At 38.0% G+C, this 60,948-nt stretch overlaps 11 protein-coding genes across 36 annotated transcripts in view; 5 read left to right on the top strand and 6 right to left on the bottom strand.

Moving 5' to 3' along the window:
* Positions 1–1,338: 1,338 nt before the first annotated feature.
* Positions 1,339–6,257, bottom strand: LOC120008135 (putative axial regulator YABBY 2). Of its 16 annotated transcripts, none has more exons than XM_038858673.1 (6): positions 5,917–6,257; positions 4,430–4,552; positions 4,189–4,327; positions 3,186–3,228; positions 3,000–3,075; positions 1,339–1,739 (listed from the first exon to the last, which is right to left on the bottom strand). In XM_038858673.1, the coding sequence occupies exons 1-6, from the start codon at positions 5,983–5,985 to the stop codon at positions 1,617–1,619; spliced, it is 573 nt and encodes a 190-aa protein (XP_038714601.1). In that variant the 5' UTR covers positions 5,986–6,257; the 3' UTR covers positions 1,339–1,616. The 16 variants fall into 16 exon arrangements, with proteins under 16 accessions (XP_038714601.1, XP_038714605.1, XP_038714599.1 ...); XM_038858677.1 differs by having other exon boundaries at positions 4,189–4,318; XM_038858671.1 differs by having other exon boundaries at positions 3,186–3,234; positions 5,917–6,256.
* Positions 6,258–6,290: 33 nt separating this feature from the next.
* LOC120011012 lies at positions 6,291–11,445 on the bottom strand. Its single transcript, XM_038862012.1, has 5 exons — positions 8,576–11,445; positions 8,140–8,233; positions 7,298–7,407; positions 6,657–6,739; positions 6,291–6,415 (listed from the first exon to the last, which is right to left on the bottom strand). Exons 1-5 carry the CDS (start codon positions 11,443–11,445, stop codon positions 6,291–6,293), a joined length of 3,282 nt encoding a protein of 1,093 aa, XP_038717940.1.
* A 1,190-nt stretch (positions 11,446–12,635) lies between these two features.
* On the bottom strand, positions 12,636–13,967 carry LOC120008131. Its single transcript, XM_038858660.1, has one exon. It carries the CDS (start codon positions 13,926–13,928, stop codon positions 12,657–12,659), a length of 1,272 nt encoding a protein of 423 aa, XP_038714588.1. The 5' UTR covers positions 13,929–13,967; the 3' UTR covers positions 12,636–12,656.
* A 622-nt stretch (positions 13,968–14,589) lies between these two features.
* LOC120007840 (replication factor C subunit 1-like) lies at positions 14,590–25,797 on the top strand. Of its 7 annotated transcripts, XR_005470258.1 has the most exons (24): positions 14,634–14,814; positions 14,896–14,968; positions 15,276–15,401; positions 16,047–16,514; positions 16,602–16,669; positions 16,925–17,000; positions 17,082–17,143; positions 17,242–17,393; positions 17,820–17,974; positions 18,091–18,279; positions 18,398–18,519; positions 18,601–18,811; positions 20,137–20,190; positions 21,072–21,241; positions 21,929–22,019; positions 22,635–22,816; positions 22,946–22,985; positions 23,322–23,446; positions 23,618–23,690; positions 23,920–24,012; positions 24,100–24,346; positions 25,058–25,111; positions 25,272–25,573; positions 25,610–25,797. XR_005470258.1 is itself a non-coding variant. In XM_038858347.1 (23 exons), the coding sequence occupies exons 2-23, from the start codon at positions 14,966–14,968 to the stop codon at positions 25,454–25,456; spliced, it is 2,943 nt and encodes a 980-aa protein (XP_038714275.1). In that variant the 5' UTR covers positions 14,590–14,727; positions 14,896–14,965; the 3' UTR covers positions 25,457–25,797. The 7 variants fall into 7 exon arrangements, 6 of the variants coding, with proteins under 6 accessions (XP_038714275.1, XP_038714248.1, XP_038714267.1 ...); XM_038858347.1 differs by having other exon boundaries at positions 14,590–14,727; positions 15,279–15,401; positions 25,272–25,797; XM_038858320.1 differs by having other exon boundaries at positions 14,590–14,727; positions 25,272–25,797.
* A 2,305-nt stretch (positions 25,798–28,102) lies between these two features.
* On the top strand, positions 28,103–32,370 carry LOC120007881 (succinate dehydrogenase subunit 6, mitochondrial). Its single transcript, XM_038858358.1, has 3 exons — positions 28,103–28,384; positions 30,764–30,866; positions 31,845–32,370. Exons 1-3 carry the CDS (start codon positions 28,232–28,234, stop codon positions 31,997–31,999), a joined length of 411 nt encoding a protein of 136 aa, XP_038714286.1. The 5' UTR covers positions 28,103–28,231; the 3' UTR covers positions 32,000–32,370.
* Positions 32,371–35,961: 3,591 nt separating this feature from the next.
* LOC120013220 lies at positions 35,962–37,596 on the bottom strand. The gene has a single exon (XM_038864963.1). It carries the CDS (start codon positions 36,838–36,840, stop codon positions 36,325–36,327), a length of 516 nt encoding a protein of 171 aa, XP_038720891.1. The 5' UTR covers positions 36,841–37,596; the 3' UTR covers positions 35,962–36,324.
* A 477-nt stretch (positions 37,597–38,073) lies between these two features.
* On the bottom strand, positions 38,074–43,837 carry LOC120013212 (outer envelope protein 61-like). Its single transcript, XM_038864952.1, has 11 exons — positions 43,584–43,837; positions 42,814–43,044; positions 42,569–42,625; positions 42,329–42,457; positions 42,018–42,095; positions 41,832–41,902; positions 41,062–41,111; positions 40,748–40,934; positions 39,411–39,975; positions 38,751–38,894; positions 38,074–38,547 (listed from the first exon to the last, which is right to left on the bottom strand). Exons 1-11 carry the CDS (start codon positions 43,677–43,679, stop codon positions 38,401–38,403), a joined length of 1,755 nt encoding a protein of 584 aa, XP_038720880.1. The 5' UTR covers positions 43,680–43,837; the 3' UTR covers positions 38,074–38,400.
* Positions 43,838–45,494: 1,657 nt separating this feature from the next.
* LOC120011697 (protein AIR1-like) lies at positions 45,495–50,138 on the top strand. 2 transcript variants are annotated; one of them, XM_038862799.1, is made up of 7 exons: positions 45,495–46,029; positions 46,592–46,735; positions 46,824–46,982; positions 47,613–47,774; positions 47,913–48,029; positions 48,972–49,079; positions 49,237–50,138. In XM_038862799.1, exons 1-7 carry the CDS (start codon positions 45,661–45,663, stop codon positions 49,693–49,695), a joined length of 1,518 nt encoding a protein of 505 aa, XP_038718727.1. In that variant the 5' UTR covers positions 45,495–45,660; the 3' UTR covers positions 49,696–50,138. The 2 variants fall into 2 exon arrangements, with proteins under 2 accessions (XP_038718727.1, XP_038718735.1); XM_038862807.1 differs by having other exon boundaries at positions 45,497–46,029; positions 49,243–50,138.
* Positions 50,139–50,331: 193 nt separating this feature from the next.
* Positions 50,332–60,948, top strand: part of LOC120011721 — a 19,816-nt gene continuing 9,199 nt past the window's right edge. For 2 of the 4 annotated variants that reach the window (XR_005471103.1, XR_005471104.1), the window contains exons 1-4: positions 50,332–50,688; positions 50,821–50,888; positions 52,057–52,248; positions 59,072–59,263. Coding sequence is in view for 2 of the 4 variants with exons in the window: in XM_038862826.1 (XP_038718754.1) it covers positions 50,402–50,688; positions 50,821–50,888; positions 52,057–52,247 (546 nt within the window). In the remaining 2 variants the exon portion in view is untranslated. Of the gene's footprint in view, positions 50,689–50,820; positions 50,889–52,056; positions 52,249–59,071; positions 59,740–60,948 lie in introns of those variants that run through there. The other 2 variants (XM_038862826.1, XM_038862843.1) reach the window with 2 other exon arrangements.
* Positions 53,540–56,326, bottom strand: LOC120011690 (wall-associated receptor kinase 2-like). The gene is made up of 3 exons (XM_038862787.1): positions 55,256–56,326; positions 55,025–55,174; positions 53,540–54,913 (listed from the first exon to the last, which is right to left on the bottom strand). The coding sequence occupies exons 1-3, from the start codon at positions 56,118–56,120 to the stop codon at positions 53,757–53,759; spliced, it is 2,172 nt and encodes a 723-aa protein (XP_038718715.1). The 5' UTR covers positions 56,121–56,326; the 3' UTR covers positions 53,540–53,756.
* LOC120011003 lies at positions 56,978–58,035 on the top strand. Its single transcript, XM_038862001.1, has 3 exons — positions 56,978–57,041; positions 57,524–57,686; positions 57,821–58,035. The coding sequence occupies exons 1-3, from the start codon at positions 56,978–56,980 to the stop codon at positions 57,924–57,926; spliced, it is 333 nt and encodes a 110-aa protein (XP_038717929.1). The 3' UTR covers positions 57,927–58,035.

The following is a 60,948-nucleotide window of genomic DNA, read 5'->3' as shown; positions in this document are numbered from 1 at the left end:
TAATTAATTTCACATTTATTTTATTATATATCCATTAACTCTCTCTCAATCGTTTAATTTCAACTCTTTCTAGCATCATCATTTTGAGCCTTTCATTTTAAAATTTTATTTAGGGTTGATTATATGAATCTATGAGAAAATCAATAAGAATTCATTACGCGTATTCGATTTTGTCATTCACTTTTATTTAGGATCATACTTTCAATAGTAAAAGTGGGTATTTCAATTCTTTTTTACAATCATATCAACTATGGAAAAACGCTCATAGCCAAACATTGGAACCATCTAGGGGTTTATCAATTACGTTAGCATGACAGAATCAATTGCACTTGATGAGTATTGCCCAAAGTAAAAAAACAGACTTGTGCAAAGAACAAAACAAGTGGAGGGAGTAGTACAAAAGTACAACTGTTTTGAGAGAGAGAGCGAGAGAGGAAAAAAGGAAAAGAAAAGAGAACCCTATGCAATGCTAATTAACACAATTGAGATAGGTAGATAATTAAGCATGATAGTATTTAATCTCTAGTTGATTTGAGAGTGACTTAACATCTAAAGTTGACCAACCCTAGGGAGTGTAAATGCCAAGCTAGCGTAGTTGGGACTTGGGATCGTATGTATATATGTGTATATACATACATATATGTGTGTATATATATATATGTGTGTGTGTGCGTGCGCGCGCTCTCCAGGCATCTTTGGCTCCCTCTCAAATCTACGGAAAAACAGAAAAACAAGGACATATCTGAACAGATTTTGAGGAAGAGATCTGCATAATCTGTAATAGAATGTTTGCATCATTTTTTATATATTATTGTTGGGAATCCCAAGGAGGTATCTAAGCTACTTATTATCTCTAGCTGCTCACGTCTTTCATGGGTGTGAACTTCGGTGCCTTTTTTTTTTTCTTCCAGTTTAGTGTCTCTTTTGGCAACAATCACATACATGAATTTGACAGGCGATGGACACATTTATGCATTAGCTCTGTGTGTGTGTATATATATATATACAGAACTCTCTCTCACTCTCTCCCTCTCCCTCTCCTTCTCACTGTCACTGTTGTTGTACTCGATTGGCCTAGTCAATCTGGTAAATAATAAGCTAAACCCAGAGAACCCAAAGGAGGAAAAGGGGGGCTCATCATTGTCCTTGGAGTGGAATTCAAAGTAAATCATGGAATGTCGTATTGGTTAAGTGGTCCTCGAGTCGATCTACTACAGTATAACAAGGGGTGTCTGTGTGTCAATTCTGTCTTCTATAAAACAAGATTGCAGACATTCACGCACACAATTTATAGAATAGTAATGAGAACAACTGCAAATTGTTCCACAGATAAACATATATTGTAACATAAAAGCAACTGATCATATCTGTCTTAGGTAAAAGAGTTGATCCGGCGTATATTCGACTTGGTGGTACCCAAGTTCGAATCTTCATCCCGGTTACTTATCAAAAAAGAAAGGAAAAAAAAAAAGCCGATCTGGCAACACACAGAGTTAATGGATCACATTGTGAGGTATTCGGTTAACTAAAAAGACCTCATCAACCTTCAGTAGTTATACATATATAAATAGAAAATGCATGCGGCAGCTTAATTAATGATAATATAGTGATCACATTCACAGGGTACCGTTGATTTCGAAGAATCCATTGGATTTCTGAGTGGCTTCTGCAGTGAATCCACTAGACTTGTTACTGCCATCCAGCTTTAGTCCGAAGTGAATGTGAGGAAAATGTGCCCACTACACATTACCAAACACAAAACATAAAAAAGGTCAACGCATGCTAACCAAGAAGAAGAGGCTGAAGAAACAACAAAAAAAATGTCATTTCTAGGGTTTTGGTATCAAAATTGTGCCCTAATTAACCACTCTTATGAACTGATGAATATGATCATGAGTTCTGATACATAAACTAATAAAGTAGTTATCCTTCACATCTCTTTTTTTGGTAACCGAAAATAATTCAAAAGGCATGCCCTTTGGATAATTCACTAAGCCCAAATTCGGGTCGGAACTCAACGCGAACTACGTGGAAATAATTGTGTCAGTTTAGAATCGAACTCCTGACCTCGGATGAGATTTTTTTACATCCAAAATCCGTAGAGATAACCAATTAGACTATCCCAAATGGTTTAAACCAAATAGGCATACAAACTGATGGCAGATATAAGCATGCTTTGTGCAATGAGATTAATCATTAAATTTTTCGTTTTGAAGAAAACACCAATCCTAATTAAACAAAGGTAAATAAAGAACCCGGGAACAGAATAAATTAGTAATTTCTTCATGGATGGATCATCATAGAGTGATTTTACAATGTGTACCAGTTCACAATAATTCTTGAAGAAGTTAATTATGATTTCACAACCTAATTATGTATGCTAGTGTCTTGATAACAAACTATAGTTAACTAGTAAGTTAAATAACTATATATGTACGCTCTCTTTTTTGGATAAATTCCAACTGAATATTATTAACTAATTAATAAATAACATTAAATATTTATCTGAATTTCACTTCAAAACTTAATATCTGGTAATGAAAATTATTACTTAATTTTTTGCATAGGAACTCACTCGGATACCATAACTTAATCTCACCAATGAATTAGAAATTTTTTAATTTATCACTAATGATCAATTATGCATTACAATCCTTATATTCATTTTCGGAATTCTTAGTTAGAGTACTCCCATAATTGATATTATAATTGTTAGATCTTATCATTGTTCTTATTTGTCCTATCAATGCATAAAAACGATCACCATATTTACTGAATATGGTTTACCAATGCACTTTTGTATATATTGTTATCCATTAATTAAAGGGCATTGGATAACACACTTAATTAATTGACAAGGATATATTTATGGAAATCGATCACAACATTTTTGATGATAAGAAAAGAAAAAAAAAACTTAGTATAAGCATATATGCATGTCCCTCATACCAAAATCGATCTACTTACAGTATAAATTCATTCAGACTGGAATAACTTACATTTTTGGCAGCAGTGCTGAAAGCCTCTCTGTGACTGATGTCAGGATTACTAGCCTTAATCCTTTGGATTTCCTCCCTGGAAAAAAATATTAAGTTCTTGCAGATTTATGGGGAGGCCTGAATTGAGACCCATCAAAGATATATATATATATTGAAAATGAAAGCATATGTGTGTGTTCAACTTACTTAATAAACCTGTTATAGGCGGATGGGACACGTTGTCTTTTCTCTGGGGCTGCATGATAATCACAATATTAGGTCAATTAATCTTGCCATGCATGATAAAAGCTAGAACATATATAGTGACGCAGTTGGAATTTGACAAAAATAGAGTGGATCAGTAGCAATTTTTTCTCGGTCAAGTTTCACGTAATTCTAATAACATGATTTTTTTAATCTTACTAGTCGGTTTGTTTGTAGTTAACTTGAATTACTAGTTCTACATCATATAGTAACCATCAATAGGATTGGAACTAATTTGTGAAGCTGTTCATCATGACTCATGAGGAACTTGCACAAAAGAAGAAGAAATGAACAACTGGATGGAGTGGGGAAGAGGGGCACTGTTTCCAATAATAAAATTGATGTAATAGGGCACTGCTTGGTACAATTAATTATCATGCACATTTGTTGTGAATAGTCAACATCCATCCTAGATGGGCCATGCAATACAAGGAACTAAATTAAGATAAATATTCAGGTGTGTGTATATATATATATTATTAAGCTTGTAACGACAAATTAATGGTCTTGAGATAAGATGGTGATTCACGTATCATATTTACTTTTTGCCAGATGTATCACGTATGGGAGGCACTTGTTCAAACTTCACTTACTCCACCCTGGGTTGTTGGTTATGTGCATTAAACCCTACCTCTCTCAAATTTAACATTCAATGTAAGATCTCACCAGTTGGTATATTAATTATCCCAATTGACGAGTTGAACGCACATGATCGAGTGAATTTATGAGCTCCACATGTCATACACGATGCACATAAAATCATGCACGTACAACTCAACACTTAGGATAATTGGGATACCGACGAATTGGTGGGATATTTATCATATGTATGTAAATGTATATGAAGATGCAAAATTACAAACATAACAAGTATGTAAAACAACTGTTTTTGTTTGTCTCATTCTATGTTTTTGCCTGTGTTAGAGAGAGACAGAGAGAGACTCACGGCGAATGGGAGGGATTCTATGACCATTAGGTTGATGAAGCTCCCTGGGAGGCTCAATAGTACCATACTTAGTGTTGCATCTTGAAGATGACCCGCTACATTCCTTTGTTAAACCTTCAAGGTTCTGCATCTTCTGCAACTTAATTTAATTTCTCAAACAAAATTCCTATGAATCAAATCAATAAAGTAAAACCATCATGAAACCCTAATATATATATATATATACATTATATGTGTGTACCTGGGCTTCTTGAAGAGGAAGTGTTTGAAGAGAGGCTCCCATCATGTTTACAGACAACAAATTGGCACAATGCCCACATCTCACAGTCACAATCGTCGACATACTGCTTGATGGAACACTCACCTGCACCCAACACACACACATTTCAACTTCTTTCAATTCTACACTCGCAATACACACACACACATATATGTGCAAGGTCACTCTTACACACGCACACAGTAAGGGACTCAAATCACATATATTCCAATCTTAGACCCAAGATAAAATTTTCTCAAGATCCAGCTTCAAGGCGAGCTATATATATACACACACACACACACACAAAGTTTTTGCAAAGAAATTAAATGGGGGAGAGAACAAGAGAAAGAAGAGTGACAACAGATGCATGCCGAAGAGAGAATTGTCTAATTACTAATATAGGATCTGGAAATTATACGCGCGTGTGTGCTTCCTGCTTGATGGAACGCTTACCACTACCAATGACTCCTTCACAGTTCACAGACCTGAATCATGGCGGCCGGACATGGTGGTTAATAATAAGTAAGACTGTTTGTCTGTTTCTCTTTCGGTGCTACTCACTTTTTCTCTGACACACCAAGCTGCTAAAGATGATAAAAGATAGGAGAAATTCTCACAGCCAGACGATAGAGACCTGACTGCAATACCCTCTATGAATAAAGACACTGTACCCAAATTTAAAAAAATAAATAAATAAAATCATCATGATCTTTGTTTCTGCAGTGTTTCAGATCCTCCATTTCTTCGATATTGTTCAATAAAGATGCAGAAAATCACTTTCTTTTGTACTAAAAAGCCAAAACACTAACCTCAAAGTCTGCAACAACAGAACCATCCACTCAATATAGACACAAACAGGTCACAGACCTTCAAACTGTACCACCATTTGTGACCAGAATTATATGTATATATATACACACATAAAATATAGCAAAGTTTTAATAAGCTTTCAGTAAGTATATATAGACTAGTATGATTCATGATCCGTGTAAAGTACTTTCTCTGCAAACCTACAAATAAAAATAAATAAATAAATAAAGACGAATTAATCATCTTCAGTACTTGGGAAGAACCCTAGCTAGTAATCCTTCATAGCCTTACACCACATTCGCGTAAACACCTTGGGATTGCTTCCAATAATACCTAGCTTAGATTCATAGATCGTTCAACCAGATCATATACACCCTACCTGAATTATTTCATAGCCGTACGTACATGAATTGCGTCATATAAACTTGGTATATATCTTCAATTTCTTGACAATTCTTGAATCATATAAACAAAATCGCTCGATCCATTTATCATTTCAAAGAAAAATTTCCATACCCACTTCAAATTTCAAAAAAGAATTTCTTAAGAGGGATTGGTTACAAACGAAAGAAGACATAATATATGTGGCTATACGTAGAGAGAGAGAGATGTATATATATAGAGAGAGAGAGAGAGGGAGAGTGTAGTAGTAGTACCGCTAAAATGGTGTTGCAGAAGTTGCAGTGAACATAACAAACACGTTCAGATGCCATGTCCAGAGACATTTTTTTATAATAATTTGATTTAAAATTTTCAGATCAATCAAGGAAAAGGAGAAGTCACTGAAACTTTTGGGTTGCTTGGGATGGAATTGAATTTATAAAGAAACGGGTGTAAAGACAAAGCAAAAGAGGAGATAGAGAGAGAAGAGATGTGAAAGATGAGGATGGGACTAGACTGGTCGGGCAGAACCTTGGGAGTAAGTGAGTGTGTGGGGGAAGCTATTAGGCTAGTTTTCTAGTATGGTGTGGTTCTTGGGGAAAGTTAGCTTCTGGATTTATTTATTTTATGCCAAATTATAGAGAAAGACTTAGAGAGAGAGAGACTCAGATGATTGAGAGAATGAGTGGGTGTGAGTGCATCCATCTCTAACCGTCCATTCTTTCTGTGCAGAGATATTAACTTTTGAGAATGTTATAGAGAGATGTGCCAAATCTAAGACATTTAGAAGAAGGTTTAATTCAGTGATATCACATAGATCGGATCAACAGTTGATATCTCTGTTATTCCTCGTAAGCATAAGATTTTGTGTGCATCATGTGACACTTGTGGAGCCGATGCTAGGATGTTAATAATTTTTTGTATTTAATTTACTATATATTTTACTTTTTGACCTTTTTTCACCATTGATTATGACATCTCAACACCCTTAAACCTTACTGTCTGTCGATGGTACGGTTTTCAACTTTCAAGTTAGTCTCCACTTCATTTCCTCCCATTGGTCCTTTCTGTTCGTTTGTTGCAATCAAACTAGAATAGCTATAGTTGAAAATTGAATAGTAAATAATTACTATATTATGAGGTTTGATTCAACGGCTTGAATAATTCCCATTTATTTCTTTTCTCTTCATGCATGTATTGCCTAAGTATATGTGTATAGGGTAGCCAAGCTGAGGCAGGTATATTAGCTGGCTAGGTTTAAGGTTTAAACATTTATCTACATATATACATATCCTGTTCACAAATACTTGCAATTGGGCATGTGCACAGATTAAGTAAATAGTTTAACCCAATTTCATAAATCTCTTAATGTTAACATTCGGAAAATTATTTATTTGATATTAGTGGGATTACTGGGATATATATATACACCCGAGTTCTCAATGAACAATTTATTTGATTTTACGAGAATAGGAGGTAGCCTGGTTGATCAGGTTGTCTGCCCAAAACCTTGAGGTCCAAGGTTCTATTCTCACCAATGGGTTGGGATTTGAGTAGTTTTCATCCGCTGTGATGGCCTTCATGCCCCTCGGGCATGGCTTAGTATGTGTGTAGCCTATGAGACTTTCAAAAAAAAATTTATTTGATTTTACAGACATTCGCCTTTTGTATATACTAAAATATGAAACAGATTGACGTTCCATTGGCTCTCGGAAACAACTTACTTCTATAGCATATAAAATTACGGCGTTCTCATGTGAGCAGTACTATATATATTCTCAAGTAAATAAACTAGTTATCAGTTTTTTATTTCATAGTTTGTACAGATTTCAAATGGAACCCAAAATAAATTTTTATGAGTTTGAATAAAATTCGTTAATTAAAAGTCCTTTTTATTATTATAACTCAAAACAAGAAGTTACGATGTATCACTGCAAGGACAGCGGCACCATGTAGCTGAATGTTTAGAGGGTTTTACATCTGTCTTCATAATCAATCGATATCCCGCGTACCATGTAGGTAGATTGGTTGTTAAAATGAGCAACAATTATTTGGGCCTGTACTAGCATTACTCTTAACAAAGAAGTTACGATGTATCACTGCAGATACATTAAATCTAGTCATTTTATGTTAGTCTCCAAAAATATAGTATTTGTTATTAGGCCCTGCCTAGATCAATCAACCAAAAACACCTTTACCAGCATAGAAAAATTTACTAAAAATGGAGAATTGAAAATGAAAAGTCAGTGATCAGCCTATGACTTTCTTCTTCCAATTAAAGTTTGTGAATGCTTGCACGAGTCTCTAATCTATACTTTAATTAGTGATTACTGATTAATTACTACTATAACTTGGAAAATTTTGGGGATCTTATGTCAAATCCTTCTGGGCTTCTTCTGCTTTGATCTTTGATGGGCTAGGCCTACCCCAAAGTCCAGGATGAGATAAGGTGTGGATCATTATTGGGCCTGAGAATAGATCCATGAGACTGTAAGGACCAGAACAAGGCCCATATTTGGGTCAGCCTGATTTGAGACAATAAGACAAACACATGCGATGAGGCCCATGACAGAAAACCCAGCCCACTTGAAGCTGACGTTATAAATGCAAATGCGTAGGAGATAAAGTTCATGGGCCACATAAGCCGAAAATATGGCCCATTATGTGATGGGACCTAAAGTCTAAAGAGGTCGAGAAGCATTAAGGACTCGTTGAGGTCGGGCCATTTAATATGTACGGAATATTATATTTTTTTTGGAAAGCGGCAGGGAGGGGATTCGAACTATGATCATCAGGGTTATACACATTATTATCCTTACTACTCCAACTAATGGCTCGAGCGTAAGGAAATTTATTTATTACCCAAACACTTGTATTTTTTTTTTTGAAGAGAAATTCTATTAAAAAGCGCCAGGGAAGCACTCAAGCAAATACAAAGAGGTGGTGGATACAGGGACTTCCTCTTGGAAAATACATGAATTATAAGAAAAAGACAGTCTTCCCATCAGAGCAAGAGCATTCGCTACTCTGTTTTGACTTCGAGAGGTGTGGATAATGTGGTGATCCACCAAGGCTATTAAAGCTTTAGTATCCTCAATCACAAAACCAATGGACGAGAGAGGCAAATTGTTCCCACGAAGGTCATTAACCACCTGAAGGGCATCGCCTTCCAGACAAAAAGGAAACAGGAGGTGTTCCGTAGCCATTTGAGCCCCAAAAAGGAAAGCAAGCGCCTCAATCATCACCGGACCCCCAGCCGGCGAGACTCTTTTGTAACCCGATAGATGGACGCATCCACAAGCATCCCTAATAATGAATCCAATCCCAGCCGAACTCTCTCCTTGTTTCCAAGAACCATCCACATTGACTTTGTACCACCCATTGGTTGGAGGGGTCCATCGGGAGGGGGTGGAAGCAGAGATAGTAGACTCAATTGGGCTTACATGACTACAACATTCAATAAAATCCCCAATCAGCTTGGATGCTTGACACACAACTTCAAGAGGCTTCCAAGACTCATCCCTGAATGCAATCCCATTCCTTGCTAGCCAAATGTGATAAAGAATACTAAACAGCTTTGTCATATCAGTAGGGGTTAGGATTTCCAGCATATTTGAGATCCAAGAGCTAATAGAGAAGACAGGAAGAGATAAAGCAATGCTCACAAAATCACAGCGATTCCACATATCCACAAGGGCAGCACAGTCACGAAAAAGATGAAGAGAGCTTTCGTCACAACTACCACACAAATAGCAAGAGGTGTCCAGAGAAATACCCTTATGAGTCAAATTGACTTTTGTGGCAAGACTATCATAGCTTAATCTCCATGCAAAGAACTTTATCTTGTTTGGCATTTCTAACTTCCAGAGGCGAGCCCATTGAATGTGATTATGTTGCTCTTGTCGTAGAACTGGGGCTCCCTTAGCAAGCCAATAAGCTGATTTTATTGTGAAACGACCCTGGGTATTTTGAGACCATACTAGGGAATCTTCTCTATTGAGGCCATATAAGGGGATCTGCGTGATGGCGGCCACATCATTTGGGGAAAAGATTTGGCCAAGCAAGGGGTCATTCCACGATCTAGATTCAGAATCAATAAGCTTACTAACTTTCAAATTGATGTCATTTCCCCCAATTGGTGATTCAGGAAGCCCGTTAGGAGAAGAAGGAATCCATTTATCATTCCACACTGAAATTGTCGCCCCATTACCAACTCTCCAATGAAGACCTTTCATAAGAATTTCACGCCCAGCTAACATAGAAGACCACACAAAGGAAGGCGAATGACCCCTAGAAGCAGCAAGAAAAGAAGTGTGGGGGAAATATCTGGCTTTTAAAAGTCTGCTGCATAAGGATCCTGGGTCTTGGATAATTCTCCATCCTTGCTTTGCAAGCAGAGCAAGATTAAAAGCTTTCATGTCCCTGAGACCCAACCCTCCATCTGATTGATGATTACATATGGTTTTCCAGCCCACCCATGCTAACTTTCGTTCTCCGTCTCGTTTACCCCACCAGAAATTCCTCGCCAATCTGTCTAACTCTTTGCATAAAGAATCAGGAAATTTATAAAGGCTCATGGCATAACAAGGGATAGCCTGAACTACAGCCTTGAGGAGGACACCACGGCCTGCCTGAGATAAAAACTTTTCCTTCCAGCCTGATACTTTCCTCCACACTCGCTCCTTTATGTAACTAAACATTGCTTTTCGGGATCTAGTTACCAAGGCTGGAAGACCCAAGTATTTGGCATCTTCATGAAGGCCCAACATACGAAGCCGATAACGCAAAGCCAACTGATCATGAATGGAAATATTTTCGCTGAAGTGAACAGATGACTTCTCTAAATTGATACTTTGGCCGGAGATTCTTTCATATAAAGCGAACAAATTCAGAACTTCATCCGCTTCAGAGAGATTGGCTTTACAGAAAAGTAAACTGTCATCCGCAAATAACAAATGAGAGATTGGAGGAGCACCACGACAAATACTTATACCATGAAGGGCTCGAGAAGCCATAGCCCGGCGGACCAGATGAGAAAAACCCTCGGCACAGAGGAGAAAAAGGAAGGGAGAAAGAGGATCTCCCTGTCGAAGGCCTCTGGTCGGCTTAATAAGCCCATGAACCGAACCATTCAGCACCACTGAAAAGGAGACAGAAGTTATACATTTCATAATAGTCTCAATCCACTTAGGAGCAAATCCAGAAATTCTCATCATCGCCTCAAGAAACCTCCAATCTACTCTATCGTAGGCTTTGCTGAGATCCAACTTTAACGCCATAAAACCTTCCTTTCTTGATCTGAGCCCCTTCATGTAGTGAATACACTCATTTGCCACAATGATATTATCTGAGATTAAGCGGCCAGATATGAAGGCACTTTGAGATTCAGAGATAATTTTTGGGAGGATTCCTTTCATGCGATTGCACAAACATTTAGAAATGATTTTGTATAGGACATTACACAGGCTAATTGGTCTGAAGTGGGATACTGCTTCAGGTTTGTTAATTTTAGGAATCAAAACAAGGAGGGTGTGGTTTATCTGATCACAAAATCTCCCTTCATTCAAAAAATTAAGCACAGCTGTCGTAACTACCTCTCCCACAATATGCCAGTATTTCTGATAAAACAGAGCAGGCATGCCATCTGGTCCTGGGGCTTTCGTAGGAGCCATCTGAAAAAGAGCTATCCGAACCTCTTCAGGAGTGAAAGGGGCTACCAAAGAAGAATTCATATCCTCAGAGACTAGACACGGATAGTTATCAAAACAAGCTGGGAGAGACTCAGTGGTAGTTGACTGAAACATATCAGAAAAATAGGAAACCACTAAGTCTTCAATTTGAGTCAGATCAGAAGTGGTACCACCGTTAGGGAGTCGAAGGAAGTTTATGGAATTTTTTCTTTTGCGTTGACTGGCTTTTTGATGAAAAAATTTAGTATTGCGATCACCCGCTTGGAGTCAATCTTGTCTGGACCTCTGTTTCCATCCCAATTCCTGGCAATATAATAATTCGTTAATCTCCACTTCCAACCTGCGTTGCTCACTGTTCCCTCCTCCAAACCCGGATTGGTTTCTAAGCCAGTGCAACCGTTTCTCTAGCTGTTGGATTCGTTTGGGTAGACTACCAAAGGTTTCAGACTTCCACATCTTTAACATGTCTGCACAATGATTAACACGATTTGAAATAGCCTGAATGCTACAATCACCCCGAGCATTCATCCAAGAATTGGAGACCACATACTCGCAATCAGGGTGCCTAGTCCAATACTCCTCAAAACAAAAGCGCCTCTGCCTACGCCTATTGTGATTAATAAATGGCCCCATGTTGGCATAGAGAAGAAGAGGAGAGTGATCAGAAGCTGTAGTAGAGAGATGATCAACACTAAAAACAGGAAAGATATTCTGCCACGAAATAGAGGCTGCCACTCTGTCTAGGCGTTCCTCTATCAGGCCATCCCTCCATCGCCTATTACACCAGGTATAAGGAGTCCCAGTGTGCCCAAGATCCCGCAGGTTACAATCATCAAGAGTGTCACGAAAATTCTGCATGAGAGTTTCAGATCTTTGGATAGACCCCCTAATCTCCCGAGCATACAGAACTTCATTAAAATCTCCTCCGCAGAGCCATGGAAGCGAGGAAACAGAATGAAGATTTCGCATAAGACCCCAGAACTCTTTACGACGGCTGGCCACAGGATGGCCATAGAAGCCAGTGAACCTCCAGGGCCTATCCGAATTAGGGTTTATAATGGTATCAATGTGGTTAGATGAGAAAGACAAAAGCTGAACATCGACTGAAGACTGCCAAAGTAAGAGAAGGCCCCCACCGAGACCAACGCGGTCAACGGGAAGACCATTAGTGAAATGAAGCTTACCACGGATTCGCAAAGCATCAGAATAAGAGAGCTTGGTTTCCGACAGGAAAACCATATCGGGATCTTGATGTCGGAGGAGCCGACTCAGAGCTTGAACTGGCCGCGGGTTCCCAAGCCCACGACAGTTCCAAAATAATATTTTCATGGTTCCCGGCGTGACTGAGCCTCCTCAGCCACCGCCGATATGATATTTGAGCAATGAATGACCCCACTGTCCAGGGTTCGCATGCGTTTGTTACCATCAGAGGCCTCCCCAATCCCCATAGTTTCCACCTGCAAATCTTCAAAGCTATGCACATCAGCTTTTCGTTTACCTCCTGCTACCCCCCATTGCAGAGAATTGGTCTGGGTATTTTTGGGAATCCTCGCTTTTGCTTTGAGTCTGATCCGCTTAGTAGAAGCACGAGAGGATGAGGTGTTCGCATCCGGATTTTGGTCAAGTAGCATTTGTTCTTCAGGACCATGATGGTCTAGATCTTGACTGGGAGCCTGAGATTGATCCGGAGTAGATTTCTGGGGAGTGAATGTCCCCTTTTGAGGGGGCTGTGAGTTTTCCACAACTTTAGAGTTAGTTTTGCTTGGAGTGGCCTGTGTAGTTGAGTTCACTGAATCATCTTTATCCCCCGTGCCTTTTCCCCCTTGTGAATCTGATGTTGAACGGGCCTTTCGATTCCACGTCCGGTCAGCTACTAACCACGGACCGTATTGTCCAGAGGACGTGGTACCTGCTTTCACATCATCAAATTTTCTTTCGCACCTCCTTTCATCGTGTCCCACATACCCACAATAGTAGCAGAAATCAGAGAGTCTCTCGTATTTCAGATTGACCCAAACACATTCGCCATTAGGAGTTTTCACTCGACAGCCCCTTCGAATGGGCTTGCTCAAAGGAAAACTGGCTCGGAATCGCAAATGAGAGTTCAGTAAATTTGCTTCCTGTCGGTTATCAGGAGAGATGAATGAGCCTATGGTGTTGCCAATCAGAGAGGCCACTGAGTGGGTATGGCAAACTAGAGGGAGCCCCCAAGCTTGTGTCCATAAGGAAATTGAATCAAAAGATAGATTTGTTGCCGCCATTCCGATCTCCCAGCGCTTTAAAACCAGCATATGGTTGTCAAAGGACCACGGTCCTTCTTCCAGGACTCGTTCCATAGTAAAGTCATTTGGGAAGAGAAACTGATATACATTTGGCCCTATGATGTTTATTCGCACATCTTCACCGACCCCCCACGCCCTTCTAATAGTTGATTGGAAAGCTTTGCTGTTGATTATTTTTGGGGCCAAAATCTTCCCTACCGCGGAGTGGGGAAAATTTTTTAAATTTTCTTTGATCTGATCTGTTGCTACCTCTACAATTGCATCTTCCTCAACTGTTAGGGAGAAACTTTCCATTGATTTGAGCACCGACTCCATCACGCTGCCGCCGCCACCCACTCCCTGGAAACCCTAGGAGAGAAACTCACCAAAGTGAGAGAAAACCACCACACGTGGAGTCTTTTTAAACTATACAACGTACCATATCCCAAACACTTGTATTACTATCTTCTTTAACCGATGCATCCAAAATGGGTATTGGGTAATTTGTACTATAACTTTTTAGGTTATGAAACTAGTAAATAAAAAGGGTAAGTTATACTATAGTCTCATAAAAAAGGTAAGTTATGATTACAATTTCTATAGGACCTTTTTTTAAAAAAAAAAAACCCATTAAAAATAGAAGTTTGGAGAAAAAAATTTGATGATCTAGTGATGTTTGTTTTTGTATGCAGGAATTACAGACACGCCTTTTATTTATTTTATTTTTTTAAAACATGAAAAGTGAATTCGAATCCTGATTATCAAGGTAATACACTCCATCATAAACGCCTTTTATTAGTTTATAGGAAGTGCAATGAAATGACGAATTCATTCCTGATTTCCAATTGATTTGTTGAGTAAATTTTGTTAAATTAATTTAAGTTTGAATTAATTTCAATTAGCTAATAATGAACAAAATAAATTTTAATCCATTGAAAAATAAAAACGAAATATCGAATATTGACGTGGACCGCTTTTTATGGTTTGTATTGTCGCACCCAAAAATAAAAGAGTCGGAGCGCGCCGTTTCGAGGCAAACCCTCATCAGTTTATCGTGTTTAGTTCGGGTCCGAGCTCTCTCCTGCTTGCACTCACAGTCGCAGACGTTCAGCGTTGCCGGTTACGTCTTCTCAGGGTCTTCTCTTGCTTAATTTTTCTTTAGGGTTTTTTCGCTCGTTGTTTCTTTTATATGTGGGGTTGCCATTGTAATTGAATTAATCGAGTAAGTTACAGTCGGCATATTGATCATACATTGCGTCGTAATCGCAATCAACCACTTACCCGTTGCTGATTTCTTATGCAGATCGTGTTCAGAAGTCGAAGTTTTTGAGCAATAGGGGCTTGGGTTACTTCTAGTTTTGTAGAATTCAAATATGGTGAGTTGGGTTTTGTGTTTTTCTTTAATTTTATTCACGCTTTCTTTTTTTTTTTTTTCTCACAGGAAAGCAAGAGAAGAAAACTGGAAAAGCATAGTATTAGCTTAGAGTTATTCATATGTGCAATACTCGATGATTTTTCTATTTGGTACTTGGAAGGGATGGTAAAGAATAAGTAATAGAGTAGGAGACTGAGACATTTTCTTCAATATTTAAAGAGAATTAATTACAATGGGTTAATGTTAGAAAGGATTAATGTTGCCGAAGCTTTTTGTTTGAATATGTGGGGATTCTTTGTGGCTGACAGCAGGGTGATATTAGAAAGTGGTTTATGAAATCTCATGACAAAGGCAATGGAAATGCACCGAAGCCTGTGCAGCCTGCGCAGAGCGATTTGAAGAATCCTCCTCCAGCTGAGTCACTGTCTGAGCCGGTGAGTAATTTATCTAACCATGCACACATTTATGCGGACTTTGTGGTTTATTTGTTTATTTTTTTGACTGCATTTGGAAACTTTAGCATTTTCAATTAGGATTTTATAATCTGAAGGTCAAATAAACCCCGAAATGGATGTCAGAGATTTATATTCTTTGGTGTGGTTTTTTTGGTTATTGTATTATAAATAAAACCTTTAGCTGGCTGGTGGTTAAGAAAGTTCGGGAAGAAATAGCAACCGTTGTCAAATTACTAAAACACTGGCCTAGTGGTGATGGTACACTCTGTCCCCTTCTAATGAGGATAGGGGGAGCTCCGCAAATTCCAATGAGAGTGGAATTTGTAAATTTTGAAAATTACTATGTGATTGTGACTGTGACTTTTAAAATATAGCGTGCGGTTTTGAGAACATTTTAGATTAAATTGGCCATTCTATTCATTATATTTATCATCATCAGAGCCTTATTTCCAAACATCTTGTGGTCAGGCACATAAATGACTATTAAGAAAACATGCTTGACAACATTTAGCTTTCTTTGCATTTTAAAACAGAACTTATAGTACTTTTTTTTCCTTCATATCTTTGACGTCAGTTCTAAAGAACGATGCTTCTTGATTTTGCTATTATTTGCACTAACTTTAGGTGAATGGAGGCCAAGTAAGTTCAGGCAGAAGGAAAACCAGCAAGTATTTTGCGGCAGACAAAACAAAGACCGAAGACAAAATAGAAATAGAGGAACCCTCAGTTAAGAGGAAAATAAAGAAGGACAGTGGTGAATCCCCAAAACCCCCTCCCTCAAAAAAGCTGCATAAAGTTGAGGATGACGATGATGACTTTGTGCCTGACACTAAGAAAATTTCCATTAATGTTACTCCTAGTAAGAAATTGAAGAGTGGTTCAGGTAGGGGAATCACACCGAAACTTGTAGATAATGATGGAAGTGATGAAGATAATGTTAAGGATCGTGAATCTCCTCTTAAAACTGGTGGAAGGGGGCGTGGTGGTAGGGGTGCAACAGGGACACCAGCTGGTGGGAGAGGGCGAGGTGGTGGGCGAGGTGGCTTTATGAATTTTGGAGATAGGAAAGATCCTCCTCACAAAGGAGAAAAGGTAAAGGAATTCTGGGAATGTGTTGATCTAACTAAGTACAATATTGTATAGTTCATAGTTGTAAATCCGACCATTTTGATGTCTCAGGAAGTTCCTGAAGGTGCTTCTGATTGTCTAGCTGGCTTAACTTTTGTGATCAGTGGAACTCTTGACAGGTATTTTTCTTTGTATTCCATTTTTGTTTCCCTTTCTATTATATTCATTACTATGTAGGAAACGTTTTTTATATTGGTTTCTTAGATGCATTCATAGTTTACCTGTAACTTTAGTTACTTTATATATAATCTCTTGGTGTATCTTTCATAGTACATTGGGATTATTGAGTGTAATTGCAATGATGGCTTAGCCGTTGTATGCCCATTAGTGGTGTTTTTAGCATTGAGAATCTACTACACTGCATCTCTTAACAGTTTGGAAAGAGAGGAAGCTGAAGATTTGATTAAACGGCATGGGGGTCGCGTGACTGGATCTGTCAGCAAGAAAACGGTCATTGGATACTTCTCACTTCTTTTTGGCTAGGATTCGCGCATTAGTTTTGGCATGGTGATTAACACTGTCTGTTTGCAGAATTATCTTCTATGTGATGAAGATATCGGAGGAAGAAAGTCTGAAAAAGCCAAAGAACTTGGGTATGCTATCCGAAATCATAGCACCTGGAGGTGTTTCCGTTAATGTTCCTTGCTCCTTGTTTGCTTCTATTTGCATCTTAATCTATTTTCTGGTGTAGTACTGCCTTTCTCACAGAGGATGGATTGTTTGATATGATACGTGCATCGAAAAGTGAAAAGTCAACGACTGCACTAGAAGAGTCAAAGAAATCTGCTGAGAAATCAGTTGCATCTTTGCCAAAGAAGAGCCCTAAAAAGGCGGAAATTAAAAGTATGCTCCTAATATCTCTATTCTTCTGACAAGTCCTTTACAAATACAGTAAATTTGTTTTGTAGAAATAGAGAGGTTAATATGACGTGCTTCTTACTCTGCATGAATAGGTTTTTAATCAGCTTTTGTTAGTTGATTATTTGGCTGGGAGTTCTTTCCTGTTGGAATTTCTTGCCCCTTATTCTTTCACCTACCATACAAGCGAAACTTTAACTTTTGATATTTCGTGTTGTTGCATTGTGGATAGTGTATATAGTGGCCATAACCAGTTCCTTTTTATTGTTGTCTGTTGTTTTGTGTTCACATGTTTTTATTGCGACCTTAAGTACTTCAGCTTGTTCTAGCTCCTGTTTTTTGTTGTAGTATTTTCCCCCTAAGTTTTTGTATGAATCCTCCACAAAAGTTAGTAAATTGTTCGCTGCACAGGCAACTCATTGGCAACAAATGTGGTCCAAAAAGGTTTAAGCTCAGATACCTCCCTTGCAAAGCAGAAAGAAGTGAAGACACAATGTTCTTCCTTGCCTTGGACAGAAAAGTACAGGCCAAAGGTTCCAAATGAGATGATTGGGAATCAATCTGTGGTATGTGTGTATGCATCATATTTCCTCTATTAATTGTTCAAAGTTTATTTTCCTATTTGAGCATGCAGCCGTGCAGGAGCATTGGAAGCAAAGTATCTCAATGTGGTTTTGTGCAGGTTACCCAACTTCATAATTGGTTGGCACATTGGAATGAGCAATTTCTGAATACTGGAAATAAAGGAAAGGGAAAAAAGCAGAATGACTCTGGTTCCAAAAAGGCGGTTCTGTTAAGTGGAACACCTGGTATAGGGAAAACCACATCAGCAAGGTTGGTTAGTCAGATGCTCAGTTTCCAGGCTATCGAGGTAGCATATCTTTTGCTAGAAGTTATTGAACTTGGAGTAGCAGTTCGATGTCCAAATACAATTTTATATTTATCGTCTTGGTGATGGTTCCCCTTGACCATTCTCGTATGTTCTTCAGGTAAATGCTAGTGACAGCCGTGGGAAGGCTGACGCTAAGATCTCTAAAGGAATTGGTGGAAGCAATGCAAATTCTATTAAGGAGCTCGTAAGCAATGAAGCCCTGACTTCCAATATGGATAGGTTGGTTTCAATCTTGTTATTTTTTGTACATGAGGAAAAATTAGACACATTTTATTGTTAAGCTAATGACCGATTGAACAGCATGTCAAAGCATCAAAAAACAGTACTCATCATGGACGAGGTAGATGGAATGTCTGCTGGAGATAGAGGTGGAGTTGCTGATCTTATTGCAAGCATAAAGATATCCAAAATTCCTATTATCTGCATCTGTAATGACCGCTACAGTCAGAAACTGAAAAGTCTTGTTAATTACTGCTTGGCTCTCAACTTCCGGAAACCGACGAAACAACAGGTTTTTTTCATTATTGTTTTTTCATTTGAATTTTAATGTTGTATTTCAGGCATAGATGATGGATAAATGGTCGTAGTTTACACCGCAACTTCGGAGGAAGTCTAAATGAGATAAATAGCAATCAATCAATTTTATTAAATTCACCAGCAATCTCGTTGTGGTGGGTGTTCTGCAGTTTGCTAGAAGTTCCATGCTTCTACTTTTACTTAAACGGGCATGCACGGTGGACATACTTTTGTACACTATGTGTGCAAGCACTGGAGTATCGGCCAGTATAATGTTGCTCCATTGCAACTTCGCATTACATGTTCAACTGACGAACAGCCTCCCAACAATGCAGTTGTTGCATTAGATTGCCTTTCTTATGAATTCATTACTTTTTGATTGACAAATAATGCTTATTTATTAGATTTCCCATTAAAATTTCTTTCTGGTCTCAAACAGAAAAATATTCTCTCTGTACAATTATTTTATGGGGGAATTGTTCCTCTTGCTGATCGTTTTGATCTAATCATCCTAGGCCTAAACTTCTTCCTCTATGATATACAAACTTTATCTAGTTATGGATGTAAACAAATCTTTAAACTAAACTATTGCAGATCCCCAAACACATTTTCAATTGTCCATGGCTTCTTAAGACCATTGAAATGCTTACTTTCCAATTTTAACAAAAAACCTTCAGCATTATGTCACATATTGTTCCTAGTTGGAACTGGGCTTACAATGAGAATAACTCAGGAGTAGCTTCTCATCACCTTTCAATAATCGTGTGTCATTGATTGTCTATTATAAACACATAGATGTTGCTCTGATTAGGTGATTTCGGAAATAACCACCTTCACATTGGTCTAGTGGTAAAAGTGGTTACCTTGATGTGCAAGTTGTAGGTTTGAATCCCCCTTGTCGCTGACAAGTAAATGCATTGAAAAAAAAGTGGTTTCAGAAATAGTTTTGGGTTAACAATCAAACTTGATGGGAATTTTATGCATCCACTGCCCCATCAAACCTCTCGCTTCGCATGGTTTTGGGAAAGTGATAAAGCAATTCTTTCACGGTCTTTCTATTCTCCCAGTGTGCAATGCAAATGCGGGGACATCTTTTTGATTGGAACTTTTGTTTAATATCTTAATTTTATTTTAGCGAACGCTATATCCTAACGAAGAAATGTGCATTTTGCAAGTGCTAAAGCTAGTGTTTCGTACCTGAGTAGTCAAAGTGGGTGTTCGTTTAAGTGTAGCGTGGATTACTTAAGTTGTTGTTTTTTTTCCTCCAAAAACTATCGGTGCACATTTTGGGTTACTAACACTGAAGTTTGTGTATGGTAGATGGCAAAAAGATTAATGCAAGTTGCAAAAGGAGAAGGTCTTCAAATTAATGAGGTACATCTTTGTATTAAGAGTTTACTTGATTTAGTAATTTGGATGTTAGGCATGTAATCCTATGTCTACATCATGGTAATGCGTTCACAGCATATCCTTTGCATGCGTTTACAGGTTTCAACCCATGCATTAGAAAGAATGGTTATCTTGTATTTGCATTCAACAAGAAACGAATAAATAAAGAATTAAAGAATGTTTATCTCATGTTATGTGGAAGCAGCCTCTCCACATAAGTTGTTTACCCTTTTTTTAATAAAATTTCATGTTAGTTCAAACCACTGTCAGTGAAGTATGCAAAACATAATATACTATTTTAAGGCAATGATTTGAAAATTTAATCTGTGAACCTTTGTTCCAATTATTATTTTTATTGAAGTGAATAAATGTCAAAGTCTTCAGTATTGGTTATGAAACATCATCTTTACTTAAGATGATCAGGAAGATTATCAAACATCATCTTTAGTTAAGGTGGTCAGTAAGATTTATGTGATTGAGACCACAATATCTTCTCTATAATTTCAAAACTACCTGATCAGTTTTGATTGCTAAATGTTTTGTTTAGATCTTTTTTTGGATTTAGTGAACGTGGTAATGAATGAGGATTTGAGGATGACTCCATGTCATTTTTATTTTGTCGAGCTGTGCATGTCACTAATATCTATGTTTCCTCTTCCAGGAGCATATTTGAATTTAATGGCTTCTTCGTAATACATTAAATGCCTCTAGTAACGTAATGTCTCTGTAAAATGATATTTTTCCTCCATAGGTTTGTCAGTCATGTAGCTTAGGATTATACCTTGGAACTATTGCAGATAATTAATAGCTTGAGAAATCTTCTTCTTCTTGTTCTTCTTACTCCTCTTGTTTATCATTTTTTCCAGATTGCTCTTGAGGAACTTGCAGAGAGAGTGAATGGAGATATGCGCATGGCACTAAACCAGTTGCAATACATGAGCCTCTCTATGTCGGTTATTAAGTATGATGACATTAGACAGCGACTACTAAGCAGTAGGAAGGATGAGGATATCTCACCATTCGCGGCTGTTGATAAGTACGTAAGATATTGATATCATTTCATTGTTTGTGGCTTTGGATAATCAACTTTAATGATTTTCTTTTTTGGCAATTCTTTTTTGATAGCATTTCACTGTTTCTGCTTATCATGTATATTTGTATGTCATAATGATGGTGCTGCTGCTATACCAATCTGCATGGTGTAGTTTCTTACTTTCTTCTTCCTCGGTTCTATGATGTTATAAAATGTTAAAAATATAAACCAAAATCAAAGATCCTTGGCTCCTTGTTTCTCTACTTAATGTGGTTGCTCATGTAAAATGGAGTCTGATATGTTTTGTCTGGTGCCGAAGCATAACGTAGTTTGATTATCTTATTATGTACAGGGGCAGACAAAAGAGATTAATTGAGTAAGGTCAAATTTAGTGGTATTAGGAGGCCTATAGCCATAATGTATTGATTTAGTGGTATTAATTTAGTTTAGGGTCTCAAAACTCTCTCTTTTTTTATTAAGAAAGTTGGCCATCCTGTTCTTGATCTTTTACAATTATTTTTTTACTTTCTCAGTTCTTGTGAACATTAAGGTGTAGCATCTATGATCTATATATGTTTTGTCTTGTGAGATTTATTCTTAGTAGCACACTGTATTTCCAAGAGTTAAATCATTTCGTAATGAAAATATTATAATATTCAAGTATAACCATGCAAACTCAACTGGCTACAGGCTGCTTGGCTTTAATGGGGGGAAGCTTAAGATGGATGAGCGGATTGACCTTAGCATGAGTGATCCTGATCTTGTTCCTCTTCTAATACAGGTTTTGTTCTTGGCACTTGATAGTTACTGGTTCCCTGAAGAATGAAACATGGAGCCTTCAGCTTAAAAATCAGAACTTTGTTTGCTTTTAGTTTTCATTTTGATCTGAGATTAACACACTTCCTATGTTATAATTTGATTTTGGTAATATATGAAACATTTTTTTTCCCATAAGATACAGTTCTGTCTAAAGGTCAGCATGTATAGTATAGATAACAATGGATAACAATGGATTGGCTAAATTCATCAATTTGAATACTGAATGCTGGTGCCCCCAATTTCCTTGACTTACATTTCAAAATTGAATGAGAAACTCCTACCTGAGTGTGGAAACTCACTAATCTAGATGCGAGATGCTGTTGAATTTCTTAAGTCGCTGTTTATGGACGAAATCTAAAAGGAAAGGTGTCATTTTCCATTGTATATTCTTTTAGTTGTGCAAGATTTCGTCACTTAGACTAATGTTTGCCATTGTATCTTAACTCTTACACAAAAAAAGGCAATGTTTTTATTTTCTATTTTTTTCGACATACATTTTCTAATGTAAGGTAATGTTTTGGAATTATTATTTGTTTGCACTCACATCTTTACATGCTTTATTGCAATTGTATTGCAGGAAAATTATATCAATTATCGGCCAAGTTCGGTTGGTAAAGATGACAATGGGGTGAAACGTATGAACTTGATTGCCCGTGCTGCTGAGTCTATTGCTGATGGTGATATAGTGAATGTGCAAATTCGAAGATATAGACAGTGGCAGCTCTCTCAAACTGGATCCTTGGCTTCTTGTATCTTTCCGTATGTATATGAGTACTTATTGAAATATGAAATATGGCTTTGAAAACGGAAGGTGCTGTTTTCTTTATTTATTTATTTATTGTGTATTAATTAATATTCTCTTGTTTGTGCTGTTTTTTTCTGAATCAGTGCGGCATTACTGCATGGACAAAGGGAGACACTTGAACAGGTAATGGATGTCTGTCATGGATTTATCTTCACTATAAGGCATTTGTCTTCTTGGCCTAGGAGAATTTGTTTACTTAAAATTTATCATTTTAGTGTTTTTATTTTGTCTCTGTTCTCTTTTTTAACTGTGAACTATCTGGTTCTGTGATAGACTTAGATGTTTACGTTATGTGTTATCAATTGTATTACCAATCGGTTTCCCTTCTTCTTAGTTGTATTACTTATTATTCTGATGTTTGGAACTGGTGAATATGTGGTTTTTTTACTTCTCAGTTTTGGGTGGAGTTGTTTGCTATATAATGAGATTTGCACTTAAAGTTTGGCCTCATATGTGCAGGGAGAACGTAATTTCAATAGATTTGGTGGTTGGTTGGGCAAAAACTCGACAACGGGCAAAAATTTAAGGCTTTTGGAGGATTTTCATGTTCATTTTCTCTCTTCCCGTGAGTCTAATGTGGAAAGGTAATTATGTCTTTTGCATCTGAACTGGTTTCTTCAACACTGTATGACATTTATTTCCTGTATTTCAATTCTAGACCTGTTGTATTTTTTAAGTATATGATGGTGTTATTTTATCTCCATTTTGTTGCCCCTAAAAGCTGATTAACTATTTTATTTTTAATGAATTGATAGGGTGACTCTTCGTCTTGAATATCTTACTCTTCTTCTTAAACGAATGACTGATCCTCTTCGGGCGCTGTCTAAGGTTTATACTATCTGATTTCAATTTTTAGTTTTTTTTCGTTTTTTTTGTGAGAAAAATGTGGATAGGTTAGCATATCCCAAGGTTAATACTGCTTTGTGCTCTACTGAAAAACAGCAAGTACTATCTCTGGATCTACTTATTGTCCATTTGGAGCGGAACTAATATTTTTTTTTTAAATTAACTTTATTTTGGGTTTTCATATTTGTAATGTGAATGAAATGATGACCAGGACAAAGCTGTTAAGGAAGTTCTTGAGTTAATGAATGAATACTCGATAAGTCAGGAGGACTTCGATGCTATTGTTGAGCTATCAAAATTTCATGTATGCCTTCCTACCTTGGACACAACATTCACACATTTGCCTTTGTCAAATTTGAGATCTTTTTGGTATGATTGCCTTATGCATCAGGGACATACAAATCCACTGGATGGAATACCACCAGCAGTCAAATCAGCTCTGACAAGAGCATATAATGAGGGAAGCAGATCCAGGTTGGTAAAAGCTGCAGATTTAGTCGCACTTCCTGGAATGAGAAAGGCCCCTAAGAAGCGGATTGCAGCGATCGTAGAACCATCTGTTGATGAATTAGGACAGGAGAAGGTTGAAACATTGGGTGAAAGTGAAGAAGAAAGTTCCTCAGACACAGAGGACTCAGGTGAAACTTTTCTGGATTACAAGTTGACCGTTCTTCTGCATCCAATTATTGCATTAAGCTAAGCTTTGTAGAACAGTTTACCTTGATAGACGCTTATGGCAAATTGGGAATTCTATACGGCACTCTGTTCCCTCCCTCCTGAACTGTAGGGTTATGCATATATAATGATACATGCACCTAACATAGAAGTGGATCATCCTAAGTGGTGATCCTTGTGTTTGCCTTGCTCAAATTTTTGGCTTGGTCAACTTTGCTCTTATGCAAGCATGCCTGCATGGACGAGATACCTTATACAACCAAATCTTCCGTACCCAAAAGGGACATCAACTGAGCATTTTTTAGTGCTCTGATGAGACTGATGACTAAATGGTTATCTTAATTCTGTAATTAAATGGGTCAGGATCTGCTCTTATTTCTAGTCACATAGTTCATTTATGCAATGCTGGAACTTCTAAATGCTTTTTTTTGGTAAGTTGGAACTTCTCAGTGCCTTTAATAGAATTTCATTTTTCATTGGAAAAAAGACATTTTTTTCTACAAAATTGATTGTTATAAAAATTTAGTCTTATAAAACACTTAAAACTATCTTCTTCTTCTTCTCTCTCTTTGAAGGAAGAACTACATAGATAGGATTGCTCTGGGTTCCTGATACGTGGGTTTGAATACATTCGGATATTATTGTTCATTATCCATATTTTCTCTTATCTGCAGACACTGCCAATGGAGAAAAGCTGCAGTCGGAATTTCAAAGTTTAAGTTCAAAAGGTTTGTGATATTTCCTCAACTCATTTGAATTTATATGTAGAATATGGGTTCGCTATTCATTTTCCCACTTGAGTACTTAGTATTTGAATGCAATCCATCAAGTCAAGAAAGGTGGGTTGATGAACTATAATTCATTAATTTGTGCTTATATGTTATACAGGAATTCAAGTACAAGTGGAATTGAAGGGCGCTGATTCAAAGCCCAAAAAGAGATCAGCAGGCAGAGGTAAAGGCGGGGCTGGCTCTTCACAAAAGACACCATCAGGTAGAGGAAAAGGAGGATCTGAATCATCAGAAAAGAAAGGTGGGCAGAGTTCAGGTGCTGGAGCCAAACGAAAGAGATGAAGTGGAAGAGCCGAAGAGTAATGGGGAGATACGTATATAGCTTTGAATTTTGTTTATGCTCGTGCTAAAAGGTTTGCCTGCGCATTATTACCCATTTTCTGTTCAGGGCTGGTGAGGGTGGTAGGATAATGTGGCATCAAAACTAGCTCGAGGCACATTTCCTTGCATGTAAATTTTGCTTTGGTTACTTTTTGAGCTTAATAGAGGAGAGTTTCCCTCATGTTTGATTAAAACGCCTAGCACGTTGTGGCAGGGAGGCGGTTTCTGACATGATCATAGACTGAAAATTATCAATTTTTTTCATTTTCTTCTGATGAAGCTCATTTTGCCTCTCTGAGACTTGACTCATCCAGGGTGGTGGTAATCTTCATGGCTTAAGCCTGTGCAAGCCATCTGGTGCCCTACGGTGTCGGTGGAAGTACTGAAAAATGGTGGCATCATGCATGAGGAGGCGATGCTGGATATGTTATGAGCTACATTTCAAACCTATAAAATTAAATTTCGTCGCACTATGCACCCACATATGAACAAAAATGGTATGAATTACCGATTAAAAGGGTTCACCATTCATCCAACAGTTCAATCAGATCTGTCCATTAGAAATGCGGCAGTGATAAACATACATAGAGTTAACATACATTGGGATACATAATGACATGGCATGCTGACTAGGAGGTTGACTGGGCAAGTTTGAAATTCAAAATACAAAAAAGTAAAATAACATTTGTATATTATTTTCCGATTTCCAAGATGGAAGCAATCAAAGCTCTGTGAAACCGTATGCGAAAAGCTTCCATTATCCTCCCAATTTGCTCTCAACCACTCCGACTGTGTTAACATCTCCGATGACCATTTTTTGACTCCGGCGATGATCGACTAGACAGTATTTTCGAGTTCGCGTATAAGAAGGACAAAATTCTGGGTTGATCTTGCTTGTGTTGGCTTAATATCGACCAGCAATACACATACAAGGGTAAAGGTATGAACTTTGAGAGTTCCATTTGTTTCTAAACAATGTATTTGCCATTTTTTTGTTGTTTTCGGTTTGAACCTACACTGCCCATTATTGAATGGTTTAGTTTGGTTTTTTATGGGATACATTTTGTATGAAGAGCAAATCTTTGATTACACTACCATTTTGTTTGGGAAAAATAACCACAAAATCATTTTGTGGGCAGAATAAATCATTGATTACACTACCATTTTGGTTGGTTATAATAGTGTGGGGTTAGGTTGTTATAATTTGTTTGTTCGGGTGTGATGCATTTGAGTTTATTACACTACTATTGTGTGTGGGTATCTAAATACGCTGCCAATTTGAGATGTTGAATGGGTATGTTTGCTCGGTTTCAGTGTGTAGGGAACTAAAAATGGTTTATTACACTACTATTGTGTGTGGGTATCTAAATACGCTGCCAATTTGAGATGTTGAATGGGTATGTTTGCTTGGTTTCAGTGTGTAGGGAACTAAAAATGGTTTATTACACTATCATTGTGTTTGGGGTATAAATACGCTGCCTATTTGACTAAATACACTAAAAATGACTAAATACACTGATATTTCGTAATACATTAACATCTGGGAAACAAATACACTGTCAAAAGCATAATGTATTAATTCATTGCCATGATAACAATCATACTTGACAACAAATGGGTATATCCATTGATAAAGTCTCACAACGAAAGACATACCAACTAAAATTTACACCAAAAATATTTTTGATAAAGATAGGAACCCACTTTCATTCTCCAAGTACAGATTGTCAGTTATATAAATACATTTTATTTTGGTAGTGTAATTAATTAATTACACTATGCTGATATGTAGTGTATTTATGCACTGTCATACTAAACTCATAACTAACATGCACACACACTCTCTCTAGATCTTTCAATTCTCTCTCTACAAAGTTTGTCAAACGATGGTTTAAAACAGAGAGGCCAACCACCAACGATAATCGAATCACAAGATCTACGAAGAAAAAGTCGGATGGGCGGAACAAAGTCGGACTATTAACAAGCAACAAGTGATCGCACGAACCTGTAGCTTTGATTCTGTGGAGAGAGAAGAAACACAGTAAAACCAGGTATGACCCATAACTTTGATTATGTGGAGAGAGAAGAAAAACAGTAAAATAAAGTACAGGGCAACATCAGAACTTTGATTATGTGGAGAGAGAAGAAAAACAGTAAAATCAGGTACAGTGCAACATCAGAGAGAGAAGCGGGAATCAGGTGAGAGAAGTGGGAAAACAATCTTGACATTTAGGGTTTTGTGGGACTTAGTCTATGTGGCATGCTTAGTTGGCATGCCACATAGATTATGGATATTATGTACACCAAATATTATGTATGTATCTCATTTTCCTTAGAAATGTGTAAAATCCGATTTGTTTTTGAATTGGGCCGAAATGTCTGAAATCTAAATCATACAATTTTTGGTGTTTGAACTTTGAAGTTTGAACCATGGGGATACAGAGCAAAAAAAGGGGCCGGGCTCGGGCATATCTTTCTCGGGCCCAAAAGGGGTGTTTGAATATTCTTGGGCTTAAGGGTCAGGCTCTGCTGGGCTTTTGTGGTTACTGCACCGCGAACGGGATAATAAGACGCAGCTGTAAAGCATCGTCAAATTGTAAACTAATAATAATTGACAGGCGATTTCGTGATTTCGATTGGGGGAGCGGGTCTTAGCTTTTTGTAGGCTCTTCATTCTTGAACACAGTGGTGCGAATCGGACTGGGAATCGGAGAGGCAGAAAGTGTAGATTTAAGAATGGGAGATTCCGCAAAAGAGACCAAATCCTTCTTGAGGGAGACGTTTTCGTTCCTTGAAAACTATACACGGTTCATAGATCAGCCCCTGCCTCGCTGGTCGTCCTCCGATGTGGACGAGTTCATCGCCTTCGATCCAGTTCATGGCCCCGTCGTAATTATATTCTTCTCTTCTCTCTTAGCTTATTCGTTGTTTGCATAGATGCTTATGTGTTCGTTGATTTGTTTCGTGTTGAAATTTCTGAATCAGTTCTGCTTCTCTCTTTGTTGCTGCTGTTTTTCTCAGTGTTTTTTTTTGGTCATGTATTATGTTGAGCCATGCCGTTAATGAAGTCGTTCGTTTAGCGATGTGACTGTCCTTATGCTTTCCTGCTAGTTACTGTATGCATCGCGAAGCATCGTATGATTGTTCTTTAGGTCGTTTTAATTTTTATTGGAGGATATCAATCTGGATTTACAATATATGTTGTGCTTTTCTTCTGGATTTATATTTTTCAAGCTTCGTCGTCTTCGTTGATTAGTTGTGTTTGATGCCGAGTTCTTCAAATTTAAGTTCTTCTTAACCAACTTAAAGTACCGTCTCATATTGGGGATGGCTTTCAATTGTGTCGTTAACATGTTTTTTATATGTTCACAGTTATGTCTGTAGATATACAGGTTATTGATGTAACTTGAGATTGGATGGAACCTGTGTCTTGATATCAACTTCAACTCCTCTCTAAGTTGGTTATTATATGGGGCCATTATATTAGTCTCAGCGTCAGTGATTTTTGCTGACATCAGTGACATCCTAATATCCCCAAGACATAAATAACCTCTGTTCTCCAACTTTTTGAACTTGTTACTTGTGTCGTGTCTGATCTAAAGAAGTGGAATTATTTATATGTGATTTGGTGTCTAATTAAGTTGAGTCCTTCTCACTGATCTCAGTTCTAAGCTTAATAAGGTATACTTGTTAGTACACTTGTAGGACATGAGAAGTGGAAAGTGGGTAGAAGATTCATTCCTTTCTGTTTTGTTTAAGTTTACATTTGAAGGAGAATGATATGGGGAGCTACTTTCTAGGTTTTACCTGGTATCAGCGATTCAGCGCATTGAGTCTGTTCCTTTTTCCAGATTGGCTACCCCAATTTCTGTCTCTCAGTACTACTGTGCTTCAGCCTCTCTCTCATATCCGAATCAGGAATACCCTTCTCCACCTGACACAGAGCAGAAGCATATCATGAAGAATTAAAATGTTGACCTCTGAATGAGCAAGGCCCCTAGGTAAGGTAGGAAGGTTTATGATAATTTCTCGAAACTTAAGGTTTAGTGTGTCTAGCTACAGTGTTGAACAAAATTTTTGCATTTCATAGGTGACAAGAAACTGTTGTGGTGTGGATGTGTGGAATCAGGTTGAAACAAACTGTTCTTTTGTGCTGGAGCCTGGAAATTTTGTAAATTGGTTACATTTTGGAATGACCTTCCCAGCCCTTTAAAATTCAGTTCTCTATTTTATTTACCCTATCAAGTGATTACATGCCTATGCGGATGAGAATTTGATGGGGTCAGTTGGATCATCATTTTCACTGGAAGAAGCATTGTTGTTGGGAAGTTGGTTATTCACGATGTTAATTGAGGTTAGTAGCTAGATGTGGTCAAGAAACTGTGTGGAGGACCATATCAAGTGGAGGCTTTTGAAGAGTGTGGTCAAATTCTGGTCGCTCAATTTCCTGTTGAAGGTGATATGGGAGTATGTTTGGCGATCAAGGTCCCATTCTTTCCTTAGAAAGTGATGTTGAAAAGGATCATCACATTAAAATATTTTAGAAGAAAGAGGGAGTCTAGGTATATAGACATTTTTCTTTGCCAAAAGGCAGTTTATACTGCCATGGAAAATAGCTTTACAGAACATGGGTGTCTCTTTGGTTACAGTGGATTCAATAAGGACAGTATTTAGTGCTTCCAAGTTATGTTTATGTGTGTATGCTTCTTTTTTGAGAGGAGTTGGGTTTGTTGAGGAGGGGAGGGGGGGGGGGGGGTTAAGTATATGATATTGATATCTGAGCCAGTTTTATTTTATTTATATAGAAGGTAATTGGATTTGTTCTTTGCTGTTGTGGCAGACTTTATTTTTCCTTTTACTGCAAAAGATGGATGTATGTTCACTTTTACTTATTTAGTTTTACCAGAACCATCTTGGTGGAATGTCATATGGGATTCATATGATTAAGTTAATTGTCATGGGCCCAGAATGATTTCTGTGCTGTTGATGAAAGTATCTCGTGGCATTTGTAAAACCACATGACCTCGGATTTCTAAGCGGGAATTAGACTTTTGTTGAGAAATCTTTTAGAAACATTTTTCTTTGCTATTACTAATGTATATATCTAGCTTCAGTTGCTAAGCTACTGTGCATCATATTGAACTACCAATGAACTTAATTGTCCCTTAATGTCATTGATCGTCCAATTGAATTTCACATTTTCTCCAAGATGTATTTTTCCTCGTTGCTGATGGTTGAATTTACGGTCCTCCCTGCTCCTCTTTCCAGCTGAAAACTGCCAAGGAAGCAACAAAGTTTGGCATTACAGGAAGCATTATCGGAGCTGTTTCAACTGCTGGTATTGCTTGGAAATACTCAAGGAGTCTGCATGGTACTTTACTGTCTCCACTTTTTGGTTGCTTCACAGCCCTATTTTTATGGTAGAGGCACTAGTGCTAGAGAATGTTCTTGGTTATTCATGATAAAAGTGAATACAAAGTAAAAACTTCTCAACAACGCTGACCTTTCTTCTTGTCATCTTGTGTGCACTTCAAGCCTTTGCAGTTTGCACTTATTAGAATTTCGTGTTCTCTGATTCTGTTTACTTTGAAGCTTCATTGTTATTTTTAGTTTTAGCGAGTCCTTTTGTAATTTTTTAGGATAAGTTCACATCCTGGAAATTGGATGTTCTGGGTGCTATTTGCTTTGCCAATAAAATATGATAATGTCATTCCAGTAGTCTATAGCCTTGTAGTCTAATGGCATCTCCTCTCCCTCTAAAGGATGGGGTTGAGTTTGACCCACTTGGGTGCGTGAGCTCCCTACTAATCGAAAATGATGTAACATAGGTGGAAAATATATATATATATATATATATATATATATTGAGAACCCCAGGTATGTAGGCACCTATTTGATTAATGGTATTTTAATATAAAAAAAATCACTGTTGGTTTTTGGTGACATGCTTTTTTGTTGTTTTTGAAATCACATTTGTGTATGTTCATGTGCTTGCATTTTTTAGCATATGAGATGCACATGTTTAGTTGTTTTAAGGGCATTATTGGTCAATCCTTTTGGATCTGCACTCTGGATGTAACAACGTTGACATTTTGCTATCATGTGTCTTTGTTGTTGTTGGATTTACATTTTCGACCTGTGAACAACACTTACTGCAATTGCAGATTACTTTTATTTTATGATGCAGACTCGTGTATAATCTCTGAGATTATTTCCTTCTATGTTTCAATATAAACATGACAAGATCATGAAATTAGACTTAGAAGAAACGTTACTGGAAGGGGAAACTGTAGTTTATGGATGGGAAGAAGTAACGTGATTATTTTGCTTTCCTTATTCTGTCTGACAGGTGCTGGGCTGTCCTTTCTAGCTGGAAGTGTTTTTGGTTGGACCTTTGGACAGGAAGTTTCAAACCACGCTATGCAACTTTACAGGTTAAACACCTCTGCTGCACAGACTAAGTTCGTCGAGTGGTGGCAAAACAAATGTGAGAGGCAGTCTTAACTCAACTTGCTGTTGGACTTATTCTCAAAACTTTCTTTTCAGATCTGCAATAATAATTAAATGTGCGCGTAGAAATCTGAGGGTTTGCCTTTGCCTTACATTGGAACATCTCACCCCAAGTTAGAAGGTCAGGATCATTTGTATTCCTTTTCTTGGAGAGAATCAATAAGAATGCAACTTCTTACGGTTCATGTTAATCTTGGCAGTTTCTTTGTTCTGATGATGGAGATTTTTGTTGTAGAGCCTATGGCTCTTGGATGACATGCTAGTAGAAACAGGTTATAATGGGATTGTAGTGGAAACTTATGGACTGTGCACCCAGAGTTTGGTGCTTGTTTTGTTGGCTTTAATATAGATCTGTTGGATCTCGAGTGTTTTGGCCTTGGAAGTCCCGTTGAAAGTTATTTAATCTCGGTTCGTGTTCCTGTCTAGGCCTGGTCTCTTGTTTGGTCACTGCTTTAGCATTGGTAATAATATTGTTCTGGGAACTTGGGTAGAACTTGGACGATGATGTTGGCTCAAATTGAAGGATAGTTTTAGTCACACCTCGGTTTTTTCTAAAAACACCCCAGTTTATCAGCAATCCAATTTTTTTAGAACTTTCCTAATAGGACCCAAAGTACAGAAAAAATTAGAAAATTTTACTCCATGCCCATAACAATGATCAAAACAGGGGATTAGTTGCATTACTATTCAAAAACAGAGTATGCAATTCATTAGTTAGTGCATGCTTAGCAAAATTGAACAAAAAAAAGGGCACCTAATACAACTAGTTACATGATTCTCAGAACAATATGGATCAAAACAGAGCCACATTTGAAGACAAAAAAAAAAACAGAACATGATCAACCACATTTACAATAGACAAAGCCACATTTGATCAGTCAATCAATGACCTCAACAAATGTTAATTACCTGACCGCTATAATCATTAAAATTTGGCTCCATAAGCAAGGGAACCCCCATGTAATCCTTGAAGAAAGTCTACAAGCCCAAAAGCTTGTGAATCTCAGATAATTAGAGCATGTTCAATGGACATTTGATAACACATTTTCAAGTGTTGAAAAGTGAACTTTATGGAAAATTTAGAGTGCTAGAGTTCTACAATGGAAGAAAATGAACACTTGAAAATACACTTTCTTGATAATGACACTTGAAATATAGGTTGTCGTTAAAAATGACACTTGAAATATGAAGTATGTATATAGTTGATGAATAGTGAAGAGAGATGATGAAAAGGAAGAAAGAGATGATAAAAAGGAAGAGAGAGGTGATGAAAAGGAAGAGAGAGATGATAAAAAGTAAGAGAGAGAAAATAAAGAAGATGAATATGAAGTGTTGAAAAGTATGAAGTGTTGATGAATAGTGTATATTGTGGGATCCACTCACCCAATTAAGTTATGTCACGTAGGAGAGAGTAAAAGAGAGAGAATGATTTTGAAGTGCTTGATATAGTTTTTACCACGGGAGTTGCTCTTACCCCACTCTTATATGTTGTTCCATCTGGAAGTTCAACATCATTCGCTGTACAAGTGCCCATAAGCCATTGACAAGTCAGAGCAGTCACCCTTGCTTAAAACCATAGAACAGTTAGGTGAGTCCTGGGCTTACAATCGCATGACAGTTTGCAACATCAATTAGCATGAAACAACAAGACGGTTTGCAACATCCTTCATTGAGGACTTTTAACAAACAAAAACCGATCAGATTTGTAAAAAGGAAGGAAACCATTCTACCTTGTAAAACAACTTCACCGAGTGTTGATCCGTCTCGCTTCTCACTCCTTGCCTTGCTTTGAGCCTCGCTTCTCCGTCCCGGTAATAGATTCCACTTAGGTTTCCAAGCTCACGAAACAACAAGTCCGGCTGTTTTGGTCAATCCGTAACCATGACTCACTGTGAAACCCAACGACTCGGTCCTGAATAGAACGGAAGCCGATGGCGGAGCTCCGGTAGTAAGGATTTGGATCTGGTTCTTGAGGGGTTCGGTGTCCGAAGAACTTGCTAGCATGTTGAGCACCACGGCGCTCCACACGTGAGTGACACCATGTCTCTTGATCTCGCGGTAGATAGTGGAATCATCGAATTTACGGAGGCAGATATTGACGCCGTCGACGGCGGCCATTCCCCAAGGGTAGCTCCATCCATTTGCGTGAAAAATCGGTAGAGACGCTCCCCTGTTCAGACCTTATAAAGCTTCAAAGGAAGTGGGGGTGTTTTAAGCCTCCAACTCAAAATATCAAAGGGCAACGCGAAGTGAAGATAAGTTAGGGTGTCTTTGGAAAATTGTGGAGTGGGATTAAAGTTTTTCCAAATTGAATTTTGGATTAAAAGCCCAAGCTCAGGCCCAGACTACGTGAAAAGGTCATAGGATATTGCATGTTGGGTTGGGCTCGGAATTTAGTTGAAAAGGCGAAGCCTGGACTGCTTGGCACGTATATAGGTCATAAATCCTAAGCCCATGGGTCGACTTGGACAATAATTTAGGCTCAATTTGAACTTTGATTTGGGCTAAGAACTCAGTTGAAAAGCCCAAGCCCTGACTGCTTAGCCTGTTAAAAATGACTTTTGTTGTATATCCTAAGCCAATGGGCCGGGCTTGACAAATAGCATAGCTCAAATTGAATTTTAGGCTGGGCTGAGTTTAGTTGAAAAGCCCAGGCCTGGACTGCCTCTAGCCCATTAAATTGTCAAATATCCTAAGCACGCTTATTTAGGCCCAAGCCCGGCCTTCATGGTACCCTGGTGATTGAACAGAGCACAATGAAACGGCGTAACCAACATGCACAGGGAAACACAAACGGAGTAACCAACTTCGGCTAGATCGAGCTCCAGTAATAAATTACAAAAAAACCTAGATTCGCAAACCGAACAAAGCGTTCGTTGTATGTCACTGTTTGGGAAGATTGAATGACGATGCCAATGAGTGACGGTTTACAGGGAACTGCTACAGAGATGACTTGAGAAAAGCCGAAGCTCGGTTGTTTGTTCTTTGCGGGACCGACACGTTGCAATCTGATAGCAGTATCTTTGACGAGTCCGTCCACTGAGTTTGCCGAGTTAATTAAGCACCGTGTCAACGACAGTACTTTTTGTTAAAATACACAAAAAGATGAAGGGTTTCAAAATCGAGACTTTCATAAGATACAATTCATCTGAACTACTTGTAATTTTACGCATCAACAATATGTTTAATATTCATAATATATGGACATACCCGTATATACCATAATTATAACTTTGAGGGAAAGGAAAAAAAAAAAAAGGACATAATTATACATATACGTGGTAATTTATCATCGTCTAAAATCCAATTTTTCAATTTTTTTTAAAAAAAATCCAAACATATCAAATGGGTGAACCAACCATACAAACGTGCAAGCTTCTAAGCCTTTTCTTCAGCCAAACATTTTTAGTGAGGTTATTTTTAAAATTTTGGTAACATAATAAAATATATATATAATGTTTGTTGTCAAAATGTCAAATTGCCTTTCATGTTCTGATTATTCTATTTTATAGAAATTGTCAAAGCATTATCATCATCTGACTGTCAGAAAGGCAAGAAATGCCGTAACCATTGGGTTCTGCATACACTCTCAAATATGATTTCGACCTGGAGCATCTAAAATCAACCAAATATTGCTTTTTAAACAATAAATTTCCACCAACCTGGGCAAATGAGCGCAATAAGTCAAGTCAAGCGATTAAAAGAGCCAGAAAATTAAAGTGATTTGATAACTACGTATTACATACAAAACCTGCTTCTCTGGTCATGAATTAAGTGAAAACAAGACAAATAATTAATCCCTCATAGTCAAATGATGCTGCTGTCCATGACAGTCCATTTGTCTCCTTGTGAGGCAATATATTAGTACCATCACACCTGCAGAACAGAATTCCTTCTGTTTTTATTACGGCATTCACACAAAACAATCCAAAACACATGATATACATGCACACATAAGAGATCAAATCTATATACTATTATATATTGGATTCAATTTTGGATCAAAATTTTCACTTGGGAAAACAAATCTCAAACAATCATCATCCAATTCTCAGATTAAAAGAAAGAAAAATACAAACACCCAAACTATTAGTTAGAGTGATAAATATGATGTGCATCAGTCGGTAATTAGGGTTCGAATTCTCCCCGTTTCAAAAGTGAAGAAAATGACAAATACAACTTTCCTCCTGATTTACTCACACGGTAATCTCTGTGCACTCTGATTGTACACGAAAACCCCTCATCATGGGCCCCACGTCAACAATACAACTTACAACATTCCAAACAGTCCCAAAATGGACTGTGGTTGGTGTTTGCCACTAAGAGGAAGGTTCTGTCTGAGACGGACTCCTCCAAAACCCGGTGGAATAGAACCGGTCCCACATCTCCTTCTCCATATCAACGGTCTCAGTTGCATCAACGCCATCATGAACACTCTTTCCTCTTTCCATCACCGATCTCAGCTCCCTCTCCAGCTCATCATCACCGTGGGACCTTTTGCTTTCGGTGGGACCCAAAAGTCGCTGCAGCTGCTTCTTCTTCTTCCTCCTTCTCCTTATTCTCCTCGCCTTCTTGCATAGCCCCGCCGGCAGCTTATAGACGGCTAGGATCAGGAGGTTCATAACGGTGCATGGACAGCAGCAGCACACAGCCGCGCACTCCGCTGCCGTCCCACCGGCCACCTCGCCAAGGCGCAAGTTCTTGTTTTTCGACTGCAGTGGTCTTGTCTTCGGGGACTCATCAGACGATGTCGATTTGCTTGGAATCTGAGTGTCTGTCAACAGAGGCGGCTTCCGGTTCGCCGGGGGTGATCGGAGAAGAATCTGCCTCGTCATGGTTGAGAGGCTTACGAAACCTTTGCCTCTCTCTGTTTTTCTTTTCTCCGATTACAAATCTGGAAAAATGTTAAAGAAAGGGAGATGAATATGGGACCTGCCAGATTCTTGTGCATGCGTGGGTAACTAATTGCAGAGAGCTTTTCGAAGATGATAGCCTTGAGGGAAAAAGGTTTCCCGATCATCCATGGTCATTTGATTTTATTTTCCGGGAAAAGAAAGCGATAGATAAAGTGAGGGATGGAGAAAGAAACGGATCAAAGAGGGGAGATTTATAGGGAATAATGGTTTTTGGCTTATACAGCTAATGCAAATCCGAGAAGAACGGTTTAGGAACCGTTTGCTTGTTTTGCTCGATCTGAAATTTGGAATGCCGTCTTTATCTTCTTTCAATCCCAAAATTAATTTCTTTCGATATTCTTCGGACGCCCACAAGAAAAATGAAAATCACAAGCTGTGAACGACGTGACAACCAAACAGACTCTCTAGCGCAGAATTCTGAAGCACTGAATTTACGGTGTTGCCCTCGTTAGTTTCACGGGTTGGTAAGGTAAATTGGCCGCCCATTTTTAGAAATTTGGCATATTTAGATAAGTTGAGACATTTTAGATAATTTGTACTATTACACAAATTCTATAACAATCTTTCTTTATTAGATTATATCTTCATGAATCATGAGCATGGCGATTACCTTACTTACATACCAATAATTCATGTTGAAAGCCATGTCAAGATATGCTTTGGGTATCTTGAGTTCTCGAGAGTTATCATGTAAAACTAATGATTGATTGTACTTTGTGGACGCTTCGAGAATCAACATATCATAACTTCTGTTATGTAAATCATAACTAATTTGTGGTTAGTTGCCGCGTGGTCTTTTGACAAGAATGCTGACCTGGAAATGCATTTTGTTTATTGGTGTTCACATCAGCACATCAGTAGCCAATGTGGAATACCGCCGATGGACGGTTGAGATTCACCGGTGTCAATTCCTTTGACTAATTTTGTGGTTGTCTGCTGTCGAATTGGAAGACCCAAGACATCCAAGACAATGTCAACACTCGAACACTAGAAAACATTTTTAAAAAAATAAAATTTTAAATAAACTAATATCAACAGTCAACACTATCACCACCACACATGAATTTCACCTAAGATTAGTCATCTTCTAAGTCGATGAATTATCACCAACGAGAGATGACTCGATTGACAATCGACTGAGTTAGGCATATGTGTATCCAAAGTTCGATTCAAATGAGAAACAAATTTCTCAATAGTATTTCAAAAGTGGGGGAATTGTCACGGGTCATTGAGATTATGATATTACAAAAAGTATGGGATCAGATAATCTTTATCTTTGTCCAAACCTTACAAACGGGCACCAACGCAAAGGGAAAAAAAATTCTCTGTTAGTCATGACATACAACCCCACACCCTTTCCATCTAAACTCCACTTAATCCTACCATCCAAGCTTTTTAGTGCTTCTAAGTGGGCAAGTAGTAAGAATAATGAAATAGGCATCATGAATTATCAACAATGGTGGGCAGTGGGTACCGATTCTAATTGCCAATGAAACCCAACCGGTGAAGGATAATAGCTAAAATGAGCATGCATATCGCTAGAATCATGCCAGGCCGCCCAAACAACCAGTTCTTCGCTTTCCTCGTACCTTCTACTCCCCTTTGGATCCTTTCCATCCAACACATCTACAACAGAACCAGGTGTAAGAACATCAAACTGCTAGTTGAGCTCAAAATTTAACCAGTATCAGCATTGAAAGAGGCCATCATTATTAATCGACAAGTGTTTTTTTTTTTCTTTTTTCAATCGGGATGAAATTGATAATCTGAAATCTATGATAAAGAATGAGATCAAAGTAAAATTATAAGAACGTAGTTGCGGGAAGTACCATTTTGTCCAAGTGTTCGGGGGATAACGATGACATGGCTTGTTGGGCTTTTGCTGCATCTTCCCTAGACAGTTTCATTCCAAATTGTTCACTCATGCTTGCCATCGTGTCTGGGCTCATATTCTTCATCATTGATGTGAACATCTGTTGATACACATTCAAGAAAACATCAAGGAATGCCATGCAAGAAAATACTAAGTGCATTATTATTCAACAAATCTAGATACATACGACAAAACAATAAGGGCCAACCCATATTGCAAAATCTGATTTTGATCCTGATAGCATTAGATACATGCACAACTAACATGGAAAACTTTCTGAACTCCACTCAAACAGCCATCAGCAATATAAATGTGGATTCATTCTTAAAATCCTACCCATAAACACGTGCGTAGTTTGACATCTATGATTCCACATCCCGAGACTAGAAAGGTGTGTTTAACATGTCAAAAAGCCCAAAAATTGGGACTGTGTGGTAAGACAACTTACAACTCAAGCACCAACCCTCGGCAGCTACCCCAGGGGTTTCCCACGGTAATAATGCCGTATTCATATAAGGTAACCACACTCATAAGGGTTGTTCAAAGAGTCCAGGACACATTGTCAGGCAGAAAAGGGGGCAAAAAAAAAGCTACCAAGGAAAACAAACGAAGGTACCTGCCGCATAGCCGGATCTTTCATTTGATTTCTCATCTGCTCTTGCAAATCAAAAGTTGACGCCGGAAAGCTTGGCTCCGGGGCACTTCTTCTATTTGAAAAGGAAGTATGCGACGAACTAGTTTCACCTGCATCATTTCTGTTGGCTACAAAATTTTCCTGAGCTTCTGATGATCTTAACCCAGTATCTGAACTTAGTCCATTAGAGTCTGAAGCTACTGGAGTTGAAAATGCGTCTTTCCCTTTCAACGAGGATGCCATTTCGTACATCTTCTGAAGCTCTTCAGATGGCATCTTACTCATCATATCAGATGCCGCTTTAAGCATGTCAGGAGTTATCTCTGGAGGAACCAATCCAGGTCTGGAGGGACCCCCTGTGGGATACGAATTTTGCCCTTGAAATGAGGAAGCCATCTGAAGCATTTTTTGAAGCTCTTCAGGAGACATCTTCCCGATCATATTTGAGGCAGTCTTAAACATTTCAGGAGATATGTCTCCTGCTTTGTCACCACCAAAGGCAGCCAGTGTTTCAGGATCACTGCCAGAAACAAAATTCTGGAATGATCTAAGATCCCAGAGGAAAAAATTAAAAAAAAAACAATCAGGCTTAAACTCAACAACTTGATGGATTCAGTATTTAATGATAACAAAAAAAACAACTCTCATCACACAAGACAATCATTTCAGCAATAAGATAAGGGGAAAAAATAACTAAAAATGAAAAAAAGTAGGAAGGCAAGGAAGCAGGGAGAGAAACAAATTACGCTTTGGGAATACATAACATTTAAAATTGCCAGAAATAAAACTAGTTACTACTGCAAAGTCAAAATATTTAGTAGTTAATCCACACCACCAACCCAAACAAACATCAAGGTTCCGCCAATTTTTGAAGACATCCTTTAGTTTACCAATTATATAGTTAGAATCAAGAGTCAAATAACATATGGCATCCTGCAAAATCTGAACAGAGCCTTAGGAACCTGGTTAACAAGCTGACAATGAAAAGAGGTAAAAAAAAAAAACTGAAAGTTTCCCATATAGTCAATCAACATCGTTAACGTGTGACCCATATAATATCATGAGCCCACACCACCAAGCTACACAGTGACATTTACAGCAAGAACAACCGCAACAATAAAACAACTGGCAAGTAAAGACACTAGCTCCATTGCATGAATTGAGAGGATTCTATTAACTCCCCTCCGCATATATGACACACTCACCAAAATAATTTAAAATATTCAGAAAAAGTAAAATAAAAACATATCACTGCAAATGCATGAAAGGAAAAAACAAATGCAAAGCATAATGTGATTCTATAATGGAAGCAACTGAACCTGATTGCCTCTGGGTCATTTCTCACAACTTGAAAATGGTCAGAATTGGTTGTCAAGCCTCCATTGCTATCCCCACGCTCACTTTTAGAGAAGTCGGTACTCTCTTGCACTTGTGCTTCCCTTGAACTTTCTTGGTTTACAGAAGAGGCAGCCTCAACATCTTCAGTTATTTCTTCAATTACTAATCCTATCAGACAGCAGAAAGGGAAAATAATTTCTTTTGATACTTAGGAAACAAAACAATTACAAATAACAAGGTCTCAAAGCAATCCAGCAGGAAAAGGGAAAAGGTAAACAAAGGAAATAAAATATACCTTTACGAGCTTGACGTCTGCCTTCTTTAGCCAATCTTTTCTCAACATCCCTGTAACGGCAAATGATATCATTGATCAAACTTCCATAGTATTGTCCAATAGTCTTTTCTTTCTGTTACCAATAAATTTCACATAATTGATCAGAAAATATAAATACAAAGCTCACAAGGCTACTGGAATGGATTAACTTAAACATAATGACAGTGATCATAATAACAGAACTTAAACTGTTTGTTCAATCAGAAATGGGTTATTCTTCCTCTTTTCATGTGTTAAAGCATACGCTAACCGATGAAAAGGCTGTATTCTCTGACAGCTCATTCATTGTAGGGATCAAGTCATAACAGAGAGTTTAGAGAGTAATTAGGCTCTGCTTTTACTTTTGCCAATTACAAGTGATCCTTATTTATCATTGAACAACTTAAGGATAAAAGAACCATCGATATTCTCTCCATACTTCCACTTTGATATCCTTACCTGACAACCTAAGCTCATCTATGGTTTGAGGTTTGCGAGTCCAAATTCTTAAGTTCCATTATCCAAGCAGTAAAACCAATTTAAAGATCCAAACTTTCCACTAGCCTGATTTTACCAATCATCATCACCAAATGAGTTGTATCCCAAATTATTTGGGGTGGGCTACATGAGTCCACGACAGAAATAAATCAGAATACATGTTGGATCAGAACAAAAAAGGAAGCCCTCAAGAGTATTATATTTTTCCATGTGCCTCATCCGGGGATGATCTGAGAATTCTGAAAAAGACGTACCTTAAGACCTCTGAAATAGTTTCATCATCTGGGGAAACTTCATGCGCCTTGCTTAAATCCAATACAGCATCCTGGCAAATATTAGAAGTTATTCAGACAGCAAAAGAAGATTAAAAATTGCACAAGTTTTAACAATTTTTTTAAATTCAGTTTAGCAAACACTGGTATGTCCTCAGATGAACTCACCTCCAACTGTCCTAGTTCTCTATAAGCTTGGCCCTTTCGGTAAAGAGCTTTGACATTCTTTGCATCATAGGCCAAAACCTAAAGAGTATGAACATGTTGCTTCAATCAGGAAAAGAAAAAGGAGTATGCATGTGCATAAGCAAAAAAATAAATATCTCTTGAAATTGAGGATTTAACTCCTTCCCAAAGTTAATATAACACAAAAATTTCTCTAGTTGGGCGCCCTTAGATTGGAAAATAGGAAGGGATATTATGCACTATCAAATTTATATAAGCAAATTACTAGAGATAAGAAAAATAATTGTCCATACCTCAGAGCCTTCTTTTATGCACTCATTGTATTGCCTGGTCTTTAGGTAGCAAGACATCAAGTTAAGGGAACACGCTAATAACAGTGCTCTGCTTTTGGAGGATGGAAGTCCTTTCAGATTTCTTTTTGCCTAAGATAGTGAAAAAGGCTCAGAAATATTGCATCAATCTAAGTGCAAAATGCAGACCTAGTCCACTAATTGATTCTTGAAGACGAAAATTAAATTGAGAACTGGACTTACAAGCAAATATTTGTTTGAGGCCTCTTTGAATCTTCCCTGATTGTGTAGTTCATTCCCCTGCAGCATGTAGTATAAGGCCATAAAACACAAAAAACCACAACAGATGCCAATAGATAATTAAAAGAAACTTGGAACATCACTGGTTCAGTTGCCAATGCAAGATTAACGGGGAGGGAACTATGATCCCCTCATTCAACAAAGGATGACAAGTGTTGTTCTTTGAAGACTTGAAAGTCTGAAGTTACCTGTTTCTTCAACATCTCAGCCCCATTTATTTCATATGCCATCTGGGCATCAACACGAGTACGCATAGCAGCAATTTCTTCAGGAGACGCACTAGCCATTTTTTCACCAATCTCAGCCATCTCCTCCGGGCGGGCATACTTTAGCTGTTCAGCAGCATTTTTCAAGTCTTCTGGTCGCATATTCTTCATGCTTTCTGAGGCCATTCTCATCAACTCGGGATTGGACATCATCTGTAATACCAGCAATATCATGAACATGAAAGATGCAATAATCCATGTCACTATAGTCTTAACACACAAACTTGTCAATTTCTGACCACCCTTCCTCGAATTTTAAATTCTGTTACTATAAATCCCATTCCATTATGTTCCAATGTTTCATTACTAAAATTCAAGCAATAGATTACTTGAATTAGCCAATGTAATATTTTCATAAGTTCTACTGAAGCAACAAAAATCCTAAGCGCTACAACCAGAGTAAGCTAAAAAGGAATCCATACCATGACTTAAGTTCCAAAAATAACCAACATCAATAAATAAACATACATCAAAAAATCTAGTTCAAATTGAACCCAAACAAAAAAAAAATGCTACATGGAATCCTGCATGCTCTGACTACGATTTCATCCCTTAACATCATCAACATGTGTAACAACACAACAAAAAATAGAAACCTACGATGTAGACATACCTACAACGGTCATACGATTCGAATCACAACAAATCACGACGCATATCATACGATTCAAAATTAAATACGAAGGGTTTACCTGTTGTTGGATCCTAGCTAATTCGTCTGAGGACATCCGACTCATCTGCTCCTGCGCGAGTCTGATCATCTCAGGATCCATCATTCCGTTAAACATTATCTTCCTAATTATCGATCACTGACAACAATTCGCTGATCCGGTTATCTAACAATCAAACTTAAATACTCCAAATACAAAGTATATTGAGAAGAGAAGGAGAGGGTGTTTTCGTTTCGTTTCTTTTGTTTTCTTTTCTTAGCGAGGAAATGAAGAAGAATAAAATTAGAAAATTAAGCATGAATTGGTGAACATATATATATAAATAAATAAATACTACTAACGGGACGGCAGGTGCGTGCCGACTGCCTACGCCTACCAAACCTGACCGGCATTGGTGTTTCAAGTCAGAGACCCTGACCAAACAGAAATTGGGACTCTTGGAGTCTTGGGTGGTGGAATTCGAGTGTCCGTTATCACTATTAAATTACCAGAATGTCCTTATTTGTGTTGGCTTGAGCCTTTTCGCATAAAAAAAGGAGCGACGCACAACACTGATACAACGCAGATTCTGACGAAACCTCCTTCTACGATAGCATTATTGTGATAGATGAGAGGGTGACTTTTTGAGAAGACAAAGCCGTGTGAGCTCGATGAATTTATAGAAATTGGACAACTCAAATCGAACAATATTATTTATGTGTATATGAACTAAAAATTATAATAGTTTCATTACCAAAAGAGGTTCACCCAATCCAAAGTCTTGGGCCCGTTTGGTAGAGATTTTTTAGTAGCATTTATATTACTTTGTAGTATAAATATTGCTTCCAACCAAACAAGTTTTTCTCGTCACATAATCCAAGACATTTTTATCTAACATTTTATACTAGTTTTGACATGCTACTTTTTGAAACAATTTCACTAGCATTTCAATAACAAAAGTCGATATTATCTCCATGCCTTTGCTTTATTCCGATTATACCCTCACTACTCTACACTGTTATGACACTGAAAAATCAATTAATAAATTAATTAATTGTTATTAAATAAATTAACTGTTTTTAAAACTTTAACTAATTAATTTAAATTCATTATATTAATTTTAAGAATTAATTTGTATGTTTGGATACAGCATATAAAACTAAAATGTATGTTACCCCTGCACGTAATTTATCCAATATGTTACACAGCACAAATGTTAACAGTAAAAATTCAACCAAACACCTACCCAACATTCAAGTAGTATATCTGCTACTAAAATTGTCCAGCATTTCTACTACCATCATTTCTGCTGGCATATCTGTTATTTTACAAATGCTCTACAAACTAGCCCCTTGTCTAACCAAGTAACATGCAATTTGGTTTCAATCTAGTGAAATTTGGATATGTATTGTGAATACAAATTTTATAATATATGTCAACATTGATAATGTGATCATTAAAAATTAAATAAAATTTTTCTCGTATGATGTGAATACAATTATCATACAATACAAGCAAGGTTAACTAATCCGGTGCTAAAAGTAATTTGTGAATTTATTAAATGAAGCTACATGACTTATATTTTGGGTTTCAAAATTGTGTGATGGACTCTAAATAGTTGAGTTGATGAATGTTCATGATGATCACAATCACATATTATTAAATTTAACTCTAGTAAGCAAAATCAGTGTTTATTGAAGCTATATTTAATTAAGACCTAAGAGTTAACAACTATTTTAACATACAATGCATTTGACATTATTTTCTTCACCAACACCTTATTTATTCTCATTTTTTTTTGTCATTATCTTGATAAACTAATTTTTGTCACCCAATAATAAGGATAATAATCCCCATTTTGTACCCAAATCTATGTCATATTAAAACAATTAATGACAGGTAACTAATCGGGCCAGAAGCCCAGAACGTGTGTCGGTCCGCCCACTGGTGATTTAAGGCTCGCCAAAACGAGGTTCTCCGTTCACCTACTCCCATAAATTTTTTTACAAAATTCGAAATCGATACGCGCAGCAAAGACAACCCTAGCTTCCTATCTAGCTCAATCTCGCCTACTTCCGTACTCACGGTTCAGATTTTAGGATTTTTGAAAATCTAAGCGATGGCAAAGAGGGAGAAGCAAAAAGCCAAAGACGATCGAGAAGAAGAATTAACGAATGAAGCAGAGGGAGTAATAGCGGTGAACATAAGTAAGGAGGAGGACGACGACGACGCGGAGGCCAACGAGGATCTGAGCTTGAGGATCGTGGAAAAGGCTATCCTGATTCGCGCGACGAGGTCGAACGGAGACGCTGATGTAGACGGTGATAGTATTGCGGCAGATTTGTTTCCGTCATCTTCACGGGTTGCCGAGGCTGTTATTGTGGATACCAGTGGAACGGGTAGTGGCAGCGAGGCTGTAGTTGATTTGAAGCCTAAGAAAAGAAAGAAGACCAAGAAATCTGGGAAGATAGAGGCTGGGGAGCAATCCGTGAGTTTTTCTATTTTGTATTTTCTGGCAGTTTCGATGGAAAGTCATTGCTATTTGGAATATAGCTGTAGCAAAAGCATGTTATCGCCTTCTTTTTGCTTATTACTTTGAAAACGAAAGTTTAATAATTTCAATTATTGGGAGCGAGAAAGAAATAATGGTTATTTGAACCCTAACGCTTATTTGGTTGCCGAATGCTGAAAAGATGATAGTTAAAACCTTGTAGAGGCTTATTGTTAGTTCTCCTTTTAAAGTTGAGTTAAAATATCCTGACAGTAAATGGCCATTGAATAGATTTCACAAGTAACCAAAGGATATCATAGAGCAACCGAACTGATGTAGCTGATTTGTTGGTTATGGCTCTAGCTAAACTGTGCTAAATCAGGTAGCATATTAGTTGGGTTGATAGTTGAGTCGCATGGATTTGGGTAGCTGCGACTTGCGACATATGTCATGTTACAGCATGTTCTTTTTCCCTATTTTTTTGTTGCTAAGGTTCTTGCCTTAACATGAGCTTGTAATAATTTCAGATGCGGTAATATTTAACCCTTTACTGCATTAGGTAAGCAATGTAAACAAACTGGAGAATGTTGTAATGGTTGAAGAAGTGAAAAGGGCGGGGATGGTTGAAGCTGCAGAGATGCTTGAACCTTTGGAGCCAGATGCAGTCCAGATTTCTGACAATACTGTGCTGCGAAAGCTTCTTGTGAGTATTTTTTGCTGTGTTTTACGATTTTCGAAATGTAATTCAATGTGAAGGCTCAGTGTAGTATCTCTGATATTCACTATACCAGCGAGGGCCAAGGTATTTTGATCCACCAGAAGGGAATTGGGGGGTGTGCTATAATTGCGGTGAAGAAGGTCATATGATGGTGAACTGCATGTCCGCTAAGCGGAAGAAACCATGCTTTGTTTGTGGGAGTCTGGACCATGGTGCTAAGCAATGCTCGAAGGTTTGTACTTTAAAATATTGTTTAACAGCTGCATGCGTTACTGTCTTTTTTGCTCAATGAAGCATTGTAAAGATTGGTGGGGTTGAATTATCTTTAGTTTATTCTCTTTTCTTTTTCTATTACCTCTGGTCATCATATTAGTAGGCAGAGCAAGTAAGATGCAAAGAAACAAATATCTCGTTGAATGCATAATCATCAGTTTTTAGATTTTTGTAGCTTGATTAATCTTGCTCTTACCTATCAAATGAACCCCTTTTCTATTCTTGCGTTTTCCAAATATTCATTCTTTTGTGTACATCAGACCTATGCTTGGTTTTATGTTATCTGAGCTCATACATGCTCTTTTGAGGGTAGTTAAAGGCTTATGCAACATGCAAGCATGGTGGGTTGGTACTGATTTACTCATGGACTTACTCTTAACAATGGTTGTCAACATTATGCACATATTCATATTAAGTTTTAAGCTTAAACCAAGTGACCAAATGACCATTTTTTCTGTGTTAAGGGTTGTAGTGTTATATTAGTTGGCTGGTGTGTTAGTTACCCTGTATGCATCATGCCACTATAATACAGAGTTATTCAGATTGGCAATCATCTTGGTTTTATATCTGTTACGTAATTCCCTTATAGGCACAAGATTGCTTTATTTGCAAACAAAGTGGCCATCGTGCTAAAGATTGTCCTGAGAAACACAAGTTTGGTGCTCAGAGTTCAAAAATATGTCTGAAGTGTGGAACTTCCGGGCATGATATGTTCTTATGTGAGGGTGAATATTCCAACGATGATCTCAAGGTTTGTCCAGGCTTCTTACCATGTGATAATTTTCTTCTCATTTCTTGTTGTCTTTTTATTTTTCATGTGAATTTTGTGCTGTGTTAATTGGTGAAATTATTATGTGGTGACTATATTTTCCACACTTCCTTTGATCAGGGAATACAATGTTATGTCTGCAAGAATTTTGGCCATTTATGCTGCCTTAACTATGTAGATACTGGCCGAAGAGAACAATCATGTTATAAATGTGGTCAGTTGGGCCACACTGGTTTGGTAAGTCATATTCAATGTTTTTATTATTTTTTATTATGTTGCTTCATTTTGAGTTTGTGTCCATGCTTGGATACATCAAGATAGATTCTATGCATTTTTATTGATGCTTAATTTTGTAAAATGGTTGACAACTTCCCTGTAGCATTTGGTGAGATGGCTAAAATCTGTGACATTGTTTGTTGTTCTCAGAGCACAAAAACATATTTGACATCATTGATATTTTGCAGAATAATTCCTACTACTCTGTTTCGGGGAAAATATGTTGTATCGTATGAATCATGAATGTTATGCGTAATTAATTTTTTTGATGTTATTAATACACATCTATTATTTTCATTAAAATAATGATCGTTTTGCATAACACACTAAGATATGTTATCTATTGAATCCTTAAATTTCAGTGATGTGTCATGTAATATGGTCTTTTATGGTAACGGATTTTTATCATGTTGTTTTACATTGATATATCATACTTGCACCACCTTTTTCTGGCCGACGTAAAAAGTTGCTATGTTTTGAATTTGTAATTTAGTTTTTCTTGTCCTATTTTAGCCTGTTCTTAGTTTTTAACTTTATAACTTTCTTTCTGTCACACCTTTAAATATTTTTTTCGTATTTAAAATTTTATATTCTGCAAATAAATCTTAGTTCGGAATTTTTTGAGCAATGGATGCTTCTTTGTCTTTCATGAGGGAATGCTGAAATGCCATTTGTTTACCTTTTTCTCCTCCTATTTTTCTTGATTTCATTAATGTTGGCCTCTCACGTTCTCTTTCCCAATGGCTCATGTATCATGTAGTAATCTGTCCGTGCTTGGTGTTGTAATATCCATGGACTTTGGTGATGGATACATTGGTTGCATGATGTGAGAAAAAAGGATTTTTCTGGCATTCTTATATTAGTATCACTTCTTTTTTTTTAAAGTGAAAATTCATAATGCAGGCATGTGCAAGGTTGCGTCAGGAAGCATCTGGTGAAGCCTCACCTAGTTCGTGCTACAGGTGTGGAAAAGAAGGGCACTTTGCTCGTGAATGCACAAATACTGCCAAGGTTAGCCCGCAAATGTGTTGCATGTTCAAGGAAACACTAACTGCTGCATATTCATTTTATTGTAGATGGTTTTTTGTACTATTTTTTACCTGTCTGAAGCCCCAACCCACCGACTCCTACCGTTTGTTTCTTGTGGTAACATTAAGCACTTGCGAAGCTGCAGGTTAATAAGAGGAATCGTGATTCAGTTGCCCCTGCTCAAAGATTTCATAAAGAATACAGGGACAACCGTGGAAACAACTCCGCATCCAAAATTCTTGACAAGGCTTATAAAAAGAGGAGATCCCACCATGAAGAAAGAAGCTTTGCAACACCTCAGAAATCAAAACAGAGAGGTGGCTGGACAACGGAACATCCTGGGGACTCCTCACGAGGGAAGTCCAGAAAGAATGGTTGGGGGTCTCCCAGTACTCCATCTATTAAGGGTCATAAGATTTCTTCTTTGGCTTCTGACAGTCCCAATTCTAGTTCACAATCATATAAAAATACGCACAAGGTTTGGTATGGAACCCCAGTATCAAATGGATCAGTTAAATCCTTTCCTAATAGATATCCGGCATCTAGGTTCGGTAACTTCATTGATGATGGAGTTGGGAGAAACCATTATTGGTGGTAGAACTGTGGATTATGTGAAGGCAATTGGGATACACAAGCTTTGTTTCTCCCGTTGTAATAGTTGGATCTTGAAAATTTGGCTGCGCGGACCATTGAAATTTCTAGAGGAGACCAGTGCGAAGGAGTTTGGAGATTTTCTTGGGAGCGTAAACGAGATACGTGGAAGGAGGATAAAAATTAGAGAGGAAGATCATGATGTGATCAGGTCCCCGGAAGTGGTGGAATGGTTCTGGACCAGAGTTTGAAATTGAACCACGATGTTGAAACCCCGGCCACAGAGGAGGCTCAATTGTATTTGTATGATGGATCCTTTTTTTTCCTGACTCCCAAAAAATCTTTGGTAATTCGATATTGAAGTATGTCGTTTTTTATTTATTAATTTATTTTGTGACCTTCATTGAATTGTGTTTAAATCTAATTAATAAGTTTAGGAGCTTTATGTAATTTTAATGCGAGTTTTTTTTTTTTACTTAATTTTAAGTTGAATTGAAAATTCTCTGATTAAGCACATCTAACTCCTTTATTTCTACAAAGTAAAAAGTCACTTTTTTATTTTAAAAAAGCCATTAAATATTTTCTTATATAATTGAAAAGTTCTTTTGCCATTAATTTTTAAATTAGAAAATGTCCAAAAACTAGACGACTACTTCATAACCACTCATATATTATCCCATTTGTGTAGACATTAAAGGCAATTCTCAGTTGCCATGGCATTATTCCTATCTTCTATTTCCACAGTTCCATACACGAAACTCCATGATTCAACCTTGCTACACCAAAGCTTGAAGGCAAATACTGGAGGCCCAAAGGTGTTCATGATTAAGTGTAGTGAAGCAAAAGAATCATCAGCAGAGCCATCCAAGAATATTAATGTGAAGCTTGAGATAGGGTCTCCTATTGTTGTCACCGAGGCTCCCAAGATAATCAAGACTGCAACTTCAGTACCATGCCTGAGGGTTAATTCCGGCCTTGTCAAGCCTGGTGATGTGGGAAGGTATATATATCTACTTGGGCATATGCAATCTTCTTATTAGACATTCTTAGACTAATGCAATTCCGGGATTAGTATAAATGAAAGTAATTAAGGTTGCTGTTTTGCATGTATGCTGAGTTACTGTTTGTGCAGGATTGTGTCAAGGAAGCCCAAGGATGTGTGGGCTGTTAGGCTTGCCATTGGCACCTATCTCATAGATGGCAAGTATTTCAAGCCATTAGAAGAGATCAATGAATGAAAATACTATAATTTTCATCTGGGATATTACATAAAAGCCTGTGAGAGAGTTACTCGAATTTGAATTACTATGTATTTTTCATGTTAAATTTGATTTTTGTTTTGAATAAAAAAAATACCGTTGGATTAGTTACGCAGTGATGATAAGTATTACAAATTTATGATTTTTTCAAAAATTTCCAAAAACTTTTTGCACACCAAATGGAGGATCAGTTCTAAGTGCACTGGTCCTCCCCGAATCCAATTACATTTACAAATCGTAAAAACAAATTAACTTATTATTTCATGCAAGAATTATTCTCAAAATGCATAAAATACAAGATAAGATCACATGTTTATAAGGATACTGCAATACAATAGAAAGCCTCTAAAGCCCACAACTCAGCTAGTGATGTTGCTCACGAAATAGAAAAATGGGCCATAGGATCCAATGGACCGCGTTAGCCAATCCACACTTTTGCGGCCCATTTTATTTCCGGCAAACTGTGCGCAGTGCACCTTTGCGTGCATTGTAGAAAACACAATCTTTACCGCCTATTTGTTTCCCTCTTCCACTAGGAATCCTAAGACCCTAAAACGGTATAACCAGCTCCCTTCCCTAACAAGTTTCCTTTGCCATGCAAATTATTTGAATTCGCCGCCTCTCCGAGCAAGAGAAGCCACCGTGACGGCTTAATTTGGTATGTCTTATTTCGAATTTCGCTTCGCTTATGTGGTCGAAACTCACGGAAAAACCCTAGACTTAGATTGGTTTCGTGGATGTGTGGGTTGGAATTTTCTAGGTTTCCCCGGTACACGAATGTAGCTTAGAGCATGAATCTGGTTTTAGGTGTATCTGCTCTTGTGCTGTTAGAGTGTGTTACCCTTTTACGTCTTTATTAGAATTTTTTGCACGTAATAATCTTGTCTCTTGATGCTTTCATTTCATCTAAGGACTTTTGTAATACATCAGCCATGCAGTATGATGATTTTCAGAGCTCAAATTGAGCTGCTCGTAAGATTACTTGATAGAAGATTGTGATATTAATGATAGTGCTTACTCTATTTGCTTCCCATTTTTTGCATTTCTTGGTGTGTCTTCACCGCGGTTCATGCATTCTGGATATCCTTACATCCATAATTCTTTTGTAGATATGATTCATAGACTGGAAGACGTGACCAATACACAATTTATAACCACTACATTCCGACCAGAGTTCGTGAAAGTTGCTGACAAGATCTATGGGGTGACACATAAAAACAGGGAGAGCCTTGTCAATGTCATCTCTGAGGAAGATGCGTTAGATTTTCTCCAGCATGACCAGTCTCACTGTGCTGATTAAGGTTAGGTCATTATTTCTGTTATCATATTTTTACTAATCGAGAGTATATCATTACAAATTAGCTTGGTGAGGGCATGTCAAGTTCTAGATTAGGGATTATTGCAATACATTATACATGCCTCAATTGGCATGGGCCGCATGGCAGATTGAATTAAGGGGATTCAATTGGTATAGATTGACCAAGTAATCCAGTGCTAGATGTTCTATCTGAAGGGTAAAAAAGAAGTGGATGACTTGTTGGATAACATTCTCGTCATATTACATGTTAATCCCTTTCTTTTTGGTTTTTGGGGTACACCTAGAGGTCACATGTTCAATTCTTGAAAACAGTCTTTCCGTATATTATGTATGGATAAAGCCTGCGTACATTCTGCCTATATCCGATCCCACCCACTACAGAAGTCTTGTGAGTGGTTTACATTGGATAGAATTGAATAGGTTTAATTTTTATGATAGCAGCTTTTCATTTTTAAATTATATACGTTTCTTTAAGTGTTCATTGTTCATATGTGTGTGTGTGTTTGTGGATGTATATATATGTCTATGTACGTGGATGTGTGTACAAGTTTCCTGTATACATATAAAAGTTCATGAGCTCATACACCTCCACTAAAAGGACCTAATAGTGGAGGGAGATGATACGGATTATATAGTGCTTCACTAGGCCACTGATGTGGGATGCATAACAAATTACCACTCTTCCACACCAACCTCCGCGTTGGTTGAATTCTACTTGAGGCTTTCACCTAGCTAGGCCTTGTTCTACGACCGGTCATCATGGGTGGGTAGGTAACCTTTTATGAGGCCCGGCCCGGCCCGTGACATGATTGGCCGACACACTCCCACATGCGCAAGGATAGACATTCACTCCAATCACACTTGTCATGAGCCCATACACCTGCACTAAAAGGACCTAATAGTGTAGAGAGAGGGTACCCATTATATAGTGTTTCACTAGGTCACATCTAAGCAATGTGGGATGCATGAAAGACCACCACGCTTCCGCTCCGACGTTCGTGTCGACTGCACTCTACTTAAGGCTTTCACCCGGCTAGGTCTTCTTATACAATTGTTTATCACGAGATGGGTAGGTAGCTCTTTACAATTTGTTTTAATTCTTCCTCTAAATAAGGCATGCCAAATGTTGCCTAACCTATTAGCTCTTAGGTAGATACATGTTGCCTAACCTGTTATGTTCTTAAGTATACAATCTTCGTTTGATGCTCAAAAGTCTCGGTTCTGTTTCTGACTGATGTCTGTGGGCATTTTTAGTTACTGTTTCAGGTCCGTGCTCAATAATAGTTTATTTTATCCTGATTACAATTCCAAAATACAATTCAGAACCTACAACCAAACATGTGCCCTTAATACAAAGATACCAAAATACAATTTTCTGAAGTCCAAAATAGGATTCTAACTTATTAGTTGACTCTCAATCGGGTTTCCATTCCAAGGGAGAAGCTCTAGGGACAAAGAGTTTTTTGTGTAAGGGATAATGGACTTGTTTGATCAAATGCTGTCACCATAACTCTCTATTTCAAAAATTTTCACGGTATATGTGTCTGGCTGGTTCATGTTTGCAGTGACAATATCTTTTGAAAAATAGGAAGGTTCACCAAGTAAATGCTCTGTCTCTTCATTGTTATGCTGAGCTGACATGTCTTCACCGAGCTTCCTCAGCCTAGAAAGTTCATCAGCTACTTCCTTCATAGTTGGCCTTTTCATGCCACTGCTATGTATGCATCTTTTTGCCAGCTCAGCCACAACTTCTATCTCATCCATTTCATCTTCATCGGATACCTCAAAATCCAGTATTTGGTGGAGAGTGTTGTTTTCCAACGATGAGATGAAGTGTTGAATAATGTTACCCTTCTCGCCAAACCTCGAATTGGAGGAAGGTTTCTCTCCTGTAAGTAGCTCCAGCATGACGATCCCAAAACTGTATACATCGCTCTTTGCAGTTAAATTACCAGTCATTAGATACTCAGGATCCAAGTAGCCGAAAGTCCCTTGAATTTTTGTGGCTATCACAGCTTCATCTGCTGAAATCAACACTGAAGCCCCAAAATCAGACACTTTTGCTGTGTAATTTTCGTCCAAGAGTATGTTCGTTGACTTGATGTCGCCGTGAATGATAGGAGGGTATGCCAATGAGTGCAAATAATTAAGTGCTAGAGCAGTCTCTTCCACGATCCTCAAGCGAGCTTTCCATGTCTTTAGAATGTGAGACTTCTTGTCATGGACATGCTGGTAAAGTGTTCCATTGGAGATAAATTCATAAACAAGCAATGGGACTTTGGTCTCCAGACACAAGCCTAACAGCTTCACTACATTCTTATGATTGACTTGTGAAACAATGCCAATTTCATGTTGAGATTCCTCATTTACTTGAGCTTTATCCACCCCTTTAGGCTTCTTGACTGCAACTTCAACGTTATCAGCTAGTATCCCTCTGTAAACTGATCCGAACCCACCTTCGCCTAGAAACCGATTTTTGTCATAGTTGTTGGTGGCTTTTGATAGCTCTGCTTCGCTGAAAATCCTCACTCGTTGGTGCTTCAGCAACTTACCTCCGTTGTCTAAGAAGTTCTTCTCCTTTCTACGCCTCTTGAATAACACAAAGATTAGAACACTCATGATCACAAATACAATGCTTGCCCCAATAACTGCACACGAAAGAAATGGAAGATTGTCAATAGAGTACCACAACTTCCTTTTTCTTCGCTGGCTCTTCTAGAAGAAGAGCCTAATTAATCACAAAAAGAATGAAGGATGACCTGCGAAAATCGTGGTTATACGAAATCCCTGACATCCAACTTTTCCATCTCCTCGCATGCCAACTGGGCAGTTGCATGTGTAATTCCCAATTGTGTTCTTGCAACGTCCTTCACATTTATATGTTTCTGGTTCCTTGCACTCATCAATGTCTGTTGCATGCACAGAATTAGGCCATTCTCAGGTAACAGAAAAACAAAATTCAAAGAGTAACAGAAAATTTAATATTTAACCTTGACATCCATATGGGAAATAAGGATTTCCTCTGAATCCTTCCTTGCACAAGCAGCGATATCCTTGGCCGTTTCTAGAGAAATTACAGTTAGTATTACCGCCACAAGCATATGTACTGCTGTCTGCCTGAGCTGCTTCACAAGTTTCCTCACTTACCACCCATTCTATCACAGCATCTGGACTCACAAGTGCATCTGAGTAGTCACGCAGCCCGTAATCCAAAGCATTGAAGGTTCTTTGGTCGGCCACAAATGCATATCCGCAGGGATTGAAGTCCATAACTTCTTTGTGATCAGACAAACTTCCTACAATAATATGTAATGTGTTTAGATTATGCGGAATCGGGGTCTGACAGCATCCAACACCTGAGCAGGTCTTTTCTTGTTCCATGTTTGGAGCATCACTGCATAAGGCAAGACAACCGGTGCTGAAATTTCCATCTGCATCGCCCATCAAAGCAAATGTATCACAACCAAATACTGTTAGTTTGTTTTGTGTGTCTGAGAATCTGAACGATTCAGATCCCAATGTTATGATCTGATCGAACTCTTGTCTCAGCCCGGTCTTGTTGAAACATCGGAAAGCTGCATCGATGTTGACAGATACAGTTCCTTCTTCCACTGATATGCTCTTAATAGGCATGTTCTCACCAAAGAACAGTTTGATATCATTAGCGTTTGTGTCGCTGCAATTCAAGAAAAAGTTTTCGTTTATGGCGCAAGAAGTTTCGCCAATCCCAAACGGGTAAGGAATGTTGACATTCCCACATTTATCAGAACATCCAGGCTTTGTGACAGATGAATCTGCCATGGCTGCTTTTGTCGCTTTAGATAGGCATAACAAAACAAGCCATAGCAACATCATCTTCTCAACTTCTACCACCCTTTTGTCTACCTTTTTTTTTTCCGGTATCTCTGCGACTTGTTTTCCATATATATATAGACAAACCACAACCTCAGAGACATTTTGAAGGTGAAGAAAACTTCCTAGTTCCTTCCAACGTACATTGTATTGAAAAGTCTTTGGGAAAAAAATTGTTAAAGCTGAAAGAGCCACCGTGAACTGTTCATTTTTCTACAATACATGGTCAATGTCTAGCTCTCCATCTAATTCGTCAATGTTTTATAAGTTGCAAGGAAGCTCAACTGTCAATATCAAGAATGTGAACAATAATTGCTCGTCTTCCGGAAGCTGTGTTGGCGCACCACACCAAAATGTCCCACATGGAAATAATAGAACAAGTGAATGTCGGCTATAATAATGCCCACGTTAGGACAACTTGCAATGGGCAATATTTGATGACCCATGAATGTTAAATTTTCTGGCCCATGGACAATGAATTGGGCACAATAATCTATATTGTTTCTCATCTCTATTACATTAAAAATCAAACCAATAAATTTACATTATTGTACCAATACATTTTGTTGATCCAGCCACCACATCAAAGTTTAGCTACACAGCAATTGGGAGTGGACTTCTACTAGTATCTTGAAAATTAAGTCATATAAACTCCCTATGTACGTACGTATACTGCATTGAAAAGTCTATATCAAGAAAATTGCTAAAGCTGGAAAGTAACCGTGAATTGTTCATTTGCCTAGAATACGTGGTCATATTCTCTGGGTTGGGTATCCGTCCCTTAATTGGTCAGCATTGTAGTTTTTCTATTACTAAGTTGCAAGGAAGCTCAGCTGTCAATATCAAGATTGTGACCAATAATGACCATAAAATGGTATTATGTGTCTGTTGATTCACCTTTGCAGTGGCAATATCATGGAAAGAGTGTGCTGATTCGCCTAGCAACTAGCAAGTGCTGTGACATATATCTCTACATTGAGCTTCCTTAGCCTTGCGTCTTCCTCTGCTACTTCCTTCAAATATTGTTGGCCTTCTTACGCTACAACTGTCTATGCATCTATTTTGGAAGCTCAGCTACAACTTCTATTTCGTCCACTTCATCGTCATCAGAATATATGGGAGAGAGTGTTGAAGACTTGTAAAAAGTCTCATGTCGGTTTGGTGGAATTAGCAAACATGCGGTTTATAAGCATGAGTCCAACCTCAAACACTCGAGAGGCCTTTTGAAGGACAAACCACGTGGATCTTGGGCTTAGAGCGTGGATACCTCAAGTGAGATTTGACCCAATCTCTCTCACCTCTTTCTTCTATTTCTTACATATTTCTTCTCATCCCGCTCAAATTCTTTAAATTATAAAATGATATCGGAGCATAGATTTGATCTTAATGACCTCCCAATATTCCAGTTGTTTGGTCTCCCATAACCGAGCTAGTAAAAAATGTTAATATCAAGCTTGAGATAGGGTCTCCTATTGTTGTCACCGAGGCTCCCAAGATGATCAAGACTGCAACTTCAGTACCATGCCTGAGGGTTGATTCCGGCCTTGTCAAGCCTGGTGATGTGGGAAGGTATATATATATCTACTTGGGCATATGCAATCTTCTTGTTAGACATTCTTAGACAAATGCGATTCCGGGATTAGTATAAATGAAAGTAATTAAGGTTGCTGTTTTGCATGTATGCTGAGTTACTGTTTGTGCAGGGTTGTGTCAAGGAAGCCCAAGGATGCCTGGGCAGTTAGGCTTGCCATTGGCACCTATCTGATAGATGGCAAGTATTTCAAGCCATTAGAAGAGCTCAATGAATGAAAATGCTTTTATATTCATGTCTGGGATATTATATAAAAGCCTGTGAGAGAGTTACTCGAAGTTGAATTACTATGTATTTTTCATGTTAAATTTCATTTTTATTTTGAAAAAAAAATATCGTTGGATTAGTCATGCAATCATGATAAATATTACAAATTTATGATTTTTTCAAAAATTTCCAAAAGCTTTTTGCACACCAAATGGAGGATCAGTTCTAAGTACACTGGTCCTCCCCGAATCCAATTACATTTACAAATCGTAAAAACAAATTAACTTATTATTTCATGCAAGAATTATTCTCAGAATGCATAAAATACAAGATAAGATCACATGTTTATAAGGATACTGCAATACAATAGAAAGCCTTTACACGAAATAGAAAAATGGGCCATAGGATCCAATGGACAGCGTTAGCCAATCCACATTTTGCGGCCCATTTTATTTCCAGCAAACTGTGCGCACTGCGCCGTACACCTTTGCGCGCATTGTAGAAAACAAACACTATCTTTACCGCCTATTTATTTCCCTCTTCCACTAGGAATCCTAAAACCCTAAAACAGTAGAACCAGCTCCCTTCCCTAACAAGTTTCCTTTGCCATGCAAAGTATTTGAATTCGCCGCCTCTCTGAGCAAGAGAAGCAACCGTGATGGCTTAATTTGGTATGTCTTACTTCGAATTTCGCTTCGCTTATGTGGTCGAAGCTTCGGGTTCTACCGTAGTTGCAGACATCACACTCATGGAAAAACCCTAGACTTAGATTGGTTTCCTGTGGATGTGTGGGTTGGAATTTTCTAGGTTTCCCTGGTACACGAATGTAGCTTAGAGCATGAATCTGGTTTTAGGTGTATCTGCTCTGGTGCTGTTAGAGTGTGTTACCCTTTTACGTCTTTATTAGAATTTTTTGCACGTAATAATCTTGTCTCTTGATGCTTTCATTTCATCTAAGGACTTTTGTAATACATCAGCCATGCAGTATGATGATTTTCAGAGCTCAAATTGAGCTGCTCGTAAGATTACTTGATAGAAGATTGTGATATTAATGATAGTGCTTACTCTATTTGCTTCCCATTTTTTGCATTTCTTGGTGTGTCTTCACCGCGGTTCATGCATACTGGATATCCTTACATTCATAATTCTTTTGTAGATATGAGTCATAGACCGGAAGACGTGACCAATACACAATTTATAACCACTACATTCCGACCAGAGTTTGTGAAAGTTGCTGACAAGATCTATGGGGTGACACATGAAAACAGGGTGAGCCTTGTCAATGTCATCTCTGAGGAAGATGCGTTAGATTTTCTCCAGCATGACCAGTCTCACTGTGCTGATTAAGGTTAGGTCATTATTTCTGTTATCATATTTTTACTAATCGAGAGTATATCATTACAAATTAGCTTGGTGAGGGCATGTCAAGTTCTAGATTAGGGATTATTGCAATACATTATACATGCCTCATTTGGCATGGGCCGCATGGCAGATTGAATTAAGGGGATTCAATTGGTATAGATTGACCAAGTAATCCAGTGCTAGATGTTCTATCTGAAGGGTAAAAAAGAAGTGGATGACTTGTTGGATAACATTCTCGTCTGATTACATGTTAGTCCCTTTCTTTTTGGTTTTTGGGATAAACCTAGAGGTCACATGTTCAATTCTTGAAAACAGTCTCTCCGTATATTATGTATGGATAAAGTCTGGGTACATTCTGCCTATATCCGATCCCACCCATTGCAGAAGTCTTGTGAGTTGTTTACATTGGATAGAATTGAATAAGTTTAATTTTTATGATATCAGCTTTTCGTTTTTAAATTATATACGTTTCTTTAAGTGTTCATTGTTCATATGTGTGTGTGTTTGTGGATGTATATATATGTCTATGTAAGTGGATGTGTGTACAAGTTTCCTGTATACATATAAAAGTTCATGAGCTCATACACCTCCACTAAAAGGACCTAATAATGGAGGGAGATGGTATGGATCATATGGTGCTTCACTAGGCCACTGATGTGGGATGCATAACAAACTACCACGCTTCCACACTAATGTCCGCGTCGGTTGAATTTTACTTGAGGCTTTCACCTAGTTAGGCCTTGTTCTACGATTGGTCATCATGGGGTGGGTAGGTGACGCGGACGTCTTTGACTTGGTGCAATTTCTTGCGTTGGAAATTAGTGTCTTTATTGTTTTATTTCCTTAGTTGCAATTTACTAAGAGTTCCTTCGTTTTATTAAGTAGTTTCTTTTCCTATGTATGGGCAATTTAGTCTTTAAGGGTAATTGTTGTTAGGTCTAAAAGAATAGTTGGATGTCTGGTGAGATATTATTATTGGAATATTAAAAAAAAGAGTCTTGAGAGGGTTTTCTCAGATTGTGGTTATTGTGTTCTTGGGGTTGAGCGTTGGCTTGATCCTTGTGGTAAATTCCGCCTGCGTCAGTTGGTATCGGAGCTTAAGGAATCGCCTTGGGACGATGGCTGCCGACAACGGAGGAAGAGGTAATATTCCCGCCGATGGGGATAGGAATCTGAACGCTGTGTGGACAGCTATTGAATCTCATCAACAGCATATGACAGAACTGAGAGGTATGTTTGAGCAGATGATGGCTCGCCTTCCACCAGCACAACTGCAGCGAGTCGAAGATCCGATTCCTGTAGTGCGAGGCTTGCATCCTGTGGGTGGTAGAGGTAATCGGGGTCGACCAGCACATGCCAGATTTGGTGCACGACCGGTAGTAGCAGAATCTGATTCTGAAGAAGAGGATGGTCTTGAGGAAGTTCGACCAGTCCGACATCGTCCTCTTGATGACTATAAGTTCAAAGCCGAAATTCCGGTGTTCAATGGTAGTATGCAAATCGAGGATTTTCTTGACTGGTTATCAGAAATAGAGCGCTTCTTTGATATGATGGAAGTCCCAGAGGAAAAGATGGTGAAGCTTGTGGCTTATCGACTCAAGAGTAGCGCTGCTGTTTGGTGGGATCAACTTCAGATTAATCGACGGCGGCAAGGAAAAGAACCCGTAAGGA

This window comes from Tripterygium wilfordii, chromosome 2 (genome assembly GCF_013401445.1).
Source record: "Tripterygium wilfordii isolate XIE 37 chromosome 2, ASM1340144v1, whole genome shotgun sequence".
NCBI classification, from domain to species: domain Eukaryota; kingdom Viridiplantae; phylum Streptophyta; class Magnoliopsida; order Celastrales; family Celastraceae; genus Tripterygium; species Tripterygium wilfordii.
The sequence above is the reverse complement of the archived record's forward strand: the minus strand, read 5'-3'. Positions and strand labels throughout refer to the sequence as shown.

Excerpts from the sequence above, each read along its gene's own strand:
- LOC120008135 (XM_038858671.1), bottom strand. The coding sequence starts at position 5,985 with ATGTCTCTGGACATGGCATCTGAACGTGTTTGTTATGTTCACTGCAAC. Across the intron at positions 4,553-5,916 it reads TCTGCAACACCATTTTAGCG|GTGAGTGTTCCATCAAGCAG; the intron begins GTACTACTACTA and ends TGTTGGGTGCAG. Across the intron at positions 1,740-2,999 it reads TCAGCACTGCTGCCAAAAAT|TGGGCACATTTTCCTCACAT; the intron begins GTAAGTTATTCC and ends GGTAATGTGTAG.
- LOC120011012 (XM_038862012.1), bottom strand. The coding sequence starts at position 11,445 with ATGTTTCAGTCAACTACCACTGAGTCTCTCCCAGCTTGTTTTGATAAC. Across the intron at positions 8,234-8,575 it reads CCTGTATCCACCACCTCTTT|CTTCAAGTGGGCTGGGTTTT; the intron begins GTATTTGCTTGA and ends TTATAACGTCAG. Across the intron at positions 6,416-6,656 it reads TAACTTGAAAGTTGAAAACC|ATTTGGCACATCTCTCTATA; the intron begins GTACCATCGACA and ends TAAATGTCTTAG.
- LOC120008131 (XM_038858660.1), bottom strand. The coding sequence starts at position 13,928 with ATGGAGTCGGTGCTCAAATCAATGGAAAGTTTCTCCCTAACAGTTGAG.
- LOC120007840 (XM_038858320.1), top strand. Across the intron at positions 15,402-16,046 it reads CTGAGTCACTGTCTGAGCCG|GTGAATGGAGGCCAAGTAAG; the intron begins GTGAGTAATTTA and ends CACTAACTTTAG. Across the intron at positions 21,242-21,928 it reads CCATTCGCGGCTGTTGATAA|GCTGCTTGGCTTTAATGGGG; the intron begins GTACGTAAGATA and ends AACTGGCTACAG.
- LOC120007881 (XM_038858358.1), top strand. The coding sequence starts at position 28,232 with ATGGGAGATTCCGCAAAAGAGACCAAATCCTTCTTGAGGGAGACGTTT. Across the intron at positions 28,385-30,763 it reads ATCCAGTTCATGGCCCCGTC|CTGAAAACTGCCAAGGAAGC; the intron begins GTAATTATATTC and ends TCCTCTTTCCAG. Across the intron at positions 30,867-31,844 it reads ATACTCAAGGAGTCTGCATG|GTGCTGGGCTGTCCTTTCTA; the intron begins GTACTTTACTGT and ends TCTGTCTGACAG.
- LOC120013220 (XM_038864963.1), bottom strand. The coding sequence starts at position 36,840 with ATGACGAGGCAGATTCTTCTCCGATCACCCCCGGCGAACCGGAAGCCG.
- LOC120013212 (XM_038864952.1), bottom strand. The coding sequence starts at position 43,679 with ATGTTTAACGGAATGATGGATCCTGAGATGATCAGACTCGCGCAGGAG. Across the intron at positions 39,976-40,747 it reads AATGACCCAGAGGCAATCAG|ATCATTCCAGAATTTTGTTT; the intron begins GTTCAGTTGCTT and ends CTGGGATCTTAG. Across the intron at positions 38,548-38,750 it reads CCGAACACTTGGACAAAATG|ATGTGTTGGATGGAAAGGAT; the intron begins GTACTTCCCGCA and ends GTTCTGTTGTAG.
- LOC120011697 (XM_038862799.1), top strand. The coding sequence starts at position 45,661 with ATGGCAAAGAGGGAGAAGCAAAAAGCCAAAGACGATCGAGAAGAAGAA. Across the intron at positions 46,736-46,823 it reads CTGTGCTGCGAAAGCTTCTT|CGAGGGCCAAGGTATTTTGA; the intron begins GTGAGTATTTTT and ends TCACTATACCAG. Across the intron at positions 46,983-47,612 it reads GTGCTAAGCAATGCTCGAAG|GCACAAGATTGCTTTATTTG; the intron begins GTTTGTACTTTA and ends ATTCCCTTATAG.
- LOC120011690 (XM_038862787.1), bottom strand. The coding sequence starts at position 56,120 with ATGATGTTGCTATGGCTTGTTTTGTTATGCCTATCTAAAGCGACAAAA. Across the intron at positions 55,175-55,255 it reads TTTCCCATATGGATGTCAAG|ACATTGATGAGTGCAAGGAA; the intron begins GTTAAATATTAA and ends TGCATGCAACAG. Across the intron at positions 54,914-55,024 it reads TATAACCACGATTTTCGCAG|TTATTGGGGCAAGCATTGTA; the intron begins GTCATCCTTCAT and ends TTTCGTGTGCAG.
- LOC120011003 (XM_038862001.1), top strand. The coding sequence starts at position 56,978 with ATGACCATAAAATGGTATTATGTGTCTGTTGATTCACCTTTGCAGTGG. Across the intron at positions 57,042-57,523 it reads GTGGCAATATCATGGAAAGA|TTGTTTGGTCTCCCATAACC; the intron begins GTGTGCTGATTC and ends CCAATATTCCAG. Across the intron at positions 57,687-57,820 it reads AAGCCTGGTGATGTGGGAAG|GGTTGTGTCAAGGAAGCCCA; the intron begins GTATATATATAT and ends CTGTTTGTGCAG.